Consider the following 71,516-nt stretch of genomic DNA (forward strand, 5'->3'; position numbering starts at 1 on the left):
GCCCAAAACTGTGGCTCCTACAGTTTTTATGCTAGAATAAAAATTTTAACTGAAATGTATTGTTCCCATCAATACCTATCGATTGACCCAAAAAAAAGTTTGCCACGCCCACTTGAACGCCCACAAACCGCCCACAAACTTCAAAAAATCGTAAATATGATCGCGGATATCTCGGAAAATATCTAAGATAGAGAAATGGGATTTCAGATTTAGATTCCGTAGGCTTGAGCGCAGCGCAAGTTTGTCACGCGAATATGCCACGCCCACTCTAACGCCCACAAACCGCCCAAGCCTGTGGCGCCCACAATTTTTACGCTAGATAAAAAATTTTAACTGAAATGTATTGGTCTTGTCAATACCTATCGATTGATCCAAGAAAAACTTTGCCACGCCCACTCTGGCGCATTTCAATCTCGCTCTGCTGCTTGCATATCTCCATTTTCCTTTGGTCCCTTTAGCTGAGTAACGGGTATCTGATAGTCGAGGTACTCGACTATAGCGTTCTTCCTTGTTTTACATTAGTTTCAGCGAGACTTTTAATTGCAGGGTAGGTGTGTGTGTGACTTGATTTTTTCTTTCACTTATTAAAGTTTTTATATTTTCGAGTTCGTCATGTAATTTGACCGAAACGTTCCAATTTAATATACTTCCGCTATTTAGTAGCTTCAGTATTTCAGCCCTTCTGGCTTTTAGTCTTTTTACCACACCACTGCGTTTAGCACACATCACACTCTACTCACTGCGATATTATTTTGTTGTCTGCTGCTGATGAAATTTCCTGACCTGCAGTTGTTCCTTTCTAGGTCCTCCAGGACCAGCGTCACGGTGAAATGAAATCGCCTTCAATTTCCTGTCCTGCAGTTTTTCTTTCCTAGGTCCTCCAGGACCATCGTCACGGTCGCCATGTAATAGTTTACTTCGTGTAGGTTTTTTGTTAATCCCAGAAATATAAGTCCGGTTTGGTTTTTTTAAAGATCTTATTTGGTTGCGTTAGGAGCTGAGCAGCCGTTGTTGCCGCTCTGAGCTCAAAAGAGTTTCTTGTCAAACTTAATTTACTTAGGAGCTAAGTAGGTCTTAGTCTCGTAGCGGCGCTGCCAACAGCGGCAGCGGAGAGACGGCCTGTATATTCTTAAGTATATAGCTATGCTCACTTATTCTGGAGCGCGGAGGTATATGCATGTACTTGAGTTTGGCTGAGCGGCCGGCGTGCATCAGAATGCTGACACTCGCACTTTCTGTGTACGCCGCCGATCGACTCATGTTTCGGCCGCTTAGGTTTATGACCGGGCCTTTGTTTATGTAAACACTGCAACAAAGTGTTACAGTGTGTTTGCTTCAAGTACTCTTTGTACAGTAGACATTCAATATAAGTGCATACTACAAAGGAACGAGCCTTAAAATTCGACCGCAGGTGACATATGTCAATTATGGCGGTGCCCAGCAAGACGGATCTATACCCCGCTGCGAAGTAATTTTGGACTGTAGAGTCTGTGGACCGGGAAGCGGTGGCAACTGGTGTACTTGGTCTTGATCGGGGTCTGGGGGAGGGATTCGATGGCGATTGGGAGGAGTTGCCTCAAGTTCGATCAAACTTTGAAAAAGAGGGGAAATAAGCTTTTTTCGCCTAGGTGGCATCATAGCCTCAATTTCAAAAGAGAGGGGCAGAGCAAATGGCGCCTCTATACATAATTACTCTATGATCGAACTACTTAAGTCTAAGCTTAGATTCGCGTTCCAAAGCGCAGCGGAGACTTCACGGAGGGGAGCTGGGAACAGAGCGGGAGAGCGGGAGCGCAAGAGAGCGGTGCAGTTGGATAGCGGGGCCGGGGTCCAGATTCGCCGGACAGTGGGCCTGAACAATTAGTAAGCCCGGCTTACTTAGTATTTTTTTTTTTTTTTTGAGATGCCAACTGACCGTGGTGGTAGTAATCAGCTGTACTAGGGTAGCGCTTAACCACAGATGTTAGTAGGCCCAGCTTACTTAGTATTTTTTTTGGGAATGCCAACTGACCAGGGCTGGCATGATCAGCTGTACCATGGGAGCTCTGGAAAGCTTAATTACCACCATGGCGTAATTACCGGCTGCGATGCATTTCCGCTGGCAGCCTAGGCCAACATTACCCGGTTCCGTTCTATTTCTTTTCCATAGAGCAGTCGCGGCATGCACATGCACTAAAAAAACTAAGTTCCCAGTCCCAAACAAGTTCGAAACTTTAACTCGGGTACGCGTGCAAGTTATCCAACCCGTGAAACGGTTCCACTTATGGAACTTATAAACAAATTTTTGAATTCAATCTCAGCTATGTTACCCTTGCTTTCAGCGACATTGCCTTTGCCTTTGTTTAAGATTCTGCCTTTGCCTTTGCCATTTACTTCGAGGGCCGCGCTTGACCGTGCATCGGTCAGCATAATTTCATTTCACAACGAGATGCGACAGTTTCAGCACAAGCTTTTATTTTAAACAAAAATTAAAGTTCTGGAAGCTTAAGAAAAGGAAAGCTTCTGGCCGAGGTTCATTGGATAATTTTTTAGAATTAAGAAGCAGTCCTATTTTATCGGAAACCGCGATCGGTTCACAAGTTTTAAAAGTGTCTTGTATTAATTAAGTTTTAAGAATAAAGGTTTATCACCCGAGTTTTAAAAACAAAAAAATAAATTTTTTTAAATCATCTACTAACGACGAATTTATTTTGCATCTCGCAAGTATTGCGATTCGATAGTGAACAATTTAAATAAAGACACCCGCCAAAGCTTTAACCGAGTAAGATTATTGGAGAATTGGTCTTCTTTCTGTGTCTACGTGCATGTACCGAGGAGCACCCCCATAGCTGCAAGCGTACATAACCTGGCACCACCGAAAACCGGCGCCTGTACCGAGGAGCACCCCATAAACGGCATGTTTACCTAACCTGGCACCAACGAATACGCATGCGCACCTAACCTTTTTGCACATGCGCGCATTTACGAGCAGCTACTTATACACATGGACTTGTAATCTCCCTGAAAACATTTTCTATCGCGGAAGGCACTACTAAGTGAAAACGATCATCCGCGATATCGCATTCGGATCGGGAGTCACTTCCGCGATCCGAATGCGATATCGGCGAATTAATTTGAGAATCGTTGGATGCTGGGTTTCTCCGCAGTTACACGCCAAGTAATGTCCACAGATAGCTTATACGTAGATAGCTTTAAATAATCGTACAGCTCACGATAAGCACGCAATTTCGCACCCTTTTTTGAGGGGGACATTTAAATATATATTTTTTTTAATATTTTTAAAAGGCACAAATTTCTTAAAAGACCGCACTGTCCACAGATAAATTGCGCAACGAAATGACGCTCGGGCGAAAAATAATAGCGTTGGTCAAAAGGAAGACCCAAAAAATGTTCAGAAAAAAGGGGTATCGGAAAATTTCCGCGACCTCTTTTTATCGCGTGTTTTTTCCCACTAATTTTGTTTTTGTAAAATGTGCACTATTGTCTTCCTATCGCGCAGAAATATTTCAGAAGTTACTTCTTCGCGATCCCGACCCTTTTTGTTTTTGTAAAATGTGTACTATCGCCTTTCTATCGTCCAGAAGTGACTTAGAAGTTACTTCTACGCGATATATGTATATTTTGTTTTTGTAAAATGAGTTATTTCGTGTTTCTATCGCGCAGAAGTTACTAAAAAGTGACTTCTGGGCGACAGGCGATAGAAATATCACCCTTTTGCTTGCAGGGCTTTTGGCGCGCACACCTACGCAGCTACACCTACGGGAGATCTCTAGGCCTCACATACACATCAGCAGCAGCCTTACCCCAATGCACATAGGCGCAAATTTTAACGGGGCTTAACCCTCTGCTATTTCTTTGTATTATCTCTGGCAATCAACCCATTAACTGGCCCCAATTGGGAGCATCTTTAACCTGCAACAACAGTGAACCCCATGGAAAAACATCTATGGAAATTTTAAAATATAATGGAGCGAATTATTTTATTATATTATAATTATATATATATATATTAATTATTTTATTATACATGCTACCTAAACTTAAATAACAATTTTGCGCCCCTAAAGAATTAGGATATAATGGCAAGAAAGTTTCTTTTAAATCGTTTTTAAAAATATCGAGTGTTCTAAAGCATTAAAAAAAGAATTACCTTGAATTTAATTTTGAATCTAATCAAAATATTTTTTTAATCCTAATTAAATTAAAACAAACAATCAAATTAATAGCTCACCCTGAAACAAATAGAAATTCTAAACTTTAATACAACCGCCCTAATCTTACAAAAACCATATATATATATAATTATAATTAAGATAATTAAGATCTACCAAAGCCATTGTTTAAACATTATTACTATTTTATACCTATTACTTTATTATGAATTACTATTACTGAACTACTATTAATTATGTTTTCTTTCCCAGAATTTATTATAAGAATGGAAGCTTAGATTCCAAAATTTACTGAGCTCAGCTTGTGAGGAGTTGAATAACTCCCCACAAGTCTAAGCAGCAGCAGCAGCAGATGGCCGGCCGCTCACCAGATACGCGGCGAATTCGCGTAGTGACGGCGCGGCGAGGAGAGTGCTTGGAGACCAAGGACGGAGAACGAAAGAGTTTGGAGACCAAGGATGGAGAACGAGAGAGTTTGGAGACCAATGAGAGAATGGAGACTTCGCGGGCAGAGCAAGAGTGCCGTGTGCAAAGTGGGATAACGGAACTCCACCGGACCTTGGACTCTGTAGTGAACTTTGGACCGGGAGAAGAGTTGCCACATCTCGGCAGTGGAGCGGCACACAGGCGTGCCACAAGCATCACGGGAATCAGCGGGACGGCAGCTGTGGGCAGAGCATCGGTTGAAGGCGGTACGTGAAGGACAAGTGGGTCAACCAGGAGGCACGGACTTTGGACCCGGAGTGGACAGATCCAGCGGGCCGTGCGCAGAAGGGAAATAACGGTTCCCGGAGGCCCTATATAAGGCCGCAGAGCGCTGGCAGCTGGATCAGTCGATTACGAGGAGTCAAACCTTCAAGATCAGTTAAAGTACCAAGTGAACAGTCAGTCAAGCAAGTAATCTACGAAGGAGCCACAACAAAGCGAGTCGTCGGAAAGAGCGCCGTGGAAAGCATACAAGGAGAATATCGCCACGACGAGACGTTTGGGATTGGGACTTCAGGAATATCCGAATTGAGACACAAGTGGCTGAGTTCCGGAAGGCATCACACGGCTAAGTCAAGGAGTTTGTTTTCCGAATTGGTCACGACCACAAGCGAAAGAGGCCTACGACGAAGGTCGTAGGTGAGGAGAAAAGTTGTCTGAGACCCAGCGTAACTTGCCCGACCAAGCATTCGATTTGCGGTTTCAAGAGGCGTTCGCCTGGGGAGCCCTGCGATTACCGGCGAAGTTCCCGACAGCAACCGCCCAACTCCCCGAGTGCCAGAACACCAAGCTACTGGTCAGGAGACAGCGCAGAGGACATCAGCAGCGACGCCAGCAGACATCTTCGGCAGCCACGGTACCGTCGCCGCGCGGAGTTCATTGGAGAGCGCAGGAGCCGCGCGGACGTCAAGCATTAGGGTGAAGCCGGGTGAAACGTTCGTCTGCGCTAGGCGTAAAGCAAAGCGATCTGCTAGGCAGCTTCCTGGCTGTAGCCTTGACTGTCAGCGCGATCTGAGCAAGAACCTAGCGGGACCGTTCGGGACGGAGCATGGGACAGGTATTGCCTCGAAAGGCGTCGGCCTGGAGAGCAAGGCTTGTTCACCCCAGTCTAAGAACGGTGACGCTTCCCTAACCCCACAAGGCCGAACTCTCTGCGAGTCTAAGGCGCGACAAACGACCCCGAGGCAGCGCGTCGGCAAGCGAGCAGAGGCGGCCACTACGAGCGTCCCGAGACCCAGGAGCCAGCGGAAGTCGAGTCAACGGAACCAGAGCAAGGAGATACCGAAGCCAGCCCAGCCACACACCCGCTGTACTAATACAACGAGAATAAATCCCACTGATACCATTTGAACCCTTTGTTTTCTCACTGATCTATGGGGCAGTCACGTCATATAAATTTGGTGGGACGAACACACAATCTTCTGAGCTAGCCGCACGAATCTCGTAGCGAGCAGACAACAAAAAATCAGTTCATTACATCTGGCGCCCAACGTGATTGTCCCAACAGTGAGAACAGCACATTAAAATATGGGAAAGAAGTGGATCTGCCTTAAGAAGGAGGACTTCGCCCATGTCGCACAGAGGCTTAATGTCGCTCTGGAGGGCAGGATAGACGACATGAGGAAGGCACTGTCGGAATACTACTCAGAAACAGAGAACCACCCACAACTCGTCGACATCTGGGCCGAGCTGGAAGCAACATACCACGACAGAGCCGGCCCAATCATTACGTTAACGAACGCTGAAGGAGACAACCTGGTGGTAAAAAGATGCCCACAGGAGAGAGTCAGGCCAAATTAAGAAAACAGCAGCGCTGACCCCGAGACCAAGCCAGTCGGACTATGTAAAGGTCGCTAAACAGGTCCGCGAATGTTCGTTCAGGTTCGACGAGGCGGAAAAACCATTTGAGTTCCTGGAGCAGGTAGAATGGTCCACCAACACGTACGGCTTGGACATTGATATGATCCCTCGAGCGATGCCGGAGTTGCTTAAAGGAAGGGCTTTGAAATGGTTCATCGCCAATAACAAGCATTGGAGAACCTGGGCAGAGTTCATAGAAAGCTTCCACACCTATTTTCTGCCAAGAGATTTCTTCACCAGGCTGGCGGACCAGGTCCGGCAACGGAAGCAAGGCTTCAGCGAGTCGTTCAAGGACTACATGCTCGACATGCAGACGACGATGAGGCCACTTAACTGTTCTACGAAAGAGACGTTAAGGGTCATTAAGGAGAACTGCACCCCAAGCCTACGGATTTTCTTAAGAACATACAAAGTGTCGGACCTGGATTCGCTAATGATCCTAGCCGATGAGTACGAAGAACTTGAAAAGGAACGGGAAGTTTTCGCACAGGAGAACAAGTTCTCAAAGACCAAGTCGGCATCACCAACGCAGGTGACATGCAGAAGATGCGAGAAGACAGATAACCAGGACACACGAGGAAATGACCAATGGTCATCACCACACCAGCCAGACGACAGCAGGCAACAGACGCACCACGCGGAGGCCTTTGGACACCACCCCCACAGCAACAGAGATTGCCAAACAATACCTTGTGGAGGCCGCCAAGCAAAACACATAGGCCACAAGATGCCACCCATATCACAGACCTGCAGGAGGCCTGTCGGAAATGCGGTGGGAACGGACACTGGGCTAGAGGATGTCGAAACCAGCGGATGTTATTTTGCTGGATATGCGGCAAGGTGGGTGTCAGGAGCGTCGATTGCTGCCAACGATCGGGCCAGCAATCTCAGGCGCAGAGAGGCGAGCTAATCGAGGAGAAGCAGCAGTTGTCCGCAGCTGAGATGATTGGTGGTAGCAGCTACAAAGTCACAATCGACACCGGAGCAACGGCAAGCTTCGTTAGCGAGGAAATGGCGGACAATATTGCTGCTCTAGGAAGGATTACAAGGATGAGACGGCAAGTTAGGTTGGCAGATGGAAGGTGCGGCGGAATTAATGCGCAGCTCGAGGTGGAGGTAAAATTCGGCAACAAACAAGTGACCATGAGCCTGTTGATTTTAACCGGAGTAGTGGATCCATTAGTGTTGGGATGGAACTTCTTGAAACAAGTCGGAACCGAGGTAAGGTGTGCTGGACACGAGATAATAATACCAGCCAGGAACCGACACAATGGATGGCTCGAGGAGAAGCTATTAGTAGCAGTCGTTCAACAAGTAAACGAGTTGGATGATACTACAGCGTTCCTTGAAGCAGAGCTGGCAGACTTCAGCACAATGACGGGAACATCGAATATGGCAGAACACCAGATCAATATGAAGGATGACAAGCCATTTCAAGGGGAAATTAACGCAAAGGTGGACGAGCTTCTCCAAATGGGGTTCATAGAGCCATCAAAGAGCTCCCCCATCGTGATGGTGAAAAAGAAGATAGGCAAGTGGAGACTGTGTGTCGACTTCAGACAGATCAACGCGAAGTCAGTGAAGGATGCCTACCCAATGCCCCGCATAAACTACATCCTAGATCAACTAAGGGAGGCGCGGTACATCAGCAGTTTGGACTTGAAGGATGTATACTGGCTGATCCCACTGGAAGAGAGTAGCAGGCAATATACTGCGTTCACGGTACCAGGCAAAGGTCTGTTTCAGTGAAGGGTAATGCCGTTCGGACTTCACTCGGCGTCGGCAACGTTTCAGCGAGTTTTGGACCAAGTAATTGGCCCCGAGATGTCACCTCACGCATTCTCTTACCAGGATGACATAATAGTGATCGGTCGCACGCTGGAAGAACACAAAAGAAACCTGAGAGAAGTGTTCCGGCGTCTAAAGGTGGCAAACCTGAGGCTGAATCCAGAAAAATGCCAATTCTTTAAGAAGGAACTGCTGTACCTGGGACATCGAGTGGCTAGCGAGGGAATAGGAACAGATCCAGAAAAAGTAGCCGCCATCGCCGAACTGGAACCGCCATCGACCGTCAAAGAGCTCCGGCAACACCTAGGAGTAGCGTCGTGGTACCGCCGACTTGTACCAGATTTTTCCAGAATCGTCAAACCCCTGAATTACCTGCTGCGCAAAGGCAGTAAGTAGGAGTGGACGACAGAGCACCAGATGGCGTTTGAGGAAGTAAAGGCAAGACTCGTGGCAGATCCGGTGCTAGCATGCCCGAACTTCAGTAGAACTTTCATCCTGCAAACAGACGTCAGCGACTACGGCATCGGAGCAATACTGACCCAGGACACTGAAAAGGGCGAAAGAGTAACCTCCTATTCGAGCCGAACACTGAACGGCGCGGAAAAGAACTATTCAACAACGGAAAAGGAGTGCTTGGCGATCGTCTGGGCGATCCGGAAGCTCAGGCCATATCTGGAAGGTTGAGCCCTGAAGTGGCTCAACAGCATCGAAAGCCCTTCAGCCCTACAACAGTACGACTTTGAGATAGCGTACAGAAAGGGTCAGCTAAACGTGGTGGCCGAGGCATTATCAAGACAACCACTACCAGAGACGCTACGAGGATTAAAAGAGGCATCGGCAACAATAGCTTCAGGAGGGTGCAGCTGGATCAAGGACATGGGCGAAAAGATAAGGACCCAACCGCAGAAGTACCCGGACTATGTTATGGATGGTGAGACACTGTACAGAAACATACCTCACCGAGCAGGCAGTGAAGACGTCGCGTCATGGAAGATGTGCGTCCCAAAGTCGCTACGACAAACAGAGTTGAGGGAAAACCATGACGCACCGTCTGCGGGACACGTGGGAGGCCGAAGGACAATTGCACGGTTGACAGCCCGATACTACTGGCCAGGCATGCATAGAGACGCCCAAGCCCACGTAAGAAATTGCGAGATTTGCATGCGGCTTAAGCCCAGTCAGATGCAGGCGGCCGGGAAGATGTTGACCCAAGTGCCGGAGGAACCATGGGCCACGGTATGTGCAGACTTTGTTGGACCCCTACCAAGATCTAAGCACGGGAACCAAGTGCTGCTGGTCATGATAGACAGATTTTCGAAATGGACGGAACTGGTGCCCCTGCGCAGTGCGACAGCAGAGTCGCTCAAGAAGGCGTTTAGGGAGCGCATAATCGCAAGGTACGGGGTCCCGAAGGTGGTCATAACGGACAACGGAGTGCAGTTTTCAAGCCGTATCTTCAAGATTTTTCTGGCTGAGATGGGTAGCCCACGAGTATCGATGTCCCAGTGGAGTCATGGAAAATATCGGCGCGGGAGATTCAAGTTACTACGAGGAGGATGACCAGCGCTGTAGAAACTCAATGGAGTTAAGAGCGTCGAGGGAGCATCGAGGGAGCAACCAGGGAGCGCCGCGGGAATCGGAAGGAGCATCACAAGGACTCGAAGGCTAGAATATGCAAGGAAACGCCGGAGAGTAGGACCGAGTTTTTTTTTATGTTTCCCGAAGTAAGGGGGAATGTGAGGAGTTGAATAACTCCCCACAAATCTAAGCAGCAGCAGCAGCAGATGGACGGCCGCTCACCAGATACGCGGCGAATTCGCGTAGTGACGGCGCGGCGAGGAGAGAGTTTGGGGACCAAGGACGGAGAACGAGAGAGTTTGGAAACCAAGGATGGAGATCGAGAGAGTTTGGAGACCAAGGATGGAGAACGAGAGAGTTTGGAGACCAAGGATGGAGTTCAAGAGAGTTTGGAGACCATGGAGCGGATTATGAGAGAATGGAGACTTCGCGGGCAGAGCAAGAGTGCCGTGTGCAAAGTGGAATAACGGAACTCCACCGGACTTTGGACTCTGTAGTGAACTTTGGACCGGGAAAAGAAGTGCCACATCTCGGCAGTGGAGCGGCACACAGGCGTGCCACAAGCATCACGGGAATCAGCGGGACGGCAGCTGTGGGCAGGGCATCGGTTGGAAGCGGTACGTGAAGGACAAGTGGGTCAACCAGGAGGCACGGACTTTGGACTCGGAGTGGAGAGATCTAGCGGGCCGTGCACAAAAGGGAAATAACCCGGAGGCCCTATATAAGGCCGCAGAGCGCTGGCAGCTGGATCAGTCGATAACGAGGAGTCAAACCTTCAAGATCAGTTAAAGTACCAAGTGAACAGTCAGTCAAGCAAGTAATCTACGAGGGAGCCACAACAAAGCGAGTCGTCGGAAACAGCGCCGTGGGAAGCATACAAGGAGAAAGATCGCCACGACGAGACGTTCGGGATTGGGACTTCAGGAATCTCCGAATTGAGACACAAGTGGCTGAGTTCCGGAAGGCATCACACGGCTAAGTCAAGGCGCTTGTTTTCCAACTTGGTCACGACCACACCCTGGCGAGCCGCCCGGCGGGTCTGTCAGAGACAAGCGATAGAGGCCTACGACGAAGAACCGTCAGCTTAAGTAGAAAAGTTGTCTGAGACCCAGCGTACCTTGCCCGACCAAGCAGGACCTGGCGTGACGGACGAGCGGTGGATCGATTTGCGGTTTCAAGAGGCGTTCGCCTGCGGAGCCCTGCGATTACCGGTGAAGTTCCCGAACAGCAACCGCCAAATCCCCGAGTGCCAGAACACCAAGCTACTGGTCAGGAGACAGTGCTGTGGACATCGGCAGCGACGCCAGCAGACATCTCCGGCAGCCACGTTACCGTCGCCGCGCGGAGTTCATTGGGGAGCGCAGGAGCGTCGCGGACGTCAAGCATTAGGGTGAAGCCGGGTGGAACGTTCGTCTGCGCTAGGCGTAAAGCAAAGCGAACTGCTAGGCAGCTTCCTGGCTGTAGCCTTGACTGTCAGCGCGATCTGAGCAAGAGCCTAGCGGGACCGTCCGGGACGGAGCAAGGGACAGGTATTGCCTCGAAAGGCGTCGGCCTGGAGAGCAAGGCTTGTTCACCCGAGTCTGAGAACGGTGACGCTTCCCTAAGCCCACAAGGCCGAACTCTCTGCGAGTCTAAGGCGCGACAAGCGACCCCGAGGCAGCGCGTCGGCAAGCGAGCAGAGGCGGCCACTACGAGCGTCCCGAGACCCAGGAGCCAGCGGAAATCGAGTCAACGGAACCAGAGCAAGGAGATACCGAAGCCAGCCCAGCCACACACCCGCTGTACTAATACCACGAGAATAAATCCCACTGTTACCATTTGAACCTTTTGTTTTCTCACTGATCTACGGGGCAGTCACGTCATATAAATTTGGTGGGACGAACACACAATCTTCTGAGCTAGCCGCTCGAATCTCGTAGCGAGCAGACAACAAAAAATCAGTTCGTTACATCTGGCGCCCAACGTGATTGTCCCAACAGTGAGAACAGCACATTAAAATATGGGAAAGAAGTGGATCTGCCTTAAGAAGGAGGACTTCGCCCATGTCGCACAGAGGCTTAATGTCGCTCTGGAGGGCAGGCTAGACGACATGAGGAAGGCACTGTCGGAATACTACTCAGAAACAGAGAACCACCCACAACTCGTCGACATCTGGGCCGAGCTGGAAGCAACATACCACGACAGAGCCGGCCCAATCATTACGTTAACGAACGCTGAAGGAGACAACCTGGTGGTAAAAAGATGCCCACAGGAGAGAGTCAGGCCAAATTAAGAAAACAGCAGCGCTGACCCCGAGACCAAGCCAGTCGGACTATGTAAAGGTCGCTAAACAGGTCCGCGAATGTTCGTTCAGGTTCGACGAGGCGGAAAAACCATTTGAGTTCCTGGAGCAGGTAGAATGGTCCACCAACACGTACGGCTTGGACATTGATATGATCCCTCGAGCGATGCCGGAGTTGCTTAAAGGAAGGGCTTTGAAATGGTTCATCGCCAATAACAAGCATTGGAGAACCTGGGCAGAGTTCATAGAAAGCTTCCACACCTATTTTCTGCCAAGAGATTTCTTCACCAGGCTGGCGGACCAGGTCCGGCAACGGAAGCAAGGCTTCAGCGAGTCGTTCAAGGACTACATGATCGACATGCAGACGACGATGAGGCCACTTAACTATTCTACGAAAGAGACGTTAAGGGTCATTGAGGAGAACTGCACCCCAAGCCTACGGATTTTCTTAAGAGCATACAAAGTGTCGGACCTGGATTCGCTAATGATCCTAGCCGATGAGTACGAAGAACTTGAAAAGGAACGGGAAGTTTTCGCACAGGAGAACAAGTTCTCAAAGACCAAGTCGGCATCACCAACGCAGGTGACATGCAGAAGATGCGAGAAGACAGATAACCAGGACACACGAGGAAATGACCAATAGTCACCACCACACCAAGCCAGACGACAGCAGGCAACAGACGCACCACGCGGAGGCCTTTGGACACCACCCCCACAGCAACAGAGACAGCCAAACAATACCTTGTGGAGGCCGCCAAGCAAAACACATAGGCCACAAGATGCCACCCATATCACAGACCTGCAGGAGGCCTGTCGGAAATGCGGTGGGAACGGACACTGGGCTAGAGGATGTCGAAACCAGCGGATGTTATTTTGCTGGATATGCGGCAAGGTGGGTGTCAGGAGCGTCGATTGCTGCCAACGATCGGGAAATGGCCAGCGATCTCAGCCGCAGAGAGGCGAGCGGGGATCGCACAATGCCACCTCTCCAAATTAAGGGGCAAGCTAATCGAGGAGAAGCAGCAGTTGTCCGCAGCTGAGATGATTGGTGGGAACAGCTAAAAAGCCACAATCGACACCGGAGCAACGGCAAGCTTCGTTAGCGAGGAAATGGCGGACAATATTGCTGCTCTAGGAAGGACTACAAAGATGAGACGGCAAGTTAGGTTGGCAGATGGAAGGTTCGGCGGAATTAATGCGCAGCTCGAGGTGGAGATAAAATTCGGCAACAAACAAGTGACCATGAGCCTGTTGATTTTACCCGGAGAAGTGGATCCATTAGTGTTGGAATGGAACTTCCTGAAACAAGTCGGAACCGAGATAAGGTGTGCTGGACACGAGATAATAATACCAGCCAGGAACCGACACAATGGATGGCTCGAGGACAAGCTATTAGTAGCAGTCGTTCAACAAGTAAACGAGTTGGACGATACTACAGCGTTCCTTGAAGCAGAGCTGGCAGTCTTCAGCACAATGACGGGAACATCGAATATGGCAGAACACCAGATCAAAATGAAGGATGACAAGCCAATCAAGCAGAGATACTACCCCAAGAACCAAAAAATTCAAGGGGAAATCAACGCAAAGGTGGACGAGCTTCTCCAAATGGGGTTCATAGAGCATTTAAAGAGCCCATACAGCTCCCCCCAAGACAGGCAAGTGGAGACTGTGTGTCGACTACAGACAGATCAACGCGAAGTCAGTGAAGGATGCCTACCCAATGCCCCGCATAAGCTACATCCTAGATCAACTAAGGGAAGCGCGGTACATCAGCAGTTTGGACCTGAAGGATGGATACTGGCAGATCCCACTGGAAGAGAGTAGCAGGCAATATACGGCGTGCACGGTACCAGGCAAAGGTCTGTTTCAGTGGAGGGTAATGCCGTTTGGACTTCACTCGGCGTCGGCAACGTTTCAGCAAGTTTTGGACCAAGTAATTGGCCCCGAGATGTCACCTCACGCATTCGCTTACCAGGATGACATAATAGTGATCGGTCGCACGCTGGAAGAACACAAAAGAAACCTGAGAGAAGTGTTCCGGCGTCTAAAGGAGGCAAACCTGGGGCTGAATCCAGAGAAATGCCAATTCTTTGAGAAGGAACTGCTGTACCTGGGACATCGAGTGACTAGCGAGGGAATAGGAACAGATCCAGAAAAGTAGCCGCCGAACTGGAACCGCCATCGACCGGCAAAGAGCTCCGGCAACACCTAGGAGTAGCGTCGTGGTACCGCCGACTTGTACCAGATTTTTCCAGAATCGTCAAACCCCTGAATGACCTGCTGCGCAAAGGCAGTAAGTGGGAGTGGACGACAGAGCACCAGATGGCGTTTGAGGAAGTAAAGGCAAGACTCGTGGCAGATCCGGTGCTAGCATGCCCGAACTTCAGTAGAACTTTCATCCTGCAAACAGACGTCAGCGACTACGGCATCGGAGCAATACTGACCCAGGACACTGAAAAGGGCGAAAGAGTAACCTCCTATTCGAGCCGAACACTGAACGGCGCGGAAAAGAACTATTCAACAACGGAGAAGGAGTGCTTGGCGATTGTCTGGGCGATCCGGAAGCTCAGGCCATATCTGGAAGGTTACCACTTTAAGGTAGTAACCGACCACATGGCCCTGAAGTGGCTCAACAGCATCGAAAGCCCTTCAGCCCTACAACAGTACGACTTTGAGATAGCGTACAGAAAGGGTCAGCTAAACGTGGTGGCCGACGCATTATCAAGACAACCACTACCAGAGACGCTACGAGGATTAAAAGAGGCATCGGCAACAATAGCTTCAGGAGGGTGCAGCTGGATCAAGGACATGGGCGAAAAGATAAGGACCCAACCGCAGAAGTACCCGGACTATGTTATGGATGGTGAGACACTGTACAGAAACATACCTCACCGAGCAGGCAGTGAAGACGTCGCGTCATGGAGTCCCACAGTCGCTACGACAAACAGAGTTGAGGGAAAACCACGACGCACCGTCTGCGGGACACGTGGGAGGCCGAAGGACAATTGCACGGTTGACAGCCCGATACTACTGGCCAGGCATGCATAGAGACGCCCGAGCCCACGTAAGAAATTGCGAGATTTGCATGCGGCTTAAGCCCAATCAGATGCAGGCGGCCGGGAAGATGTTGACCCAAGTGCCGTAGGAACCATGGGCCACGGTATGTGCAGACTTTGTTGGACCCCTACCAAGATCTAAGCACGGGAACCAAGTGCTGCTGGTCATGATAGACAGATTTTCGAAATGGACGGAACTGGTGCCCCTGCGCAGTGCGACAGCAGAGTCGCTCAAGAAGGCGTTTAGGGAGCGCATAATCGCAAGGTACGGGGTCCCGAAGGTGGTCATAACGAACAACGGAGTGCAGTTTGCAAGCCGTATCTTCAAGATTTTTCTGGCTGAGATGGGTAGCCCACGAGTATCGATGTCCCAGTGGAGTCATGGAAAATATCGGCGCGGGAGATTCAAGTTACTACGAGGAGGATGACCAGCGCTGTAGAAACTCAATGGAGTTAAGAGCGTCGAGGGAGCATCGAGGGAGCAACCAGGGAGCGCCGCGGGAATCGGAAGGAGCATCACAAGGACTCGAAGGCTAGAATATGCAAGGAAACGCCGGAGAGTAGGACCGAGTTTTTTTTTATGTTTCCCGAAGTAAGGGGGGAATGTGAGGAGTTGAATAACTCCCCACAAATCTAAGCAGCAGCAGCAGCAGATGGACGGCAGCTCACCAGATACGCGGCGAATTCGCGTAGTGACGGCGCGGCGAGGAGAGAGTTTGGGGACCAAGGACGGAGAACGAGAGAGTTTGGAAACCAAGGATGGAGATCGAGAGAGTTTGGAGACCAAGGATGGAGAACGAGAGAGTTTGGAGACCAAGGATGGAGTTCAAGAGAGTTTGGAGACCATGGAGCGGATTATGAGAGAATGGAGACTTCGCGGGCAGAGCAAGAGTGCCGTGTGCAAAGTGGAATAACGAAACTCCACCGGACTTTGGACTCTGTAGTGAACTTTGGACCGGGAAAAGAAGTGCCACATCTCGGCAGTGGAGCGGCACACAGGCGTGTCACAAGCATCACGGGAATCATCGGGACGGCAGCTGTGGGCAGAGCATCGGTTGGAAGCGGTACGTGAAGGACAAGTGGGTCAACCAGGAGGCACGGACTTTGGACTCGGAGTGGAGAGATCCAGCGGGCCGTGCGCAAAAGGGAAATAACCCGGAGGCCCTATATAAGGCCGCAGAGCGCTGGCAGCTGGATCAGTCGATAACGAGGAGTCAAACCTTCAAGATCAGTTAAAGTACCAAGTGAACAGTCAGTCAAGCAAGTAATCTACGAGGGAGCCACAACAAAGCGAGTCGTCGGAAACAGCGCCGTGGGAAGCATGCAAGGAGAAAGATCGCCACGACGAGACGTTCGGGATTGGGACTTCAGGAATCTCCGAATTGAGACACAAGTGGCTGAGTTCCGGAAGGCATCACACGGCTAAGTCAAGGCGTTTGTTTTCCAACTTGGTCACGACCACACCCTGGCGAGTCGCCCGGCGGGTCTGTCAGAGACAAGTGATAGAGGCCTACGACGAAGAACCGTCAGCTTGAGTAAAAAAGTTGTCTGAGACCCAGCGTACCTTACCCGACCAAGCAGGACCTGGCGTGACGGACGAGCGGTGGATCGATTTGCGGTTTCAAGAGGCGTTCGCCTGGGGAGCCCTGCGATTACCGGTGAAGTTCCCGAACAGCAACCGCCAAATCCCCGAATGCCAGAACACCAAGCTACTGGTCAGGAGACAGTACTGTGGACATCGGCAGCGACGCCAGCAGACATCTTCGGCAGCCACGTTACCGTCGCCGCGCGGAGTTCATTGGGGAGCGCAGGAGCGTCGCGGACGTCAAGCATTAGGGTGAAGCCGGGTGGAACGTTCGTCTGCGCTAGGCGTAAAGCAAAGCGAACTGCTAGGCAGCTTCCTGGCTGTAGCCTTGACTGTCAGCGCGATCTGAGCAAGAGCCTAGCGGGACCGTCCGGGACGGAGCAAGGGACAGGTATTGCCTCGAAAGGCGTCGGCCTGGAGAGCAAGGCTTGTTCACCCGAGTCTGAGAACGGTGACGCTTCCCTAAGCCCACAAGGCCGAACTCTCTGCGAGTCTAAGGCGCGACAAGCGACCCCGAGGCAGCGCGTCGGCAAGCGAGCAGAGGCGGCCACTACGAGCGTCCCGAGACCCAGGAGCCAGCGGAAATCGAGTCAACGGAACCAGAGCAAGGAGATACCGAAGCCAGCCCAGCCACACACCCGCTGTACTAATACCACGAGAATAAATCCCACTGTTACCATTTGAACCCTTTGTTTTCTCACTGATCTACGGGACAATCACGTCATATAAATTTGGTGGGACGAACACACAATCTTCTGAGCTAGCCGCTTGAATCTCGTAGCGAGCAGACAACAAAAAATCAGTTTGTTACATCTGGCGCCCAACGTGATTGTCCCAACAGTGAGAACAGCACAATAAAATATGGGAAAGAAGTGGATCTACCGCCTTAAGAAGGAGGACTTCGCCCATGTCGCACATAGGCTTAATGTCGCCCTGGAGGGCAGGCTAGACGACATTAGGAAGGCACTGTCGGAATACTACTCAAAAAGAGAGAACCACCCACAACTCGTCGACATCTGGGCCGAGCTGGAAGCAACATACCACGACAGAGCCGGCCCAATCATTACGTTAACGAACGCTGAAGGAGACAACCTGGTGGTAAAAAGATGCCCACAGGAGAGAGTCAGGCCAAATTAAGAAAACAGCAGCGCTGACCCCGAGACCAAGCCAGTCGGACTATGTAAAGGTCGCTAAACAGGTCCGCGAATGTTCGTTCAGGTTCGACGAGGCGGAAAAACCATTTGAGTTCCTGGAGCAGGTAGAATGGTCCACCAACACGTACGGCTTGGACATTGATATGATCCCTCGAGCGATGCCGGAGTTGCTTAAAGGAAGGGCTTTGAAATGGTTCATCGCCAATAACAAGCATTGGAGAACCTGGGCAGAGTTCATAGAAAGCTTCCACACCTATTTTCTGCCAAGAGATTTCTTCACCAGGCTGGCGGACCAGGTCCGGCAACGGAAGCAAGGCTTCAGCGAGTCGTTCAAGGACTACATGATCGACATGCAGACGACGATGAGGCCACGTAACTGTTCTACGAAAGAGACGTTAAGGGTCATTAAGGAGAACTGCACCCCAAGCCTACGGATTTTCTTAAGAACATACAAAGTGTCGGACCTGGATTCGTAAATGATCCTAGCCGATGAGTACGAAGAACTTGAAAAGGAACGGGAAGTTTTCGCACAGGAGAACAAGTTCTCAAAGACCAAGTCAACATCGCCAACGCAGGTGACATGCAGAAGATGCGAGAAGACAGATAACCAGGACACACGAGGAAATGACCAATGGTCACCACCACACCAAGCCAGACGACAGCAGGCAACAGACGCACCACGCGGAGGCCTTTGGACACCACCCCCACAGCAACAGAGATTGCCAAACAGAAATTGTGGAGGCCGCCAAGCAAAACACATAGGCCACAAGATGCCACCCATATCACAGACCTGCAGGAGGCCTGTCGGAAATGCGGTGGGATCGGACACTGGGCTAGAGGATGTCGAAACCAGCGGATGTTATTTTGCTGGATATGCGGCAAGGTGGGTGTCAGGAGCGTCGATTGCTGCCAACGATCGGGCCAGCGATCTCAGCCGCAGAGAGGCGAGCGGGGATCGCACAATGCCACCTCTCCAAACTAACGGGCAAGCTAATCGAGGAGAAGCAGCAGTTGTCCGCAGCTGAGATGATTGGTGGTAGCAGCTACAAAGTCACAATCGACACCGGAGCAACGGCAAGCTTCGTTAGCGAGGAAATGGCGGACAATATTGCTGCTCTAGGAAGGATTACAAGGATGAGACGGCAAGTTAGGTTGGCAGATGGAAGGTGCGGCGGAATTAATGCGCAGCTCGAGGTGGAGGTAAAATTCGGCAACAAACAAGTGACCATGAGCCTGTTGATTTTACCCGGAGTAGTGGATCCATTAGTGTTGGGATGGAACTTCTTGAAACAAGTCGGAACCGAGATAAGGTGTGCTGGACACGAGATAATAATACCAGCCAGGAACCGACACAATGGATGGCTCGAGGAGAAGCTATTAGTAGCAGTCGTTCAACAAGTAAACGAGTTGGATGATACTACAGCGTTCCTTGAAGCAGAGCTGGCAGACTTCAGCACAATGACGGGAACATCGAATATGGCAGAACACCAGATCAATATGAAGGATGACAAGCCATTTCAAGGGGAAATTAACGCAAAGGTGGACGAGCTCCTCCAAATGGGGTTCATAGAGCCATCAAAGAGCTCCCCCATCGTGATGGTGAAAAAGAAGATAGGCAAGTGGAGACTGTGTGTCGACTTCAGACAGATCAACGCGAAGTCAGTGAAGGATGCCTACCCAATGCCCCGCATAAACTACATCCTAGATCAACTAAGGGAGGCGCGGTACATCAGCAGTTTGGACTTGAAGGATGTATACTGGCTGATCCCACTGGAAGAGAGTAGCAGGCAATATACTGCGTTCACGGTACCAGGCAAAGGTCTGTTTCAGTGAAGGGTAATGCCGTTCGGACTTCACTCGGCGTCGGCAACGTTTCAGCGAGTTTTGGACCAAGTAATTGGCCCCGAGATGTCACCTCACGCATTCTCTTACCAGGATGACATAATAGTGATCGGTCGCACGCTGGAAGAACACAAAAGAAACCTGAGAGAAGTGTTCCGGCGTCTAAAGGTGGCAAACCTGAGGCTGAATCCAGAAAAATGCCAATTCTTTAAGAAGGAACTGCTGTACCTGGGACATCGAGTGGCTAGCGAGGGAATAGGAACAGATCCAGAAAAAGTAGCCGCCATCGCCGAACTGGAACCGCCATCGACCGTCAAAGAGCTCCGGCAACACCTAGGAGTAGCGTCGTGGTACCGCCGACTTGTACCAGATTTTTCCAGAATCGTCAAACCCCTGAATTACCTGCTGCGCAAAGGCAGTAAGTAGGAGTGGACGACAGAGCACCAGATGGCGTTTGAGGAAGTAAAGGCAAGACTCGTGGCAGATCCGGTGCTAGCATGCCCGAACTTCAGTAGAACTTTCATCCTGCAAACAGACGTCAGCGACTACGGCATCGGAGCAATACTGACCCAGGACACTGAAAAGGGCGAAAGAGTAACCTCCTATTCGAGCCGAACACTGAACGGCGCGGAAAAGAACTATTCAACAACGGAGAAGGAGTGCTTGGCGATCGTCTGGGCGATCCGGAAGCTCAGGCCATATCTGGAAGGTTGAGCCCTGAAGTGGCTCAACAGCATCGAAAGCCCTTCAGCCCTACAACAGTACGACTTTGAGATAGCGTACAGAAAGGGTCAGCTAAACGTGGTGGCCGAGGCATTATCAAGACAACCACTACCAGAGACGCTACGAGGATTAAAAGAGGCATCGGCAACAATAGCTTCAGGAGGGTGCAGCTGGATCAAGGACATGGGCGAAAAGATAAGGACCCAACCGCAGAAGTACCCGGACTATGTTATGGATGGTGAGACACTGTACAGAAACATACCTCACCGAGCAGGCAGTGAAGACGTCGCGTCATGGAAGATGTGCGTCCCAAAGTCGCTACGACAAACAGAGTTGAGGGAAAACCATGACGCACCGTCTGCGGGACACGTGGGAGGCCGAAGGACAATTGCACGGTTGACAGCCCGATACTACTGGCCAGGCATGCATAGAGACGCCCAAGCCCACGTAAGAAATTGCGAGATTTGCATGCGGCTTAAGCCCAGTCAGATGCAGGCGGCCGGGAAGATGTTGACCCAAGTGCCGGAGGAACCATGGGCCACGGTATGTGCAGACTTTGTTGGACCCCTACCAAGATCTAAGCACGGGAACCAAGTGCTGCTGGTCATGATAGACAGATTTTCGAAATGGACGGAACTGGTGCCCCTGCGCAGTGCGACAGCAGAGTCGCTCAAGAAGGCGTTTAGGGAGCGCATAATCGCAAGGTACGGGGTCCCGAAGGTGGTCATAACGGACAACGGAGTGCAGTTTTCAAGCCGTATCTTCAAGATTTTTCTGGCTGAGATGGGTAGCCCACGAGTATCGATGTCCCAGTGGAGTCATGGAAAATATCGGCGCGGGAGATTCAAGTTACTACGAGGAGGATGACCAGCGCTGTAGAAACTCAATGGAGTTAAGAGCGTCGAGGGAGCATCGAGGGAGCAACCAGGGAGCGCCGCGGGAATCGGAAGGAGCATCACAAGGACTCGAAGGCTAGAATATGCAAGGAAACGCCGGAGAGTAGGACCGAGTTTTTTTTTATGTTTCCCGAAGTAAGGGGGAATGTGAGGAGTTGAATAACTCCCCACAAATCTAAGCAGCAGCAGCAGCAGATGGACGGCCGCTCACCAGATACGCGGCGAATTCGCGTAGTGACGGCGCGGCGAGGAGAGAGTTTGGGGACCAAGGACGGAGAACGAGAGAGTTTGGAAACCAAAGATGGAGATCGAGAGAGTTTGGAGACCAAGGATGGAGAACGAGAGAGTTTGGAGACCAAGGATGGAGTTCAAGAGAGTTTGGAGACCATGGAGCGGATTATGAGAGAATGGAGACTTCGCGGGCAGAGCAAGAGTGCCGTGTGCAAAGTGGAATAACGGAACTCCACCGGACTTTGGACTCTGTAGTGAACTTTGGACCGGGAAAAGAAGTGCCACATCTCGGCAGTGGAGCGGCCCACAGGCGTGCCACAAGCACCACGGGAATCAGCGGGACGGCAGCTGTGGGCAGGGCATCGGTTGGAAGCGGTACGTGAAGGACAAGTGGGTCAACCAGGAGGCACGGACTTTGGACTCGGAGTGGAGAGATCCAGCGGGCCGTGCGCAAAAGGGAAATAACCCGGAGGCCCTATATAAGGCCGCAGAGCGCTGGCAGCTGGATCAGTCGATAACGAGGAGTCAAACCTTCAAGATCAGTTAAAGTACCAAGTGAACAGTCAGTCAAGCAAGTAATCTACGAGGGAGCCACAACAAAGCGAGTCGTCGGAAACAGCGCCGTGGGAAGCATACAAGGAGAAAGATCGCCACGACGAGACGTTCGGGATTGGGACTTCAGGAATCTCCGAATTGAGACACAAGTGGCTGAGTTCCGGAAGGCATCACACGGCTAAGTCAAGGCGCTTGTTTTCCAACTTGGTCACGACCACACCCTGGCGAGCCGCCCGGCGGGTCTGTCAGAGACAAGCGATAGAGGCCTACGACGAAGAACCGTCAGCTTAAGTAGAAAAGTTGTCTGAGACCCAGCGTACCTTGCCCGACCAAGCAGGACCTGGCGTGACGGACGAGCGGTGGATCGATTTGCGGTTTCAAGAGGCGTTCGCCTGCGGAGCCCTGCGATTACCGGTGAAGTTCCCGAACAGCAACCGCCAAATCCCCGAGTGCCAGAACACCAAGCTACTGGTCAGGAGACAGTGCTGTGGACATCGGCAGCGACGCCAGCAGACATCTCCGGCAGCCACGTTACCGTCGCCGCGCGGAGTTCACTGGGGAGCGCAGGAGCGTCGCGGACGTCAAGCATTAGGGTGAAGCCGGGTGGAACGTTCGTCTGCGCTAGGCGTAAAGCAAAGCGAACTGCTAGGCAGCTTCCTGGCTGTAGCCTTGACTGTCAGCGCGATCTGAGCAAGAGCCTAGCGGGATCGTCCGGGACGGAGCAAGGGACAGGTATTGCCTCGAAAGGCGTCGGCCTGGAGAGCAAGGCTTGTTCACCCGAGTCTGAGAACGGTGACGCTTCCCTAAGCCCACAAGGCCGAACTCTCTGCGAGTCTAAGGCGCGACAAGCGACCCCGAGGCAGCGCGTCGGCAAGCGAGCAGAGGCGGCCACTACGAGCGTCCCGAGACGCGTCCAGAGCAAGGAGATACCGAAGCCAGCCCAGCCACACACCCGCTGTACTAATACCACGAGAATAAATCCCACTGTTACCATTTGAACCTTTTGTTTTCTCACTGATCTACGGCGCAGTCACGTCATATAAATTTGGTGGGACGAACACACAATCTTCTGAGCTAGCCGCTCGAATCTCGTAGCGAGCAGACAACAAAAAATCAGTTCGTTACATCTGGCGCCCAACGTGATTGTCCCAACAGTGAGAACAGCACAATAAAATATGGAAAAGAAGTGGATCTACCGCCTTAAGAAGGAGGACTTCGCCCATGTCGCACATAGGCTTAATGTCGCTCTGGAGGGCAGGCTAGACGACATTAGGAAGGCACTGTCGGAATACTACTCAGAAAGAGAGAACCACCCACAACTCGTCGACATCTGGGCCGAGCTGGAAGCAACATACCACGACAGAGCCGGCCCAATCATTACGTTAACGAACGCTAAAGGAGACAACCTGGTGCCAAAAAGAGGCCCACAGGAGAGAGTCAGGCCAAGATAAGAAAACAGCAGCGCTGACCCCGAGACCAAGCCAGTCGGACTATGTAAAGGTCGCTAAACAGGTCCGCCAATGGTCGTTCAGGTTCGACGGGGCGGAAAAACCACTTGAGTTCCTGGAGCAGGTAGAACGGTCCACCAACACGTACGGCTTGGACCTTGATATGATCCCTCGAGCGATGCCGGAGTTGCTTAAAGGAAGGGCCTTGAAATGGTTCATCGCCAATAACAACCATTGGATAACCTGGGCAGAGTTCATAGAAAGCTTCCACACCTCTTTTCTGCCAAGAGATTTCTTGACCAGGATGGCGGACCAGGTCCGGCAACGGAAGCAAGTTTCAGCGAGTCGTTCAAGGACTCCATGATCAACATGCAGACAATGATTAGGCCACTTAACTATTCTACGAAAGAGACGTTAAGGGTCATTGAGGAGAACTGCACCCCAAGCCTACGGATTTTCTTAAGAGCATACAAAGTGTCGGACCTGGATTCGCTAATGATCCTAGCCGATGAGTACGAAGAACTTGAAAAGGAACGGGAAGTTTTCGCACAGGAGAACAAGTTCTCAAAGACCAAGTCGGCATCACCAACGCAGGTGACATGCAGAAGATGCGAGAAGACAGATAACCAGGACACACGAGGAAATGACCAATAGTCACCACCACACCAAGCCAGACGACAGCAGGCAACAGACGCACCACGCGGAGGCCTTTGGACACCACCCCCACAGCAACAGAGACAGCCAAACAATACCTTGTGGAGGCCGCCAAGCAAAACACATAGGCCACAAGATGCCACCCATATCACAGACCTGCGGTGGGAACGGACACTGGGCTAGAGGATGTCGAAACCAGCGGATGTTATTTTGCTGGATATGCGGCAAGGTGGGTGTCAGGAGCGTCGATTGCTGCCAACGATCGGGAAATGGCCAGCGATCTCAGCCGCAGAGAGGCGAGCGGGGATCGCACAATGCCACCTCTCCAAACTAACGGGCAAGCTAATCGAGGAGAAGCAGCAGTTGTCCGCAGCTGAGATGATTGGTGGGAACAGCTACAAAGCCACAATCGACACCGGAGCAACGGCAAGCTTCGTTAGCGAGGAAATGGCGGACAATATTGCTGCTCTAGGAAGGACTACAAAGATGAGACGGCAAGTTAGGTTGGCAGATGGAAGGTTAGGCGGAATTAATGCGCAGCTCGAGGTGGAGATAAAATTCGGCAACAAACAAGTGACCATGAGCCTGTTGATTTTACCCGGATTAGTGGATCCATTAGTGTTGGGATGGAACTTCCTGAAACAAGTCGGAACCGAGATAAGGTGTGCTGGACACGAGATAATAATACCAGCCAGGAACCGACACAATGGATGGCTCGAGGACAAGCTATTAGTAGCAGTCGTTCAACAAGTAAACGAGTTGGACGATACTACAGCGTTCCTTGAAGCAGAGCTGGCAGACTTCAGCACAATGACGGGAACATCGAATATGGCAGAACACCAGATCAAAATGAAGGATGACAAGCCAATCAAGCAGAGATACTACCCCAAGAACCAAAAAATTCAAGGGGAAATCAACGCAAAGGTGGACGAGCTTCTCCAAATGGGGTTCATAGAGCATTTAAAGAGCCCATACAGCTCTCCCCAAGACAGGCAAGTGGAGACTGTGTGTCGACTACAGACAGATCAACGCGAAGTCAGTGAAGGATGCCTACCCAATGCCCCGCATAAGCTACATCCTAGATCAACTAAGGGAAGCGCGGTACATCAGCAGTTTGGACCTGAAGGATGGATACTGGCAGATCCCTCTGGAAGAGAGTAGCAGGCAATATACGGCGTGCACGGTACCAGGCAAAGGTCTGTTTCAGTGGAGGGTAATGCCGTTTGGACTTCACTCGGCGTCGGCAACGTTTCAGCAAGTTTTGGACCAAGTAATTGGCCCCGAGATGTCACCTCACGCATTCGCTTACCAGGATGACATAATAGTGATCGGTCGCACGCAGGAAGAACACAAAAGAAACCTGAGAGAAGTGTTCCGGCGTCTAAAGGAGGCAAACCTGAGGCTGAATCCAGAGAAATGCCAATTCTTTAAGAAGGAACTGCTGTACCTGGGACATCGAGTGACTAGCGAGGGAATAGGAACAGATCCAGAAAAGTAGCCGCCGAACTGGAACCGCCATCGACCGGCAAAGAGCTCCGGCAACACCTAGGAGTAGCGTCGTGGTACCGCCGACTTGTACCAGATTTTTCCAGAATCGTCAAACCCCTGAATGACCTGCTGCGCAAAGGCAGTAAGTGGGAGTGGACGACAGAGCACCAGATGGCGTTTGAGGAAGTAAAGGCAAGACTCGTGGCAGATCCGGTGCTAGCATGCCCGAACTTCAGTAGAACTTTCATCCTGCAAACAGACGTCAGCGACTACGGCATCGGAGCAATACTGACCCAGGACACTGAAAAGGGCGAAAGAGTAACCTCCTATTCGAGCCGAACACTGAACGGCGCGGAAAAGAACTATTCAACAACGGAGAAGGAGTGCTTGGCGATCGTCTGGGCGATCCGGAAGCTCAGGCCATATCTGGAAGCTTACCACTTTAAGGTAGTAACCGACCACATGGCCCTGAAGTGGCTCAACAGCATCGAAAGCCCTTCAGCCCTACAACAGTACGACTTTGAGATAGCGTACAGAAAGGGTCAGCTAAACGTGGTGGCCGACGCATTATCAAGACAACCACTACCAGAGACGCTACGAGGATTAAAAGAGGCATCGGCAACAATAGCTTCAGGAGGGTGCAGCTGGATCAAGGACATGGGCGAAAAGATAAGGACCCAACCGCAGAAGTACCCGGACTATGTTATGGATGGTGAGACACTGTACAGAAACATACCTCACCGAGCAGGCAGTGAAGACGTCGCGTCATGGAAGATGTGCGTCCCAAAGTCGCTACGACAAACAGAGTTGAGGGAAAACCACGACGCACCGTCTGCGGGACACGTGGGAGGCCGAAGGACAATTGCACGGTTGACAGCCCGATACTACTGGCCAGGCATGCATAGAGACGCCCGAGCCCACGTAAGAAATTGCGAGATTTGCATGCGGCTTAAGCCCAATCAGATGCAGGCGGCCGGGAAGATGTTGACCCAAGTGCCGGAGGAACCATGGGCCACGGTATGTGCAGACTTTGTTGGACCCCTACCAAGATCTAAGCACGGGAACCAAGTGCTGCTGGTCATGATAGACAGATTTTCGAAATGGACGGAACTGGTGCCCCTGCGCAGTGCGACAGCAGAGTCGCTCAAGAAGGCGTTTAGGGAGCGCATAATCGCAAGGTACGGGGTCCCGAAGGTGGTCATAACGAACAACGGAGTGCAGTTTGCAAGCCGTATCTTCAAGATTTTTCTGGCTGAGATGGGTAGCCCACGAGTATCGATGTCCCAGTGGAGTCATGGAAAATATCGGCGCGGGAGATTCAAGTTACTACGAGGAGGATGACCAGCGCTGTAGAAACTCAATGGAGTTAAGGGCGTCGAGGGAGCATCGAGGGAGCAACCAGGGAGCGCCGCGGGAATCGGAAGGAGCATCACAAGGACTCGAAGGCTAGAATATGCAAGGAAACGCCGGAGAGTAGGACCGAGTTTTTTTTTATGTTTCCCGAAGTAAGGGGGGAATGTGAGGAGTTGAATAACTCCCCACAAGTCTAAGCAGCAGCAGCAGCAGATGGACGGCAGCTCACCAGATACGCGGCGGTTTCGCGTAGTGACGGCGCGGCGAGGAGAGAGTTTGGGGACCAAGGACGGAGAACGAGAGAGTTTGGAAACCAAGGATGGAGATCGAGAGAGTTTGGAGACCAAGGATGCAGAACGAGAGAGTTTGGTGACCAAGGATGGAGTTCAAGAGAGTTTGGAGACCATGGAGCGGATTATGAGAGAATGGAAACTTCGCGGGCAGAGCAAGAGTGCCGTGTGCAAAGTGGAATAACGGAACTCCACCGGACTTTGGACTCTGTAGTGAACTTTGGACCGGGAAAAGAAGTGTCACATCTCGGCAGTGGAGCGGCACACAGGCGTGCCACAAGCATCACGGGAATCAGCGGGACGGCAGCATCGGCAGCCGCAGAGCGCTGGCAGCTGGATCAGTCGATTACGAGGAGTCAAACCTTCAAGATCAGTTAAAGTACCAAGTGAACAGTCAGTCAAGCAAGTAATCTACGAGGGAGCCACAACAAAGCGAGTCGTCGGAAACAGCGCCGTGGGAAGCATGCAAGGAGAAAGATCGCCACGACGAGACGTTCGGGATTGGGACTTCAGGAATCTCCGAATTGAGACACAAGTGGCTGAGTTCCGAAGGCATCACACGGCTAAGTCAAGGCGTTTGTTTTCCAACTTGGTCACGACCACACCCTGGCGAGTCGCCCGGCGGGTCTGTCAGAGACAAGCGATAGAGGCCTACGACGAAGAACCGTCAGCTTGAGTAGAAAAGTTGTCTGAGACCCAGCGTACCTTACCCGACCAAGCAGGACCTGGCGTGACGGACGAGCGGTGGATCGATTTGCGGTTTCAAGAGGCGTTCGCCTGGGGAGCCCTGCGATTACCGGTGAAGTTCCCGAACAGCAACCGCCAAATCCCCGAATGCCAGAACACCAAGCTACTGGTCAGGAGACAGTACTGTGGACATCGGCAGCGACGCCAGCAGACATCTCCGGCAGCCACGTTACCGTCGCCGCGCGGAGTTCATTGGGGAGCGCAGGAGCGTCGCGGACGTCAAGCATTAGGGTGAAGCCGGGTGGAACGTTCGTCTGCGCTAGGCGTAAAGCAAAGCAAACTGCTAGGCAGCTTCCTGGCTGTAGCCTTGACTGTCAGCGCGATCTGAGCAAGAACCTAGCGGGACCGTCCGGGACGGAGCACGGGACAGGTATTGCCTCGAAAGGCGTCGGCGCCCAACGTGATTGTCCCAACAGTGAGAACAGCACAATAAAATATGGGAAAGAAGTGGATCTACCGCCTTAAGAAGGAGGACTTCGCCCATGTCGCACATAGGCTTAATGTCGCCCTGGATGGCAGGCTAGACGACATTAGGAAGGCACTGTCGGAATACTACTCAGAAAGAGAGAACCACCCACAACTCGTCGACATCTGGGCCGAGCTGGAAGCAACATACCACGACAGAGCCGGCCCAATCATTACGTTAACGAACGCTGAAGGAGACAACCTGGTGCCAAAAAGAGGCCCACAGGAGAGAGTCAGGCCAAATTAAGAAAACAGCAGCGCTGACCCCGAGACCAAGCCAGTCGGACTATGTAAAGGTCGCTAAACAGGTCCGCGAATGGTCGTTCAGGTTCGACGGGGCGGAAAAACCACTTGAGTTCCTGGAGCAGGTAGAACGGTCCACCAACACGTACGGCTTGGACCTTGATATGATCCCTCGAGCGATGCCGGAGTTGCTTTAAGGAAGGGCCTTGAAATGGTTCATCGCCAATAACAACCATTGGATAACCTGGGCAGAGTTCATAGAAAGCTTTCACACCTCTTTTCTGCCAAGAGATTTCTTGACCAGGATGGCGGACCAGATCCGGCAACCGAAGCAAGTTTCAGCGAGTCGTTCAAGGACTCCATGATCGACATGCAGACAATGATGAGGCCACTTAACTATTCTACGAAAGAGACGTTAAGGGTCATTAAGGAGAACTGCACCCCAAGCCTACGGATTTTCTTAAGAGCATACACAGTGTCGGACCTGGATTCGATAATGATCCTAGCCGATGAGTACGAAGAACTTGAAAAGTAACGGGAAGTTTTCGCACAGGAGAACAAGTTCTCAAAGACCAAGTCGGCATCACCAACGCAGGTACATGCAGAAGATGCGAGAAGACAGATAACCAGGACACACGAGGAAATGACCAATAGCCACCACCACACCAAGCCAGACGATAACAGGCAACAGACGCACCACGCGGAGGCCTTTGGACACCACCCCCACAGCAACAGAGATTGCCAAACAATACCTTGTGGAGGCCGCCAAGCAAAACACATAGGCCACAAGATGCCACCCATATCACAGACCTGCAGGAGGCCTGTCGGAAATGCGGTGGGAACGGACACTGGGCTAGAGGATGTCGAAACCAGCGGATGTTATTTTGCTGGATATGCTGCAAGGTGGGTGTCAGGAGCGTCGATTGCTGCCAACGATCGGGAAATGGCCAGCGATCTCAGCCGGAGAGAGGCGAGCGGGGATCGCACAATGCCACCTCTCCAAACTAACGGGCAAGCTAATCGAGGAGAAGCAGCAGTTGTCCGCAGCTGAGATGATTGGTGGGAACAGCTACAAGGTCACAATCGAAACCGGAGCAACGGCAAGTTTCGTTAGCGAGGAAATGGCGGACAATATTGCTGCTCTAGGAAGGATTACAAGGAGGAGACGGCAAGTTAGGTTGGCAGATGGAAGGTGCGGCGAAATTAATGCGCAGCTCGAGGTGGAGATAAAATTCGGCAACAAACAAGTGACCATGAGCCTGTTGATTTTACCCGGAGTAGTGGATCCATTAGTGTTGGGATGGAACTTCCTGAAACAAGTCGGAACCGAGATAAGGTGTGCTGGACACGAGATAATAATACCAGCCAGGAACCGACACAATGGATGGCTCGAGGAGAAGCTATCAGTAGCAGTCGTTCAACAAGTAAACGAGTTGGACGATACTACAGCGTTCCTTGAAGCAGAGCTGGCAGACTTCAGCACAATGACGGGAACATCGAATATGGCAGAACACCAGATCAAAATGAAGGATGACAAGCCAATCAAGCAGAGATACTACCCCAAGAACCAAAAAATTCAAGGGGAAATCAACGCAAAGGTGGACGAGCTTCTCCAAATGGGGTTCATAGAGCATTTAAAGAGCCCATACAGCTCCCCCCAAGACAGGCAAGTGGAGACTGTGTGTCGACTACAGACAGATAAACGCGAAGTCAGTGAAGGATGCCTACCCAATGCCCCGCATAAACTACATCCTAGATCAACTAAGGGAAGCGCGGTACATCAGCAGTTTGGACCTGAAGGATGGATACTGGCAGATCCCACTGGAAGAGAGTAGCAGGCAATATACGGCGTGCACGGTACCAGGCAAAGGTCTGTTTCAGTGGAGGGTAATGCCGTTCGGACTTCACTCGGCGTCGGCAACGTTTCAGCAAGTTTTGGACCAAGTAATTGGCCCCGAGATGTCACGTCACGCATTCGCTTACCAGAATGACATAATAGTGATCGGTCGCACGCTGGAAGAACACAAAAGAAACCTGAGAGAAGTGTTCCGGCGTCTAAAGGAGGCAAACCTGAGGCTGAATCCAGAAAAATGCCAATTCTTTAAGAAGGAACTGCTGTACCTGGAACATCGAATGACTAGCGAGGGAATAGGAACAGATCCAGAAAAGTAGCCGCCATAGCCGAACTGGAACCGCCATCGACCGTCAAAGAGCTCCGGCAATACCTAGGAGTAGCGTCGTGGTACCGCCGACTTGTTCCAGATTTTTCCAGAATCGTCAAACCCCTGAATGACCTGCTGCGCAAAGGCAGTAAGTGGGAGTGGACGACAGAGCACCAGATGGCGTTTGAGGAAGTAAAGGCAAGACTCGTGGCAGATCCGGTGCTAGCATGCCCGGACTTCAGTATAACTTTCATCCTGCAAACAGACGTCAGCGACTACGGCATCGGAGCAATACTGACCCAGGACACCGAAAAGGGCGAAAGAGTAATCTCCTATTCGAGCCGAACACTGAACGGCGCGGAAAAGAACTATTCAACAACGGAGAAGGAGTGCTTGGCGATCGTCTGGGCGATCCGGAAGCTCAGGCCATATCTGGAAGGTTATCACTTTAAGGTAGTAACCGACCACATGGCCCTGAAGTGGCTCAACAGCATCGAAAGCCCTTCAGCCCTACAACAGTACGACTTTGAGATAGCGTACAGAAAGGGTCAGCTAAACGTGGTGGCCGACGCATTATCAAGACAACCACTACCAGAAACGCTACGAGGATTAAAAGAGGCATCGGCAACAATAGCTTCAGGAGGGTGCAGCTGGATCAAGGACATGGGCGAAAAGATAAGGACCCAACCGCAGAAGTACCCGGACTATGTTATGGATGGTGAGACACTGTTCAGAAACATACCTCACCGAGCAGGCAGTGAAGACGTCGCGTCATGGAAGATGTGCGTCCCAAAGTCGCTACGAGAAACAGAGTTGAGGGAAAACCACGACGCACCGTCTGCGGGACACGTGGGAGGCCGAAGGACAATTGCACGGTTGGCAGCCCGATACTACTGGCCAGGCATGCATAGAGACGCCCGAGCCGACGTAAGAAATTGCGAGATTTGCATGCGGCTTAAGCCCAATCAGATGCAGGCGGCCGGGAAGATGTTGACCCAAGTGCCGGAGGAACCATGGGCCACGGTATGTGCAGACTTTGTTGGACCCCTACCAAGATCTAAGCACGGGAACCAAGTGCTGCTGGTCATGATAGACAGATTTTCGAAATGGTCGGAACTGGTGCCCCTGCGCAGTGCGACAGCAGAGTCGCTCAAGAAGGCGTTTAGGGAGCGCATAATCGCAAGGTACGGGGTCCCGAAGGTGGTCATAACGGACAACGGAGTGCAGTTTGCAAGCCGTATCTTCAAGATTTTTCTGGCTGAGGTGGGTATCAGACAACAGTTCACCGCACCATACACACCACAAGAGAATCCGACCGAACGAGCAAACAGAACGGTCAAGACCATGATTGCGCAACTCGCAGGGCAGGACCAGAGAAACTGGGACGAGAAGTGGCCGGAGATTATGCTAGCTGGGAACACGAGGACTACGATGTGTCCACCGGCCATACACCGGCGTTTCTTACCCAGGGCAGGGAACCACGTCTACCCAGCAGCCTTTATGATAAGGAAACCCTAGGCACTGGACGAGCTACGGAGACCCCTGAGGAAAATGCCAACAAACTATGGAAAAGGCGTCCCAGGACCAAGCCAGACACTATAATCTGAGAAGCAGGCAATGGTCACCAGCGGTGGGCGACATTGTGTGGGCCAAGGAACATCACCTGACCAAATCGGCTGAATGATTCGCTGCAAGACTAGCCCCGAGGTACGATGGCCCTTACCAGGTTGTGGATTTCGTTTCGCCAGCGATCTGCAAAATTCGCCACACACAGTCGAAGAAAGAAAGGACAGTTCACGAGGGCGAGCACAAGCAACAACAAAACGAGCAGACAGCAGATACGTCAGATATGAGGAACAGGAATGAGGCGACAGGATTAGGCGTCAGGCTGAAGCGAGCGTCATCCATACGCCACACGGAAAGGACAATCAGGATAGCACAAGGACATGGATAAGGATTTCACATTGATCCAGACTGCGAGTCCGCAGGATTATGCGTCAGGCCTAAGCGAGAGTCATCCACACGCCACACAGAAAGGACAATTACAAGGATAGGTCACAAGGACGTGGATAAGGATGGGTAGGGATCCAACCGCAAGGCAACAGGATTTAGCGTCAAGCAGTTGCCAGAGTCATCCGCGATTACGCCAGGCGGAAGGGACACTTACAAAACCTCAGAAGGATACGGGTAACGTGTAGGGATCCACCCGCAAGGCCAAAGCCAGAGTCAACCGATTACGCTACGTAGAAGAGAGTATGCGCGGAGGGAGGTAAGCAACATAAGTCGCGCAGTCCAGGCACACACCGTAGCATCCGGAGATTCTATTTGGAAGGCGTTGGACGAACTCGTCTAGTTGTTACCCGAGGACGGTGCAGAATCAGATCTACACCGTAGCCAGCTGGTCACAAAAGACAGAAACACGCACCGCACCAACAGTGAACTAAAAAAAAAAGGGAATTGGTTTCATGGCAATAGTAGTAGAACAGAAATCAAAAAAATGGACGGACCGAGCAACCAACACTCCATATCTTCCTTAAAACATTTTGCAGTAATGCCAGCCTCAAACGGCATATGCTTTCCCATAATCGTGAGACAAATTCGATGAAATGTTCTAGACGTAAATTACTTGCGTCGGCACAAGAGGCGCATTCATGGTAACCGACGAGCAGACCAAGAGTCCAACACGCCATATCTGCCATAATATATTTTGCAGTAATTCGGGCCTCAAACGGCATATGCTTATCCACATGAGACGAATCCGATGAAACCTAAACGATTTAAATTACCATTTGTCATAAAAAAATTCATTTGTTGTGTGAAAGCTTCATTTTTTGTTACTCGATACAAACATTTCGTTTTTTAAGATTTTCTTAGGATGCAAAATACTTCTGTTATTTATTTTAATCGTGAGACAAATCCGATGAAATGGTCGAGACGTGCGGCGGCACAAGAGGCGCATTCATGGTAACCGACGAGCGTCGAACGAAAGAGAAGTAAATGCCGGTTCAACCAAAAGTGCAACTCACCCGGGCAGAAAAGCTCTGCTGCAAACGAAGGCTAAATGTTATTCAAAGCCACTGGGGCCATTGCATTTGGGGCTAAGTACAACGAACGGCATAGGCTGGGAGGAGCTGAGAAAATAAAATGGAAAAGACAAGTCAGCCCGAAGCTGTGCGGACAGAGCGAAAGTTGCAAAATCACCACGAGCCAGGGAAGGGGGCGCCTCGATAGGCGATCGATTGGCACTAGACGATAGTACGATCGATGGGCACACGAAAATGGAAATATCGCAACGAGCAAGTGGCAACGCCGCACCGTCGGTATCGATAGGCGAATAAACATCGATCACGCACGGATGGTGTGACCAGGCGGAGGAACCAATGAAAGGAGTGAGACGCAGCAGTGAGCAGCGAGCTGGGATCGATAGCCCACGAGTATCGATGTCCCAGTGAAGTCATGGAAAATATCGGCGCGGGAGATTCAAGTTGCTACGAGGAGGATGACCAGCGCTGTAGAAACTCAATGGAGTTAAGAGCGTCGAGGGAGTAACGAGGGAGCGCCGCGGGAATCGGAAGGAGCATCACAAGGACTCGAAGGCTAGAATATGCAAGGAAACGCTGGACAGTAGGACCGAGTTTTTTTTATGTTTCCCGAAGTAAGTGGGGAATGTGTGGAGTTGAATAACTCCACACAAGTCTAAGCTGCAGCAGCAGCAGATGGCCGGCCGCTCACCAGATACGCGGCGAATTCGCGTAGTGACGGCGAGGCGAGGAGAGAGTTTGGAGACCAAGGACGGAGAACGAGAAAGTTTGGTGACCAAGGATGGAGAACGAGAGAGTTTGGAGACCAAGGATGATGAACGAGAGAGTTGGGAGACCAAGGATGGAGTTCAAGAGAGTTTGGAGACCAAGGAGCGGATAATGAGAGAATGAATACTTGGCGGGCAGAGCAAGAGTGCCGTGTGCAAAGTGTGATAACGGAACTCCACCGGACTTTGAACTCTGTAGTGAACTTTGGACCGGGAGAAGAAGTGCCACATCTCGGCAGTGGAGCGGCACACAGGCGTGCAACAAGCATCACGGGACTCAGCGGGACGGCAGCTGTGGGCAGAGCATCGGTTGGAAGCGGTACGTGAAGGACAAGTGGGTCAACCAGGAGGCACATACCTTGGACCCGGAGTGGAGAGATCCAGCGGGCCGTGCTCAAAAGGGAAATAACGGTTCCCGCAGGCCCTATATAAGGCCGCAGAGCGCTGGCAGCTGGATCAGTCGATTACGAGGAGTCAAACCTTCAAGATCATTTAAAGTACCAAGTGAACAGTCAGTCAAGCAAGTAATCTACGAGGGAGCCACAACAAAGCGAGTCGTCGGAAACAGCGCAGGAATCTCCGAATTAAGACAAAAGTGGATGAGTTTCGGAAGGCATCACACGGCTAAGTCAAGGCGATTGTTTTCAACCTTGGTCACGACCACACCCTGGCGAGTCGCCCGGCGGGTCTGTCAGAGACAAGCGAAAGAGGCCTACGACGAAGAACCGTCAGCTAGAGGAGAAAAGTTGTCTGAGACCCAGCATACCTTGCCCGACCAAGCATTCGATTTGCGGTTTCAAGAGGCGTTCGCCTAGAGAGCCCTGCGATTACCGGCGAAGTTCCCGAACAGCAACCGCCCAACTCCCCGAGTGCCAGAACACCAAGCTACTGGTCAGGAGACAGTGCTGTGGACATCGGCAGCGACGCCAGCAGACATCTCCGGCAGCCACGTTACCGTCGCCGCGCGGAGCTCATTGGGGAGCGCAGGAGCGTCGCGGACGTCAAGCATTAGGGTGAAGCCGGGTGGAACGTTCGTCTGCGCTAGGCGTAAAACAAAGTGAACTGCTAGGCAGCTTCCTGGCTGTAGCCTTGACTGTCAGCGCGATCTGAGCAAGAACCTAGCGGGACCGTCCGGGACGGAGCGAGGGACAGGTATTGCCTCGAAAGGCGTCGGCCTGGAGAGCAAGGCTTGTTCACCCTAGTCTGAGAACGGTGTCGCTTCCCTAAGCCCACAAGGCCGAACTCTCTGCGAGTCTAAGGCGCGACAAGCGACCCCGAGGCAACGCGTCGGCAAGCGAGCAGAGGCAACCACTACGAGCGGCCCGAGACCCAGGAGCCAGCGGAAGTCGAGTCAACGCGTCGACAAGCCAGAAAGAGGAGCACCAACAGCCGGCGGAACCAGAGCAAGGATACCACGAAAATAAATCCCACTGTTACCATTTAAACCCTTTGTTTTCTCACTGATCTACGGGGCAGTCACGTCATATAAATTTGGTGGGACGAACACACAATCTTCTGAGCTAACCGCACGAATCTCGTAGCGAGCAGACAACAAAAATCAGTTCGTTACAAGCTGATGTTTTCTCGGTCGTATTGTACAGAAGGAGTCACCAGAGCCATGCTCTTGCGACAGGTGATCATAGGATGGCTGGGCAACATGCGAGCACAATAACATCCGTGTCTTCGCTGCGTTAAGATTTCTCCCTTTCATTTCTTTCTTTTCTTTTCTTGAGTCCTTAAATTCTATTATTTCCCGAATTTATTTATATTTCTTCCGGTTTAGTTAACTAACTTATAATTTTGTCGCAAGCACGCTCAATTCTTAGTCTGTTAATAATAATGTGTAGATAGTGTCAGGGTCAGTATAATGCAAGAGCAACACCCCCAAAGCCGACGAGTTAGTGCCGGACCCTATAGCGTGCCCCGCAAGTACAGATCCTTCGATTCATAACACTTCAGTCGAACGTTACACGCTACACAGCGCTGAACGATTCTTCTTCTAATGACTCTTCATTGCTATTAGCAATTTTTTCAATAATGAGATTTCCCTTCAGGCAAAGCGTCGTAAAATGGAATAGGGACTACTGTGAGTCAACAGTGACGACATTAGAATTTTCACAAGATAAAACCGTTTTAACCCTTTTAGTACGGTTCGTTGACCAAATCCATTTTTCAGGAAGCAGGACATAAGCTGTAGGTTTGTATTTTCCTTAAAAAAGCATACCAATACATTTTTTGCGTTGTTTTCAATATTTATCGGAAAACCTCCATTTCCTTTCGTGATTCTCTATGTGAACAAGAATCCACTTAAAATTGCAAAAGCGATTTATACTTTATACTTTATAAATCGAAAGTAGAATAACTGAACAAAGCGAAAGTTTTGCCGAGTTAAACTCCCTGCCGAAGCAACATGTATGTTTCGATTAGCCACAGCTATCCCATTAGCTCTGTGTGAACCGGAGTTTCACATTTGTCAAGAAATCCCAACTGTTTCCAACCGATCGACGCTATGGGAAGAGGGAAGTAGGCTCTTGCCCTACATATACACCCACCATCCATTTATTTTTACGTATTTTCTTTTGTGCCAGGGTGTCTAACCTCAGGAACAATCACTTTCTTTCTTTTGTACAGTTCTGGCTAACAACTAAAATTAATGAGAAATGCCTAAGAAACCAAAATTGGTTGCAAATTGACATTATAGGAGTATATTGAATCCTCTTAATGTATATTATTAAATATTTACACATTGTACTGAAACTTCTGAACAAAAATATGTCTTTGTTCACGGAACATCTTTTATCTTGGACCAAACAGATAAAACGGCATTTTCATTAGCGACAAACTTTAAAATTTGTGATATTAGCCAAAAATCAACGAGTATCAAAACTGTATATTTTTTTCCGGCATTGAATTTGTTCAGTGTTTGTGGTGATCGTATCAATTTTCGTTCTCAGGAAAAGTAACTTACCATCGTATTAAGAGTCCGTCAAAATTTTCGGAACGGCATACCTTATAGGCTATTATGATTAGGTTATTTTTATGAGCAACTGCTCATTTTGTCAGCTGTTATCGGAAGTGCTCTGTGCGATGAAATTTCACATTTGTTAGTTGTGTTGTGGGAAGAAGCTATTAGGCTGATTAGGAATACATACTTAAGTATATCGGCAAAAAAAAAACAACGATGCTCGATGTATCGATATTTGCTTACAACGCCAGCTGACAAATTCTTTAGGCCTGTGAATCATAGCTTAGGTGAAAAGTGCACAAAAATATATATCGACACTCTGAGACAATGGCAGCCACCCTGAAGCCCTACCTTACCGCTGTGCGCCACTCACTGACGGCGGCTATCTGTCTGCAGGACTTCTCATCGCAGGTAGTTGAGCGGCACAACAAGCCGGAGGTTGAGATCTGTTCCAGCAAGGAGCTGGTCCTCACGCCAATTGTGGTTTCGCGCAACGAACGGGAGAAGGTCTTGATTGAGCCGTCAATTAACTCGGTGCGCGTTAGCATCGCTGTGAAGCAGGCGGACGAGATCGAACGCATTCTATGCCACAAGTTCACCAGGTTCATGATGCGCCGGGCTGAGTCCTTCGTAATTTTGCGCCGCAAGCCCATTGAAGGCTACGACATTAGCTTTCTTATCACAAACTTCCACACGGAGCAAATGTACAAGCACAAGCTAGTGGATTTCGTCATCAGCTTTATGGAGGAAATTGACAAAGAGATCAGCGAGATGAAACTGGCCGTCAACGCCAGGGCTCGCACTTGCGCCGAAGAGTTTCTCAAACGCTTCTAGGAGACAAGCTTATAAATTCTTTGCAGGTGAACGCAACCCAGTCTCAACATCGACCTTGTTGAGATTATAATACTAATATAAAAAACATCAAAACGATTCAAGAATAAAAACGTCTTTTATATTATTTACTCCACTGATGAAAACGATTCATCTTTACCGCACCACCACATCACCACTGCGTTCTCATAGACAACATCTAACTGCTGGTTCGCCTCGGAAGGAGCCTCCTTAACAGATTCCGAGGTGTTTAAAGTTACTTTGCCCTTAACACTTTGATCTATGAAGTGAAACTGTCCAGAGCTGGTGGCCAGAACCGGCAGAACCGGGTTAAGGCCCACTCCATTGCAACAGTCAGAGTGCAGCTGCAATATGGAGGCATCACCGAATGCGCGAAGATCCCAAACATTTAGCGCTCCCCGAGTGTCTCCGCTGGTCAGCCAACGGCAGTCGGATGTGAAGTCGAAGTGAATACGCTGATTGGTGTCCACTTTGCGCTGGAACTCCACCAGCGGTTTCTTGTAGTTGCGCATGTCCCACTGCAAAAGCTTGCCACATTTGCGAGCTCCGCTGAACAGATACCACTCCCCGGAAACGCTCCCACCATAAAGCAGTTGTGTAATGCCGCCTTTGTGCCCACCCAGCGTGAAGAGAGGTCCCTGCTTGTGGCTGCAGCGGAGGTCAAAGTGTTGGATGTAGCCGTGCCAGTTGCCGCAAGTCAGAGTGTTGGAGTGCGTGATGGTCTGGGCAATGCAGGAAATTGCAGACTTCACGGGGTAATTGTCGCACATTCGTCCGGGCCTGTTGATTGGTTGAAGCTGAATAGGGAACCGTAGAGCACCATATAACTTACCTGTTGGTGTCGAAGATTTTTACACATCGCTTGTATCCCGCGTAGATCTTCTGTCCGTCGTGGGAGAAGGCCAAGGAAATGGCCGCCATGACTTCGTCCACAGCATCATATCCGCTGTAGCTGCAACGCAGCGATCCGTCGAAAGCGTCCCACATGTGAATGGGCTCATGCTGCCGAGTGGCCAGCCAACTGAAAGAGATGAATCTTGGGAATGAACGGAAAAGACGCGAGCTGTATACTCACAAACAGGTATCCGGCTGCTGGCTATTCATGTGCGGAAACCAGACGCAGTCGTAAACGGCTCCGCCCTCGGGAATGTGCACCGCTGACTGAAGCTTAGTCAAAGAGCGCGCGTTCTGCACCGTCCGCGTGGAGTAAAGTTCGGTTGGCACCTCCATAACGTGCATGCCGTCTAGGTGGACGGGTACCAAAAGACAGGTGCCGTCTGGGGACCAGAAGCAGCCCTTGGTGTAGTGCTGGGCATCCGCCGACGAGGTCCAGCAGCGCCGCCCCAGCTCGACAAGTCTTCTGTGGAAGTACTCGAGGGAAGCCGGTTCCGCAGGTTGTTGTGACCCAGTTACAACTTGGTTTTCGTACGGAGTAAGCTCCAAAGTGTCCTCTAGATTGATTACCCCCACGGTGTTCTCCTGTTCGTCTTGAACTTTTCGCGAGACCTCAGCTTTCAGGCTTGACTCCATAGGACATGCATCCAAACGAGTACCGCTATTTTGTGGATGTTTGAAAGGCGGCTTCAATATCTCTGTCTCTGAGAGAGACACACCGAGTTTGGGCAACAAAAGTTCCCCTGTGGACTTAATCATTGTGCTGCTGAAGCTCACGTTATAATTCAGCAAGGCCGCTGTTACGTCGCCTATGATTGCGTTCAAGTTGACAGCTAAATAAGTTACTATATTTATATTTTTGTATTAATGTTTTAAAATACCACTTACAATCGTCCATCTCGCCCGTTTCTGCCGCTTAAACATAGTAGGGCAGCGCATGGGAAGGCCAAATATACAATTAGTTATGGTGTTAAAGCCTGTTTAAACTAGGGTGGAGTTATAGGCCGCGTTCAGCAGACCAACGCGATTACTGCTCAGAGCTGAAAAATCATTGTGTTTGTACATCGAAGATTTTTTATGGTGCAATTTTGAAACATTTATTTTACTGCATTCCATTTTAATAAAATATATATATTAAAAGTAAATCAATTTATAAAAGATTTTTACAAAAATAAACTACTTTGGTATCCAATATTTCTCATTTTACTTATTAAAAATATTAATACTTTTAAACTTTTTACTGATCTTTTGATCAAAACAAACGTCGAGTTATAAATATACATAAAAGAAAATAAGCGAAACGAAAACATTCAAAATGATATCCAATCATTCTTGTTAATAAATTTAATTACAATGTTTGGGTTTTATAGACATTGTGGCCGTGCCAGACCAAACGAGAAATACCAATTTGGTCTCAAAAATATACTATAAAATACTAATTCATATTTTACAAAATACCACTATAAATCCCATAACAAATAAATCGCCTGGAAATTCAAATTATAATATGTAAAGCCTAGTACTCAGATCGGCTAAGAGTTTCACTAGTCGAAAAATCTTATTCTATGTAGTGTGACCGAAGTTTTCAAAGTTCACCCGCAATGCATGTGCATGGTCTTACTGTCAAGCGGCTGGGCTTGTTGCCAAACGGAAAACAAATCAATTGAAGAAATTTAAAAAGGAGGAGTCTGCTGGTACACAAAGTAAGTAAAATAAAAATAAATGGAATGTTCGACGAATGTTTTTATTTATGTAAAACTGTAGTTTAAGGCTTCCTTAACGTCCCACGAATGCTTCGCCATTTTTCCCGCGCCAGCGCAGTTCAGCTCCGAGTCCCAATGGGCATATTGGACCTTGAGGAAGTGGGAGCCGAATTGGTCCTGGCCATGTCTTCTCCAACTGTTCCTTAGCGGGCGCCTTATTTTCCTCCTCCCTCCTCCCGCCAGCGGGTCACCCAGCTCTGCTTAAGCTGCCAAGTAGCTGGTGGTGGTGGTGTACGGAGTCCTAATGGAGAGGACTTCGGAGATCATATTACTGGTGGTTCTGCTAAAAAGATCCTTCTATTAGGACAACGCATCCAAATTATTTTGGCCAGATCTTACTTTCTTTGCGAGGACACGCTCGGCAGGATGTCCGTGTAGAGAGCGAATCCCACTCGGCATGTTCCTTTCCACTGGGATTCTCTAAAGGATCTCCTCCAGCACGTAAACTATTCTGCGGATTTGCCCCTGTTGTGGTATTGCTTCCTGTCGGTGAAGTCCCACAATAATGGGCAACAGCTTGGATTAGGCGTCCTTTTTCATCGGCACTGACCTCCTTAAACCGTTTTTAAGGTTTTTCTTCCATTTAAAATTTTTAAATTCCCCACCGCTTCTGCACGAACACCGCCAACGATTAAATATTTTTTAAAGCGGTTTCGATTTTTCGTTTTGATTAAATTAATTTGAGTGAATATGCGTTCGCACGACGCATTAGAAACGGGCAAAATTAACATGGATTGAGCAAATTTCGAAATATTCGAATATTTATAGCAATTATTTATATCTTTTAACTGACTCAATATGTACCAGAATGTTACGCAATTGAGATTTTTAGTCAAAAGCATTTTAACCATGTCGTCAGTTTTCATTGTTCGATACTCATTGTCAATTATTTGTGGATCATTGACAAAATCGGGAAAGCGATCATACAGCTTGAACAACGATTGACATTAACCTTTGATTTTTTACAGAAGTATTTCATATTATCTTTATGTTTTTGTGTAGCCGCGTGCTGCCTAAGTGACGCCAGCCTACTCAAAATGTCCGTCTGGCACGCTTTGCAGTACGCATCCATCTTATTTGCGCTCCTGCCCAGCCATTTTTGATTTTCCGGCATAGTCACCCACTCAGCTCTATATTTTTGCTTATTACTCATGTTCACTGTTTGTTTGTTTTAATAGATTATCACAAAATTAAGACTTGATTCGATTTGCTATTCAATAAAAAGAGAGCGTCACATTTGTTAAATAGTGACCAAACCGAAAATACCATATAATACCATAAAATCTAAGAAAAATGCTACTAAATACCTATATACCATTAAAAGACTTTTGAGCAAAATCAGATCAAATACCAAAAAGTATTTAAAATACCATTTTCGGTCACGCTGTTTATAGAGCCTCGGTTTTTGCTGACAACGAGGCTTGCTTTACTAAACATCCTCTCACTTTCAGTAGAGATGGCAGGTGCATACAAGTATTTTAAAACGCATTTTGTTAAAGCGGGGTGAATTGAAATCAGTCGAAAAAAGAATTTAGATTTTTAAATTAGTTACAGTCTAAATAATTTGTTTTGCCTTCCAATAATCGTAGGGCCTAGTCCGGAGTTATATGATTATTTTCTTACCTTACTAATTAATTATCATAGCTGTTATGCTCTTTCAACGTATTCTCCACTTAAGAGCGCTGCCATCACCAATACAAGTCGAAAAATCCATACGAACTATGATGTTAAGTCTATTTAATTTAAATTAGTAAGAATACTTGTTTAGCTTACCAAGATTCGATTAGCTGCCCAAGTAGTGATGTAACTACCCATCAAGTCCAAGTTTTGGATAACATTGATGTATTGATACATCGACGATACTTTTCCCAGCTCTTACTGATGGATCACTGATCAATTCAGTTCTGCTAAACGCTCATGATACATAGTGGCTGCGTTCAGCAGAACAACATGATGACTGATTACTGATGCATGTTTGTTTGATTACTTATTCATCAGTAATCAGTGATCAAGTATGTTTTGCTGAACGCTCATGATACATAACGAAGTTAAGGCCTAGTACTCAGATCGGCTAAGAGTTTCGCTAGTCGAAAAATCTTATTCTTTGTAGTGTGACCGAAGTTTTCAAAGTTCACCCTCCATGCATGTGGCATGGTCTTACTGTCAAGCAGCTGGGTTTGTTGACAAACGGAAAACAAATCAATTAAAGCAATTTAAAAAAGTAGAGTCTGCTGGTGCACAAAGATATTAAAATAAAAATAAATGAAATTTTCAACGAATGTTTTTATTTATGTTATTAGAAGCTTAAGGCTTCCTTCTTGTCCCACGGATGCTTCGCCCTTGGCGGGCGACCTTATTTCCTCCTCCCTATAGAAGCCGGCGCATCCTCTATCTCCGCTCCATCACCAGCTGCACTGACCTCCTTTAGCCGTTTTGGGTGTTTTTCTTCCATTTTTAATTTTTAAATTTTCCACCGCTTCTGCACGAACACCGCCAAAGATTAAATTTCTTATTCTTTGGGCCTCGGCTAACGGCGTACATCGAAAATTCACTCTCGAAATCTGGTATTTTTACTGGTATTTCCTTAGCTCATCTGAGTACCGCGCTGAAAAACAGACCTGACGAAAAGCTTTAGCTGCCTGTTTGCCTCTCGCTCACTCCTATGGTTAGCTCGCGGTTTTCGTCGATGTGAGTACTAGGCTTAAATATGTAAAACATTTGACCTGAAATGCTCCACCATGCAATTCAAATGTCTTTTTAAAATGATCCTAGCGTAAGGTTTTGACAATCACTTTATAAACAATTGTTTTTTAGTTAAGATAGCATTTAAAAAACGATATCGGATGCCACCGCAACTATAGCATTGCTCACAGCAATCGTGGACACGTGAAAATCAAAATCGCCTGAACAGTTGTAAGGAATTTAACTTACTTCATGGTTTTTTAATAATAATTAAGTTAACTCTTAACGGTATTTCACTCATCGATACACGCCAGCAGCAATATATCATGTATCACGAAAAGGTAGCGTAGTATTTTTAAGCTTCTTTTTTTTCATGATCATGATCATGATGCAAGATTCTTGCATCATGATAAGTAATCATGTGCGTTCAGCAGAACGATCGTAAGAATTCCATCAGTTATCAGGTGTTGTTTTGCTGAACGCGGGCAGTGACATCGAAAAAGCAAAACATTTTAACTGAAAAGTCCGCTATGCAATTCAAATGTTTTTTTTATTGGTCCTTGCGCAAGCTTTTGTCAATTATTTTATAAACAACTTTTCGGTTTAAATAGCGCTTGTAAAATATCTGTTGCCATTGAAACTGCAGCATTGCGCATAGCAACCACCGTGCAACAAAAAGGCGATAATTCTAACGCCTATAGTCCAGAAGTCACTTCTTAGTATCTTCGAAAATAATTAGGAACATCATGGAACACATTTTACTAAATCCAAAAGGGTCGGGATCGCGAAGAAGTATCTTCTAAGACAGAACGAGACGACAGAACACATTTTACAAAACAAAATTATACAAGTTGAAAGGAAAATAGAAACAATAACAAAAAACAACACCCACGCGACCAAAGGAGGTCGCGATAGTTGGCCGTTACCCCTTCATTTCTGAAAATTTTTCGGGTCTTTTTTTTGACTCACGGTATTATTTTTCGCCCGAACACAATTTCGTTTCGCGGTTTCTCTGTGGTCAATGAGGGTTTTTAAGTCAATTTTGGGTGCTTACAAAATATTGCTCTATTCTAATGTTTATAATTGAATAATGTATCAAAATATCCCTCTTAAGCCTAGTACTCAGATCGGCTAAGAGTTTCACTAGTCGAAAAATCTTATTCTTTGTAGTGTGACCGAAGATTTCAAAGTTCACCCGCAATGCATGTAGCATGGTCTTACTGTCAAGCGGCTGGGTTTGTTGCCAAACGGAAAACAAATCAATTGGAGAAATTTAAAAAGGAGGAGTATGCTGGTACGCAAAGAAAGTAAAATAAAAATAAATGGAATGTTCAACGAATGTTTTTATTTATGTAAATTAGTAGTTTAAAGCTTCCTTTACGTCCCACGAATGCTTCGCCATCTGTTCCGCGCCACCGCAGTCCAGCTCCGAGTCTCAATGGGCAAATGGGACCTTGAGCAAGTGGGAGCCGGGGTTGATCCGCTGTTGCTGCAGGAAGTCGCCCGGCATCCTGGCAGTGGCTGGCCATGGCTTCTCCAACTGTTCTTTAGCGGGCGCCCTATTTTCCTCCTCCCTATAGAAGCCAGCGGGTCCGCTTAAGCTGCCAAGTAGCTGGTGGTTATGGTGTTCGGAGTCCTAATGGAGAGGTCTTCGCAGATCATATTACTGGTGGTTCTGCTAAAAAGATCCTTCTAGTAGTACAACGCAACCAAATTATTTTGTCTTGATCTTACTTTCTTTGCCAGGACACGCCCGGCAGGATGTCCATGTAGAGAGCGAAGTCCCACTCGGCATGTTCCTTCCCACTGTGATTCTCTAGTGGATCTCCTCCAGCACTTTAACTATTCTGCGGATTTGTCCCTGTTGTGGTATTGCTTCCTGTCGGTCAAATCCCACAATAATGGGCAACAGCTTGGATTAGGCGTCCTTTTTCATTTGCACTGACCTCCTTTAACCGTTTTTGGGGTTTTTCCTTCATTTAAAATTTTTAAATTCCCCACCGCTTTTGCACGAACACCGCCAAAGATTAAATTTCTTATTCTTTGGGCCGCGGCTAACGGTGTTCATCGAAAATTCACTCGCGAAATCTGGTATTTTTTCTGGTATTTCCTTAGCTCATCTGAGTACCGCGCTGAAAAACAGATTCGACGAAAACCTTTAGCCGCCTGTTTGCCTCTCGCTCACTCCTATGGTTAGCTCGCGGTTTTCGTCGATGTGAGTACTAGGCTTTAAGAAAGGATGTGAAATTACGTGCCTAGCGAAAAGCTGTACGATTATTTTAAGCTATTTACGGAAAAGCTAGCTGTGGACATTAGTGTTGTTCACTTGATCTTTTTTATCATAATCGGACGACTATATCATATAGTTGCCATAATAACGATCGGAAAATTGGTGGGCAAATAATACGAAACAATTATAGCTTCGGTGTTTTTTGAACATAATACCTCCAACGCTTGGAAATAACATTTTTTAATTAGTTTTGAATTTCGAATTTAGTTTTATCAACATCGGACGACTATATCAGATAGCTGCCATAGAAACGATCGGAAAATTGGTGGAAAACTAATGTGAAACAAATTATAGCTTCGGTGTTTCTTGACATATTATCTTATACTATTGGGAACATAATTTTTTGTATTTTTCAGAATTTTGAATTAAATTTAATATTTATAGCTGCAAGGCTATACAAACTTCGGCCTGACGAAGTTAACTACCTTTCTTGTTTTTTTAATGAGTCATTTATTTTGCTTACTTGTTGAATTGTTCACTTCCTCATGTGCTCACTTAATCGGAAATCACTGCATCCTTGATCTCCTATTTTCATTATAAACTGGACACCAAAAACGTGTGCCGAAAGTGATGTACTCGCATTTCATTAACACCAACTAAACACATTCTGGTACGCATTTATTCAAACTGCGCCTGTAACTGCACCCAGAAATGCACCTACCCTTCAGTTCCAAAAAAAAAGTTTCACTTGTGAATCACCTTGGGAATCACGTGGGACATGTCCTCGTGCACAAGTGAAGAACAAGTGACGCTCCATATAGAAAATTGTATGGGATGTCCACATTTTCACAAGTGAAAATTCAAATGAAAATTTTTCGAAGTCCTACGGTATTTCACTTGTTCCTTATACTCATTTTTCGTATGGCCTGTCACGTGCCGGTGACTCGTCCCAAGTGAATCACTTGGGAAAATCAGAATTTTTCCTTGAGTTTTCACTTGTGAAATCACTTGCAAGGGACACGTCCCAAGTGAATCACTTGGGAAAATCAGAATTTTTCCATGAGTTTTCACTTGTGAAATCACTTGCAAGGGACACGTCCCAAGTGAATCACTTGTGAAAATCAAAATTTTTCCTTGAGTTTTCAATTATAAAAATATAGAATTTAAAATACATACATATTTAATTTCATTTTAATTCATTTTAATTATATGGTATTATTTAGATTTTCAAAAATTGTACAATTATTGTTTCTGTTTTTTTGCTTCGTAAGCTTATTTTTAACGTTAGTCATCGCCGTTCTTAAACCTTTGTCCGGGTCCTCTGAATCCTTGGCCAACGCTCCTGAAAAAACAAATGTTTAAAAAATGCGTTTTATTTGTTTAATTGTATATTTACTGTGAGGAGTTGAATAACTCCCCACAAATAGAAACAGCAGCAGATGGCCGGCCGCTTGCCAGATACGCGGCGAATTCGCGTAGTAACGGCGCGGCGAGGAGAGCGAGAGAGTTTGGAGACCAACGAAGGAGAGCGAGAGAGTTTGGAGACCAATGAAGGAGAGCGAGAGAGTTTGGAGACCAAGGATGGAGATCGAGAGAGAATGGAGACTTCGCGGGCAGAGCAAGAGTGCCGTGTGCAAAAGCGGATAACGGAACTCCACCGGACTTTGGACTCTCCCGTGAACTTTGGACCGGGAGAGGAAGTGCCACATCTCGGCGGTGGAGCGGCACACAGGCGTGCCACAAGCATCACGGGAATCAGCGGGATGGCAGCAGTGGGCGGAGCATCGATTGGAAGCGGTACGGGAACGACATGTGGGTCATCCAGGAGGCACGGACTTTGGACCCAGAGTGGAGAGATCCAGCGGGCCGTGCGCAGAAGGGAACTAACGGTTCCCGGAGGCCCTATATAAGGCCGCAGAGCGCTGGCAGCTGGATTAGTCGATCACAAGGAGTCAAACCGTCAAGATCACTCAGACACCAAAGTGAACAATCAAACAACCAGATAATCTACAAGGGAGCAGCAGCAAGTCGAGTCGCCAGAGAAGCAGCGCCGTGGGAGCCTACAAGGAGCGAGATTGCTACGTCGAGACGTTCGGGATTGGGATACCAGGAATCTCCGAATTGAGACGCAGGTAGCTGAGATCCAGAGGGCATCACACGGCTAACCCTGTCCACAAAGTCCTGGCGTTACGCCTGGAAAGAGTATAACAAGCCAGAAGGGAGAGCGGTCGATCGGTAAGGTCTCGAGTGGAATTGTCCAGGAGAGCCCTACGGATTCGACTTGCGAGGTCCCGGAGCGGCGTGCCCGAACCACGAGTATAACAAGCCAGAAGGGAGAGCGGTCGATCGGTACGGTCTCGAGTGGAATTATCCAGGAGAGCCCTACGGATTCGACTTGCGAGGTCCCGGAGCGGCGTGCCCGAACCCCGAGTACCAAAAGCCACACGGAAACGTCCCGGACAAAAAGCAAAAGGGTGAGGCTAGGGTGGAACGTTCGTTTACACTACACCATGACTGTCCGCGCGGGCTGAGCAGAAACCCCAGTGGGAACATCCGGGACAGAGCAAGGGGCAGGCGGCGGTGTGTCGAAAGGAGCGATCCTGGAGAGCGCAGCTTCTGTTCACCCTAGTCTGAGAACGGTGACGCTTCCCTAAGCCCGTACGGACGATACCCCTCGCGATTCCGAGTCGTTACCAGCAGTCACCAAGTCACGCGTGAGAAGTGAACAGCGAGCGAGCGTCTTCAGGGAGCTGCGAGGATCTTCAGGGAGCAAGCGTCTTCAGGGAGCTGCGAGGATCTTCAGGGAGCGGCGAGGATCTTGAAGGAGCTGCGAGTATCTTCAGGGAGCTACAGGACTGGAGCACCGAGTCGTCAAGGCGAGAGGTCGTCGAGTCAATCAGGACCGTCGGAAGCACCGAAGGTCACAAGAAACGAGTGAAGGCCAACCAAGCGACTAAGACACTTGTAATAATATACCCGCAATAAAACCCAATACGAACCCGTGAATTCTGTGCTTTCTCACTGAGCTACTGGGCGGTCACGTTAATATAAATTTGGTGGGACGAACACACAATATACTGAGCTAGCCGCACGAATCTCGTAGCGAGCAGACAATAAAAATCAGTTCGTTACATTACCTTTTATAGCTGTGTTTAACCCTTTGCAGGATTTTTATTGGCACAAACATTTCGTCATCCACTTTCGGCTAACGGAACCCATTGACTACCTTCAAAATATACGTACTTTAAACTAAGGTCAATGCATAACATCTTTAACTTAACGTAGCACTTACCTGACTTTATTATATTAACTTAAAGAGACGATTAAAGTAACTCTGCTGCGCACAATTAAAATGGATGTTTCCCTTTCAAATCACTCAAAAAGAATGCACCAAGTCTTCTTCTCACCACTTTACTCGATTTCCTTTGTTTTCTCTTCGCTGTTGGCGCGTGCCACTGCACTTATACCCTTTCTAAGGCGAAATATATCCGACTATATAATTTGTACTTCTTAAGTAAAAAATACAATACGAATTTGTTAAGAATGTTAATACTAATACTACGAATGTTTTAAATATTGAAATCAATTTTAACGGACTAATTTTCTATAATTACACTAAAAAAATATATTGTAATAAAAAAACATAACATTATAAGTAAGTCCAAATTACTTAATTTTACTATAATCAAAAAATTTACTTTTATAAAACAATATAAGTTGTATATTTTCGATACACAATAATGCTCCTAAAATATTAGGGCATTCACATGTCGCTGCTCCACGAAAATTTTTCCGCCGAAATATTAGTCGCTAGCCGAACATAACGGAGCGACGCAAAAAAAATAACGGACCGGCCGAAATTTGTCTCTGCGAGCGCGGAGTGCTCTGCCTCTCTTTGTTGCACGATCGTTTTCGTGGGCAGTCTTCTACGCTGCGCCGACTGCTCTGCTGACGTCAACAGCGGCACAGCGTTTTAGGCACAAAAAAAAACAAAAAAGCTTTTTGCCTTGAGCCATGCCACCGCGTCCGTTAATATAATAAAGTCAGGTAAGTGCTACGTTAAGTTTAAGATGTTGTGCATTGATCTTAGTTTAAAGTACGTATATTTTGAAGGTATTCAATGGGTTCCGTTAGCCGAAAGTGGATGACGAAATGTTTTGTGCCAATAAAAATCCTGCAAAGGGTTAAACACAGCTATAAAAGGTAAATATACAAATAAACAAATAAACATATGTTTTTTCAGGAGCGTTGGCCAAGGATCCAAAGGACCCGGACAAAGGTTTAAGAACGGCGATGACTAACGTTAAAAATAAGCTTACGAAACAAAAAAACAGATACAATAATTGTCGAATTTTTGAAAATTTAAATAATACCATCTAATTAAAATGAATTAAAATGAAATTAAATATGTATGTATTTTAAGTTCTATATTTTCATAATTGAAAACTTATAGGAAAAATTTTGATTTTCACAAGTGATTTCACTTGGGACGTGTCACTCATGGAAAAATTCTGATTTTACAAGGGATTCACTTGGGACGTGTCACCGGCACGTGACAGGCCTTAGGAAAAATGAGTATAAGAAACAAGTGAAATCTCGCAGGACTTCGAAAAATTTTCATTTGAATTTTCACTTGTGAAAATGCGGACATCCCATACAATTTACTATATGGAGCGTCACTTGTTCTTCACTTGTGCAAGAGGACATGTCCCACGTGATTCCCAAGGTGATTCACAAGCGAAACTTTTTTTTTGGAACTGAAGGGTTTTTGATAAAGTTCGATAGTAAACATTCAGCGGTTTTATCTGTTATAGCTTAACCTATTTTTTTTCATTTCTAAAAGTTGTAGGGTAAGTTTACGAACTGAGAATTACACATTAAAACCCTATGCAGATGTGAAAATGATTTATTTTTCTTTAAGAAAAATTGAAAATGTACAATAATGGAATACAAATTTAATTGTACACTTAAAACAAGTCTACTACGCTTATGGGCTTAAATTGAACAAATTAAGTTATTAAAGGTGGCAAGTGCATAAATGTGTTTTAAAACGCATGTTTTGAAATCGGCGTGAATTAAAATCGATCGAAAAAAGTCTTAATTATTTTTTTTTACCTTCCAATAATCCTAGGGCTTAGTCCGGAATTATCTGATTATTTTTTTATCTTACTAATTAATTATCATTCCTTATATGCTCATTCCAATACAGGTCGAAAAATCAATAATAACTATATTGTTAATTTAAATAAGTAAGAATACTTGTTTTGCTTACCAAGATTCGTTTAGCTGCCCAAGTAGTGAGCTGTCCAAGTTTAGGAAAACATTCATATCGACGATATTTTTTGAACCTCCAACTGATGGGTCGCTGATCCATTCAGTTCTGCTGAACGCTCATAATACATAGTGACATCTGTTATGGACTGCCAAAATTAAGAAAATAACATGTCTAAAAGCCAAACAGAGAGAAGCAGCAGATGCCGATACTATAGAAACCTGGGAGGGGGAACTGGTTGCGTAGTTCTGTTGGTTCATAGCGGAACTGGTAGAATAGGTGGCTCAAGATAGGTTCAAGTTTCGGAAAACCCTCTCGAAAATCTAATTGAGCCGACAACAAGAAGGGCAAATGAAGCTGAGAAAAAGTATACGTGTCGCCAGCCGAAAATTTCCTAACTTCAAGCGCCAAATTTGAGTTTTGAGGGTCTGTGAGGAAAATAAATTGAATCGGAATTGAAAAATACGGAGAATAAACCAGAAATTCGCATTATTATTATTACCCACATCTGGGTATAGCCAGGTTTTTTATTTTGAAGATTAATTTTAAAGTAAAAAACCCCAATTGCAAAGTACCCGTAAAACCAACAACAAATATCTGCATCTACCTAAAACTAATCTACCTCAAGTAAATATTTATATTATTATTTATTTATTTAACCTAATAATTATTTATCTATGTGTTATTTATTCGTCCCTGTGGTACCCTGGTTAGGATGGTATGCAAGGAAATAAATATTAATTATAAAGGATTTGTGAATTAAAGTTAAAAGAAAGAAAATTAGTGAGTAGAGTATAATAATGGGGTGAGGTGAAGAGTAACAGACCGAGTGTCCAGTGCCAATGGAGTTGCACAAAAAGTTCCCGCAGCTCAAGGATGGGAGAGTGTATTCCGCGGCCATCTACAGCTGGTCCTCAGTTCTTGTTTCTTTTTTTAAAGTTGTCATCGAGTCTGAAAAGAAAACAAATTTACAGCATGCCGACATATCCAACTATCGTGGTCATACTCACACTTGAGAAATCCGATAGCTAGCCGGAGTCCGATGGTTGGATCCTTGAAAATAAAGTAAAAAAAATAAAACATTATAAAAAGACAGGAAAAAGATTGGAAAAAAATCTCCGGCTGGTCCTCGACAACGAATGGTGGTCCTTACAAATTGCTACACAGAGCAAGTCGTATATGTCCCACTAAGAGGCGAGAAAAGCAGCCACGAAGGATGGTCGCTGAGATGCCCTGGTTCGGTGATGCCCATCAAGTGCGTCGGAAAAAAAAAGTAAATGAACACCTGTAAAGACAGCGAAAATCAGTAACAGCAAATAGGAGAGCAGGATCAGTAGCTTACAACGTCCAGCGGTCGTGGTTCTTGTGTAATAGGTTGCTGGATGAAATACACATGCTGTCCGGCCAAATAAGGTGAAAGCTGCTGAGAAAGGAAAGAAACAAAAAGGGTTAGGAATACGAAAGAAGAATGAGATATGCATCCAGCAAATCGAGATGGTAATTCGCCACCTACCCGCGATCTCAATATATAGTTATGTGGGCGGCAGAGAGATTTAAGCGTTATGGGCGTTAAAGTGGACGTGGCAAACTTTTTTTGGGTCAATCGATAGGTGTTGACGGAACTAATACATTTCAATTAAAACTTTTTTCTAGCATGCAAATTGTGAGCGTTAGAGTGGGCGTGACAAACCTTTTTTTAGGTCATTCGATAGGTATTGACGAGACTAATACATTTCAGTTTTCTTTCTAGCAAGAAAAAATATATACCTACCTGTTACATACTTTCCGACGAATATAGTAAACCCTTTTACTCTACGAGTAACGGGTATAATTAGAAACAGTTTAGAGTTTTTTTTAACTGCGGAGCCGAAATAATGACGCCAGCTACATGTGCCAGTCAGAAAGTGAATCAAGACCTAGAGGATATTACTCCTCCACAGGGGTTTATGATGGATGGTAGCACAGCCTTTGAGATCCGCCAACAGCAGGATATGACAGGAGCAGTGGGTGCGTGGAAGAAAATACTAGCGACGGCGTTTCCCGAGGCGACCAAAAACAAGCGATGAGGAAGGGAAGAGTCCTGTGCATTTGGGTAAAGAAATAGAGTCAGCCATTAGTTTAGCCCTATTTCAAATCGTCCGCCCTACCGTGAGGCATAGGCAGACCCCCAGGAACCTCCCCCTAGACCATCAATCGATGCGAAAATGCATAATCCAATGCAGCATCGAGCTGACGGCAGACTCTGGGAAGAGCAACAGAGGGTATGGGCGGGTTGGTATCAGTATAGCCAACCACCGCCTTTGTTTAGGCCAGGAGTTCCAGCTGCTGGAAGGGACTACAAACCCGAGATGAACCATTCCAGAAAATGGGGTATATCATTCGATGGCGGACATAGGGGAATGCCAATTGGTGAATTTATATGCCGGATAGAGCATTTATAGATGGCTTACCAGGATACTTGGGAAGAGGTCCTTCGATCTTGCCTGCCTGGTAAATGGTCAGGCCAGGGAGTGGTTTTGGATGCACGTACGCACAACGGGATTGCCCAAATTTAAAGAACGCGCTGCAACTTCGGTTCCAAACGCTGCGTTCTAACTTCGAGCGTGAACGAGAACTACGCAAGCGGAAGCAACGATCAGGAGAGGGCGTTGATGAGTATCTGTAGGCGATGCGGAGCCTCCGAGCCCAGTGTTTGTGCCTAACCGAAGTAGACACTTGCAGGACGATCGCATCGCGGCAATGGTAACCACAGGCGATGCTTGAACTGCGATGAGGTTGAGCTAACGTGGTTAACAGCTAGTTGAGATAGTGTATTACGAGCCCTATTCCCAGAGGTAGGAAGTAGAACCGCGAAGTTATGAGTTGCGTTGATAACTGATTTATTCTTCTTTTGATACATGCTTATATACTACTTGGAACACGGAAGCTTAGTGTAATGATTAGTGAAATAAGCTATATTCTAAAGTAGGTCACGGAATTTTGATTATGGTAGCAGTTTGCGTAGTTGGCTCGGCTGACACTGCAAAATGTGCTGACTGCATTGGCGGGTCAGTGTACCGTTGAGTCGGTGAGACGGTGAGTTAGTGGGACATATAATATGCTGATCAGCTATTCTTATCTGCAGTGGGTGCTACTGAGCGCCTGGTACTGTTGAGCACCCTTGGGTACGAACCCCAGTTTGACATCAATATATCCGACCACGACCTAATAAGAACAATTAAGGTGAACATTAGAAAGAGGAAATCGAGGATAATATATCCGATGTGGTTAACCAACCTGGAGCAACTGAGGTAGGAATGTAACGAAGCTGAGAGGGTCTTGGCCAACCGCTGGTCGCGCTCATCCGGAATTCAAGAGCACCAGAGACCACAGAGAGAGAAACCCAGGTTCACAAGGCGTACGTAGCAGCAAGACGAGGATTCCGAGTTTTTAGAGGCCATTTCACGGGGCAGACAGGGCGGAGCGCAAAGTTTGTTGATCTGCTGTAATTGCTCCATGCCGGGACACACATATTCTGCTACAGATGCGGCAGACAGGGAGTACGTTTTACAAGGTGTCCGAAATGTCAGGCTGGAATCGCGAAATGGAGCATGATGCGACCGGAGGGGTTCCGCTCCAAGCCCAAAACGCTACTATAACTGCTCCCGGGGATCTGCTAGATATAATAAGAGATAAATATAAGTCAGTCCTTAAGAAAATATTAATAAGAATATAAGCAAGGCAAATATAGAAAGAAAGTCCGTGGCCAGACCGATCTAAGAGAGGGAACGCGACTATCAGCGGGCAAGAGAAAGGATATTTTGCGAACTAAGGCTATATAGCCCACCCAGCAAGTTGTCGAGGATAGTCCGAGCCGGGAAGCGTCACCAGCAACGAAAACAGGAACGAAGAGAGGTCTGCACAGCTTTCATAGCAGCAGCTACGACGGAGAACCGAGCGTTTGCCCAGGTATTAATCGCAAACCATCCGATCTAATACCAAAAAAAGATACCTACAAGTGTTCTGAAAATCGAGTTGAATATTTATTTATATTGGCGATTGCCTAGGTAAGCTGAAAAATGATAACCGAGCTTAAGCGGTTTTCTGACGGCGTTCGTCTCGCAGATTTTCTTTAATTCTATTGGATTCGCGAGCCGCGTTGTCCACCAGCAGCTGCAGCAAGTGCTGGGTAGCACGGGCATCGAGGGACGCGCCCAACGAACGCCGGAAGATCGACGGATCCCCACAGTGTCTACGGGAGCACCCCCTGGCAGCCGTGCTTGGAGTCACGCGGTCGCCCACCGTGTCCACAGGAGCACCCTCAGGCAGCCGTGCTTGCAGTCACGCGGTCGCCCACCGCGTCCACGGAATCACTCTCAGTATTCAACCAAGCACCAGCAGTTTCCCATCGCGATCTAAGGGCTAGAGTTCCCACAGCGTTCATCTAATCTTAGCGGACAGAAAAGCCTCTCCTTCAGCGGCTCTCCCTCGGTTGTTAACTGAGTAGCAGCAATTAAATAGGCAACAAACAAGAGAAACAGTTGCTCGATAGTTCATACAGAGCGAATATGTAGTCCCTCAGGATTCCAGATAAGTCGGCCAGTGTTTAAATTGGCCAAAACGCGAATTTTAGGGCTCGATCACGTGCACATGGAAAATTTTTCAACGGGGTTAGGGGGAGCCAGAAAGTGAATCCGCAGCTGAGGTTTGCTCATCGTCGATAAACTAGTAAATAGTGAACAGCCGCGCTTCAACGACTAACTTTTTGATTCGCTTTTTCATAATTAATGTAAGGGCATATTAATTCGCACAATGTTAGAATTTCTTTAACACTTAACCCACCCCGGATGAGTGCTAGATCGGCCGGAGTCACTAAACATGCACAGAATGACACACTGAGAGAAAAGTTTGAAATTTAATTAAATTAAATATTAGGAACAGAAAATATAGGCGTAGGTAGAACCGAATGAAAGAATAAAAATATAATCATGTAACGGGTTCGGTTTTAGGAATTATTAATTAAGAAAATAGTTGGTTGACTAAAACATATGAATGCTCTGTATTTATTTAACCCTTTGCGAACCAGAGTCGCTATTCTTTTACAGTCACCGCTCGAAACGTTGATCTTTCGTCGTGGAGAGTACACAAAGTGAGTTACTACTAAAATGTATATTCTTTGGTTAATTTATACTCGGCATTCGAATTTAATGATTAATAAACTGGTCAAACAAAAGTAAAAGAGAAAGCGGATTAAGTTGGAGATTTATATGAACATTAGTAAAACATTTGTTGTCCTAAAGCCAAACGCGATTCATTAGTAGAAGAACGGTAAAAAAATATAAATAATAATACTAATAAGGAAATAAAATTAGCGATTTAGCGTCGCTTGTGACCGGTTGTGTTTATCTTGTGCTCTGTGATTTTTGTCAATTTGTCATTAATATCTGTGATACTTGTGCCTTGTTTTGTGACTTAGTCCTTCATAACCAGCCGTGCTTGTGTTTTAAATCGTCTGTTGATGTTTAATTGTCTATTTTATTGTAAAAATTTTAACAAAGCCAAACTCTGTGTTTAGCCCGTGCATTTTGTTATTGTAACTTCTGTACGCTGTGGTGCTTTGGTTTCAATAGCTTTTGTTGTTGTTTCCCATAACCTTCTTGTAATCTCTCTCCCGTTTCTTGTCGTCTAAACTGTTGTCGTGTATATTTTGTTTGTGTTTCGCAAGCCACGCTCAGTCGACAGCCACTCTGTTGCGCTCTCTCGCTCTCGAAGTCTCTACGCGCTCTTATACTTTTGTGTTCTTGTGTGTCTACATTTTTATTTGTTTGATCCCAGTGTCAAATTAAGTGAGGTATTTATAATTCTTTTGATTCTTTGGTTTTATTAATAACTTTTTTTCTTAAATTAAAAATGGCTCTTTTTTGTAGCAAAAAAGATTGTCAGTTTGGATCGTCACCTAATGACGTTTTTATTTACTGTCGTCTCTGCAACATAGTCATACACCCAAAATGTACTGGACTTGTTGGCAGAGTAAAAGATTATATTGATCTGCGTGTTGGTTTTTCGTGGACTTGTGCCTCATGCGTGGAAATAGATCGTGATTTGGATGGCTATGTTGCGCTGACCAATGATCGTTTTATGAAACTGTTCGATAAACTCATGAGCGTAGTTGCTGATTTTAAAGAGTTTAAGGCGGACCTTGATAATAAAAAAATGTCAGTAGGGTCACCTAAACGCAAGAAGACTGCTCCTTTAAAATCTCTTCAAGTAAAGGCATCAGTTCCAAATCCCAACTTAGCTTCTAATATTTTTACCCGATCGGTAACGGCAGCAATGTCGGCATCCACTGGGGCTGGGGGACCTAAAGCTTCTCTGACAGAAGTACCCATAGGTACCAAAAGCTCTGGAGTCCCTGTTTCTGCTAGTCAGCCTACCGTTTCAAACCTTACGCAGCTTTCTGTGCCTACGGTGGAAGTTAGCTCTATAGGAGTCCCTAGTCTCGATAATCAGACGAACGATGTTCAGATTGCTGGTGGTGGAAGAAAGAGCCTCTCGGTTGTTCCATATAGGAAGCAATTATTTGTGTCTCGTTTAACACCTGAAACCACATCTGCAGATGTTTTGGAATTTATACAACAGGAATTCCCATCTCAAAACATCATAGTGGAGGAGTTTAAATTACCACACGTTCGTAGGATATCTTCCTTTAAAATATCTGCTCCTCCGGAAGTATTTAATGTACTAAATTCTAAAAATTTTTGGCTTAATGATGAATTGGTCATTAAAGAATTTGTTCCAAACAGACGGAGAACTAATAATAGGCCTTCCACGACAGTACCTGCGCCAAAAAACTGAGCAGTTTATTTTTGGCCTATCAAAATGTTAGGGGACTTAATATGAAGCTACCTAAGCTTTAAGCTGACTCCTCTTCCTTTTCGGAAGACATTCTGGCCTTTACTGAGACTTGGCTGAAACCGGAGATATCAGACTCTGAAGTTCTGTCCAAAAATTTTAGTACGTATAGAACTGGTCGCTCTCCTCGTAAGGGGGTGGGGTGCTGGTTGCCGTTACCTCTACTTTAACACCGGAAAGGATATACTTTCTTAATTCCAATGAAATAGAATTCGTTGGTGTTAAAGTTTCTTTGAAATCTTTTTCTATTTATGTAACTTGTTCTTATATTCCACCTGGATCCGACTTAACAATTTATAAGCAACATTTGTCTGCAATAAAAACTGTTTTATCTCATATTTCCGAAAGGGATCTTTTGATTGTTTTGGGTGATTTCAATCTCTCTGACATTTCTTGGTCCCTTTCCACTGACTCACTTGTCTCTACCCCCTTATCTGACCATGAATTCGTTGACGGTCTGTTAGAATTATCATTACAGCAAGTTAGCTTTATACGTAATTCTCTAAACAGACAATTAGATCTTGTATTTGCTTTAAATCCGTCTGAAGTCACGGTATCTAGAATTGACCCACTAGTTATGCCAGAAGACCGGTATCATCCCACATTAGAACTTACAATTTGTCTTCCCTGCGTTGACACCCTCTCTCCTTCTCTTTCACCAACTAAAAGTAGATGCTTTCGTAAATGTGACTTTAGTAAACTCAATACCTTGATTTCACAATATAACTGGACAAATTTATATAATTGCTTGGATATTGAAAGTGCTACGGAACTATTTTATAGTGTTCTAAACTCTTTTTTCTGTGAATGTGTTCCTGATAGTTTTGCTCCTAAGTTAGACAGGCCTCCTTGGTTTACCAATCAGTTGCAAAGACTTAGAAACCTAAAAACAAACTTCTATAAAAAGTACAAAAAGTCGGGTAGGCCATCCGATTTTTCAAGATATGTGGTGGCTCGTACTAATTTTAATGTACTTAACAGTCATTGCTATTCCATGTATTTGAACCGATGTAAATTTGAATTTTCAAAGGATCCAAGGCAGTTTTATAACTTTGTCAATGCTAAGCGAAAGTCTTCAGCCTTGCCATCATCTGTACGATTAAACTCTATTGAGGCATCTACGGATCCCGAAATTGCAGATTTATTTGCTGAATTCTTCCAATCTACTTATAGTTCTGTTTCTTGGTCTAATTCTAGCTACCCTAATCACTTAAACAGGGCAAATTGTATTTTTTCTCCTGTAATCACCGAAAGTTCTCTCTTAAGTGATTTAGAAACTATAACGCCAACCTATTCTCCGGGGCCAGATGGACTCCCTGGGTGTGTTCTTAAGTTTTGTGCCCGAACTATTTGTAAACCCATTCTTAAACTTTTTAATTTGTCTATCTCATCATCTGTTTTTCCTACTATCTGGAAAGATTCTTTTATTATTCCTCTCCACAAAAAGGGTGCGAAGGTTAATGTTCAGAACTATAGAGGAATCTCCAAATTGTCTGCAATTCCTAAAATATTTGAACGCATTATTACCTCTCAGTTGCAACATTTGTGCTCCTCTTTATTATCGCCGTGTCAACATGGTTTTGTTAAGCGAAGATCGACCACCACTAATCTGCTCGAATTGACATCTTTTGTAATAGATGGGTTTAACGAAAAATTGCAGACAGACGTTATATATACAGATTTTAGTAAAGCCTTTGACTCTGTAAACCACTCTCTTCTTTTATTCAAATTAGATCAGCTCGGGTTTCCGAATAATCTGTTAACTTGGATTTCAAGTTATTTGAATGGTAGATCTCAGAGGGTTTTATTCAAAAACGCTGTTTCCAAGATGATCAATGTGACATCTGGAGTGCCTCAGGGCAGTCATTTTGGCCCTTTGCTGTTTACTCTGTTTATAAATGATCTTCCCTATATTTTAACTCAGTGGGATTTATTCTCGTGTATAATGTATGCTGATGATGTTAAGCTTTGTTTTTCATATAATAATATTGAGTCTGGTTTCTGCTTGCAGTCAGACATTAATAGATTCCAGGAATGGTGTCAGTACAACCTTTTGAATTTAAACTATCTTAAATGCAACGTTATGACTTTTTATAGGGGTACGCCAACGTTCATAAGCTACTCTCTTCAGAACATGTCCCTGGACCCAATATACTCAGTAAACGATTAAGGTGTTCTCCTAGATCCTAAACTTAAATTTGACTCCCACATAACCTCTACTGTAAATAAAGCTATGAGTGTTCTTGGGTTTATAAAGCGTTGGTCTAAGGAATTTGATGATCCATACACTACCAAATTATTATTTACCTCCCTTGTCCGTCCTAATTTGGAATACTGTTCTTCCGTTTGGAGTCCTCAGTATCAAGTGCACATTGACCGTATAGAGTCCGTACAGAAACAATTTCTTCTTTTTGCCTTACGTGGTTTGAACTGGGATCAAAACGTCAGGTTGCCTTCTTACTCGAGTAGATTGCTTTTAATTAATTTGCCTAGTCTAGTAAGCCGTAGAACTATGCTTGGTACTATTTTTATGAATAATCTTATCAGAGGCGATATTGATTCTGTAGATTTGGTAAGCCGCCTTACTTTCAATGTTCCTGTTAGACTAATGCGAAACTACTATCCTATAAACTTGCCACGATGTTCATCTAATTTTAGTCAGCATGAGCCTTTTCGCGTTCTTTGTAATAATTATAACAACCTATATCATTTAATTTGTTCCTCAACCTCTATCCCTGTATTAAAAACTAAAATCTTAGCTCATTTGCTTTAGTCTTGTTGATCTATGTTTTGTCCTGTCCTTGTTTGTTCTATGTACCTTCCTCGCGAATCGTATTTGCCCGAAATAAAAATGGGCCCGCGCGTAACAAGCACGTGCTTGGTGTCGTTTGGGCCACTTGTTTGTACTGCTCTTAGTGCATCAACGTTCAACAAATATAATATAAAGCCGAACGCGATTCATTAGTAGAAGAACGGTAAAAAAATATAAATAATAATACTAATAAGGAAATAAAATTAAGCTGTGAATACACTGAGAGAAAATAAGAACAACATTTAGAACCAAATAATGGAAGATATTTCCTTTGTAGAGTAAGAGCCTTTTAAAACATTAAGTAAAACTTATCTATGAAATCAACAATGACATTTCTCTATATTTTATATATATTAAGAGCCCTTATTAAAATTTAAGATTACCTCATACTATGCGTACCTAGTGATTATATATGTTTATGGAGAACAAACTAATGGATTTTTTGGTCATTAGACATCGATAGTATATATAGCCTATTATACCCTTCGGCTATTGACATTTGCAATTGTATTCCACCTATGTCTTTTCCCAATGTCGAAAGGGGAGTAACCCGCACTGGCAACCTAGGCATGAAATTTAATTTAGATTATTACAATGGATTTAAACAAAACCATGGAGTAATTATTTCGCTGAAACTCTGCAGGTGATGATGCGGTCGTAAGGGTATCTAAAGGGATCACGCGAATCAAAAATTGGATCCGGTGATCTTAGGTAGGGCGGGCCACAGGCGTAACAACATCGGCGTCTCGTTTACCGAATTTTCCTTCTCTTGGTTGGATCTATCTCTTTAGTGGAATTAATTTACATTCTCCCGGTTTCTCTCCATTGTCAACGATTTAATTTCGTATGTCGTCGCAAGCACGCTCAATTTCTTGATTAATAATAATAGGCAAGTACCAGATCTGGATTAGCAAGACCTTCATCCCCAAAGCCGACGAGCTAGAGCCCGATACTATAGCGTGCCCCGCAAGGACAGATCTGTGTTCAATACTGTGCTACATAAGGTTGCACGTTACACAAGCCACGTGTCTGTGAAATTCGACTTTCGTCGTGCATTTTTAAAGAATACAAAATAACAATAAAAAAGGCTTCCAAGAAGTGGTTGTAATATGAATTCAAAAAAAGAAGGTCTATATTAAGTGTTGGTGTGTTTAAACGGTTAAAATCTGTCGTGTTGTCTTTGTAATTAATGGTTAAAGTGAGTTGTCTTTTAAGCTTTTTTTAATTAGAAATCTTAAGTTTAAATAGAGCAACAAAGTGAGTCCAGCTGAGTCCACTTCTGAGGCCTGTTAGGCCTTTTAGAGTATTTAATTCTTGTTCAAATGTATGTTGTCAGAATCGCCACATATTGCCAATTTCTTTTTTTTAATTTAATTTTTTAGTACATAACCATTTGCAACTTTGAGTACTTTTCCAAATGGAAGGAAAATGAAATCAAGAAGGCCAAAGAAGATGCTACTCTAACTTTTTTCAAAGCCAAAATTGCTAATTCTGACCTAGACAAAGGGGAAAAGACTTTGATCGCGAGAACCAGAACAGTATACTTCCGCTTACACCAACTATGAATCAAATGCAAATCGAATTTGAAGTTATTTCAGGAAGATCATGCTTGTTGGCTTTTTCAAAGTCCTTAAAGTCGGTCGGCCATCCATCTCTAATCTTCCAGGCCAGAGGAAATAGATCCCGAAGAAGGCAAGCTGCAGATTTAGCTGCATCTGAGGGCGGCAACGTAACCTTGTTGATCCAAGCGGCTAGTGTAGCTACGCGGAAGGTGGGTAAAGCGGACCTTGCATCGTTACTTAAGCTATCAACGTTAATGCTACTTATCTACTAATCTTTTATAACTTTGCAACTTTGCAGCTTGCCAAGAAAAGAAATAACCAAGATCATCAGGCTTCGACTACGACACACAAAGCTGACACACGAGTACCGATTCTTCCAGTCAATAAACAACCAATGCCGATTCTGCACCACAGACGCCATATCGATCTCACATATTCTTAACGACTGCTCCGCACTTCAAACAAACTTCAAACACATAGACCTAGTAACCCAAATATAAAACAAGGAAGAACGCTATAGTCGAGTACCTCGTCTATCAGATACCCGTTACTCAGCTAAAGGGGCCAAAGGGAAATGGAGATATGCAAGCAGCAAAGCGAGATTGAAATGCGTCACCCATCGGCGGTAGACAGATTTAGGCGTTATGGGCGTTATAGTGGGCGTGGCAAAGTTTTTATTCGTCCCTGTGGTATTCTGGTTAGGATGGTATGCAAGGAAATAAATATTAATTATAAAGGACTTGTGAATTAAAGTTAAAAGAAAGAAAATTAGTGAGTAGAGTATAATAATGGGGTGAGGTGACGAGTAACAGACCGAGTGTCCAGTGCCAAGGGAGTTGCACAAAAAGTTCCCGCAGCTCAAGGATGGGAGAGTGTATTCCGCGGCCATCTACAGCTGGTCCCCAGTTCTTGTTTCTTTTTTTTAAAGTTGTCATCGAGTCTGAAAAGAAAACAAATTTACAGCATGCCGACGTATCCAACTATCGTGGTCATACTCACACTTGAGAAACCCGATAGCTAGCCGGAGTCCGATGGTTGGATCCTTGAAAATAAAGTAAATAAAATAAAACATTATAAAAAGACAGGAAAAAGATTGTAAAAAAATCTTCGGCTGGTCCTCGACAACGAATGGTGGTCCTTACAAATTGCCACGCAGAGCAAGTCGTATATGTCCCACTAAGAGGCGAGAAAAGCAGCCACGAAGGATGGTCGCTGAGATGCCCTGGTTCGGTGATGCCCATCAAGTGCGTCGGAAAAAAAAAGTAAATGAACACCTGTAAAGACAGCGAAAATCAGTAAAAGCAAATAGGAGAGCAGGATCAGTAGCTTACAACGTCCAGCGGTCGTGGTTCTTGTGTAATAGGTTGCTGGATGAAATACACATGCTGTCCGGCCAAATAAGGTGAAAGCTGCTGAGAAAGGAAAGAAACAAAAAGGGTTAGGAATACGAAAGAAAAATGAGATATGCAACCAGCAAATCGAGATTGTAATTCGCCACCTACCCGCGATCTCAATATATAGTTATGTGGGCGGCAGAGAGATTTTAGCGTTATGGTGGACGTGGCAAACTTTTTTTGGGTCAATCGATAGGTGTTGACGGAACTAATACATTTCAATTAAAACTTTTTTCTAGCATGCAAATTGTGGGCGTAGAGTGGACGTGTCAAATCTTTTTTTAGGTCATTCGTAGGCATTGACGAGACTAATACATTTCAGTTTTCTTTCTAGCAAGAAAAAATATATACCTACCTGTTACATACTTTCCGACGAATACAGTAAACCCTTTTACTCTACGAGTAACGGGTATAATTAGAAACAGTTTAGAGTTTTTTTTAACTGCGGAGCCGAAATAATGACGCCAGCTACATGTGCCAGTCAGAAAGTGAATCAAGACCTAGAGGATATTACTCCTCCTCAGGGGTTTATGATGGATGGTAGCACAGCCTTTGAGATCCGCCAACAGCAGGATATGGCAGGAGCAGTGGGTGCGTGGAAGAAAATACTAGCGACGGCGTTTCCCGCGGCGACCAAAAACAAGCGATGAGGAAGGGAAGAGTCCTGTGCATTTGGGTAAAGAAATAGAGTCAGCCATTAGTTTAGCCCTATTTCAAATCGTCCGCCCTACCGTGAGGCATAGGCAGACCCCCAGGAACCTCCTCCTAGACCATCAATCGATGCGAAAATGCATAATCCAACGCAGCATCGAGCTGACGGCAGACTCTGGGAAGAGCAACAGAGGGTATGGGCGGGTTGATATCAGTATAGCCAACCACCGCCTTTGTTTAGGCCAGGAGTTCCAGCTGCTGGAAGGGACTATAAACCCGAGATGAACCATTCCAGAAAATGGGGTATATCATTCGATGGCAGACATAGGGGAATGCCAATTGGTGAATTTATATGCCGGATAGAGCATTTATAGATGGCTTACCAAGATACTTGGGAAGAGGTCCTTCGATCTTGCCTGCCTGGTAAATGGTCAGGCCAGGGAGTGGTTTTGGATGCACGTACGCACAACGGGATTGTACCGTTGAGTCGGTGAGACGGTGAGTTAGTGGGACATATAATATGCTGATCAGCTATTTTTATTTGCAGTGGGTGCTACTGAGCGCCTGGTACTGTTGAGCACCCTTGGGTACGAACTCCCAGTTTGACATCAATATATCCGACCACGACCTAATAAGAACAATTAAGGTGAACATTAAAAAGAGGAAATCGAGGATAATATATCCGATGTGGTTAACCAACCTGAAGCAACTGAGGTAGGAATATAACGAAGCTGAGAGGGTCTTGGCCAACCGCTGGTCGCGCTCATCCGGAATGCAAGAGCACCAGAGACCACAGAGAGAGAAACCCAGGTTCACAAGGCGTACGTAGCAGCAAGACGAGGATTCCGAGTTTATAGAGGCCATTTCCCGGGGCAGATAGGGCGGAGCGCAAAGTTTGTTGATCTGCTGTAATTGCTCCATGCCGGGACACTCATATTCTGCTACAGATGCGGCAGACAGGGAGTACGTTTTACAAGGTGTCCGAAATGTCAGGCTGGAATCGCAAAATGGAGCATGATGCGACCGGAGGGGTTCCGCTCCAAGCCCAAAACGACACTATAACTGCTCCCGGTGATCTGCTAGATATAATAAGAGGTAAATATAAGTCAGTCCTTAAGAAAATATTAATAAGAATATAAGCAAGGCAAATATAGAAAGAAAGTCCGTGGCCAGACCGATCTAAGAGAGGGAACGCGACTATCAGCGGGCAAGAGAAAGGATATTTTGCGAACCAAGGCGATATAGCCCACCCAGCAAGTTGTCGAGGATAGTCCGAGCCGGGAAGCGTCACCAGCAACGAAAAAAGGGACGAAGAGAGGTGTGCACAGCTATCATAGCAGCAGCTACGACGGAGAACCGAGCGTTTGCCCAGGTATTAATCGCAAACCATCCGATCTAATACCAAAAAAAGATACCAACAAGTGTTCTGAAAATCGAGTTGAATATTTATTTATATTGGCGATTGCCTAGGTAAGCTGAAAAATTATAACCGAGCTTAAGCGGTTTTCTGACGGCGTTCGTCTCGCAGATTTTCTTTAATTCTATTGGATTCGCGAGCCGCGTTGTCCACCAGCAGCTGCAGCAAGTGCTGGGTAGCACGGGCATCGAGGGACGCGCCCAACGAACGCCGGAAGATCGACGGATCCCCACAGTGTCTACGGGAGCACCCCCTGGCAGCCGTGCTTGGAGTCACGCGGTCGCCCACCGTGTCCACAGGAGCACCCTCCGGCAGCCGTGCTTGCAGTCACGCGGTCGCCCACCGCGTCCACGGAATCACTCTCAGTATTCAACCAAGCACCAGCAGTTTCCCATCGCGATCTAAGGGCTAGAGTTCCCACAGCGTTCATCTAATCTTAGCGGACAGAAAAGCCTCTCCTTCAGCGGCTCTCCCTCGGTTGTTAACTGAGTAGCAGCAATTAAATAGGCAACAAACAAGAGAAACAGTTGCTCGATAGTTCATACAGAGCGAATATGTAGTCCCTCAGGATTCCAGATAAGTCGGCCAGTGTTTAAATTGGCCAAAACGCGAATTTTAGGGCTCGATCACGTGCACATGAAAAATTTTTCAACGGGGTTAGGGGGAGCCAGAAAGTGAATCCGCAGCTGAGGTTTGCCCATCGTCGATAAACTAGTAAATAGTGAACAGCCGCGCTTCAACGATTAACTTCTTGATTCGCTTTTTCATAATTAATGTAAGGGCATATAAATTCGCACAATGTTAGAATTTCTTTAACATTTAACCCACCCCGGATAAGTGCTAGATCGGCCGGAGTCACTAAACATGCACAGAATGACACACTGAGAGAAACGATTGAAATTAAATTAAATTAAATATTAAATAAGATACAATTATTTTAGGAACAGAAAATATAGGCGTAGGTAGAACCGAATGAAAGAATAAAAATATAATCATGTAACGGGTTCGGTTTTAGGAATTATTAATTAATAAAATAGTTGGTTAACTAAAACATATGAATGCTCTGTATTTATTTAACCCTTTGCGAACCAGAGTCGCTATTCTTTTACAGTCACCGCTCGGAACATTGATCTTTCGTCGTGGAGAGTACACAAAGTGAGTTACTACAAAAATGTATATTCTTTGGTTAATTTATACTCGGCATTCGAATTTAATGATTAATAAACTGGTCAAACAAAAGTAAAAGAGAAAGCGGATTAAGTTGGAGATTTATATGAACATTAGTAAAACATTTGTTGTCCTAAAGCCGAACGCGATTCATTAGTAGAAGAACGGTAAAAAAATATAAATAATAATACTAATAAGGAAATAAAATTAAGCTGTGAATACACTGAGAGAAAATAAGAACAACATTTAGAACCAAATAATGGAAGATATTTCCTTTGTAGAGTAAGAGCCTTTTAAAACATTAAGTAAAACTTATCTGTGAAATCAACAATGACATTTCTCTATATTTTATATATATTAAGAGCCCTTATTAAAATTTAAGATTACCTCATACTATGCGTACCTAGTGATTATATATGTTTATGGAGAACAAACTATTGGATTTTTTGGTCATTAGACATCGATAGTATACATAGCCTCTTATTCCCTTCGGCTATTGACATTTGCAATTGTATTCCACCTATGTCTTTTCCCAATGTCGAAAGGGGAGTAACCCGCACTGGCAACCTAGGCATGAAATTTAATTTAGATTATTAAAATGGAAACTCTGCAGGTGATGATGCGGTCGTAAGGATATCTAAAGGGATCACGCGAATCAAAAATTGGATCCGGTGATCTTAGGTAGGGCGGGCCACAGGCGTAACAACATCGGCGTCTCGTTTACCGAATTTTCCTTCTCTTGGTTGGATCTATCTCTTTAGTGGAATTAATTTACATTCTCCCAGTTTCTCCCCATTGTCAACAATTTAATTTCGTATGTCGTCGCAAGCACGCTCAATTTCTTGATTAATAATAATAGGCAAGTACCAGATCTGGATTAGCAAGACCTCCACCCCCAAAGCCAACGAGCTAGAGCCCGATACTATAGCGTGCCCCGCAAGGACAGATCTGTGTTCAATACTGTGCTACATAAGGTTGCACGTTACACAAGCCACGTGTCTGTGAAATTCGACTTTCGTCGTGCATTTTTAAAGTATACAAAATAACAATAAAAAAGGCTTCCAAGAAGTTGTTGTAATATGAATTCAAAGAAAGAAGGTCTATATTAAGTGTTGGTGTGCTTAAACGGTTGAAATCTGTCGTCTTGTCCTTGTAATTAATGGTTAAAGTGAGTTGTCTTTTAAGCTTTTTTTAATTAGAAATCTTAAGTTTAAATAGAGCAACAAAGTGAGTCCAGCGGAGTCCACTTCTGAGGCCTGTTAGGCCTTTTAGAGTATTTAATTCTTGTTCAAATGTATATTGTCAGAATCGCCACATATTGCCAATTTTTTTTTTTAAATTAATTTTTTAGTACATAACCTCAAGATTTGCAACTTTAAGTTATTTTTCAAATGGAAAGAAAATGAAATCAAGAAGGCCAAAGAAGATGCTACTCTAACTTTTTTCAAAGCCAAAATTGCTAATTCTGACCTAGACAAAGGGGAAAAGACTTTGATCGCGAGAACCAGAACAGTATACTTCCGCTTACACCAACTATGAATCAAATGCAAATCGAATTTGAAGTTATTTCAGGAAGATCATGCTTGTTGGCTTTTTCAAAGTCCTTAAAGTCGGTCGGCCATCCATCTCTAATCTTCCAGGCCAGAGGAAATAGATCCCGAAGAAGGCAAGCTGCAGATTTAGCTGCATCTGAGGGCGGCAACGTAACCTTGTTGATCCAAGCGGCTAGTGTAGCTACGCGGAAGGTGGGTAAAGCGGACCTTGCATCGTTACTTAAGCTATCAACGTTAATGCTACTTATCTACTAATCTTTTATAACTTTGCAACTTTGCAGCTTGCCAAGAAAAGAAATAACCAAGATCATCAGGCTTCGACTACGACACACAAAGCTGACACACGAGTACCGATTCTTCCAGTCAATAAACAACCAATGCCGATTCTGCACCACAGACGCCATATCGATCTCACATATTCTTAACGACTGCTCCGCACTTCAAACAAACTTCAAACACATAGACCTAGTAACCCAAATATAAAAGAAGGAAGAACGCTATAGTCGAGTACCTCGTCTATCAGATACCCGTTACTCAGCTAAAGGGGCCAAAGGGAAATGGAGATATGCAAGCAGCAAAGCGAGATTGAAATGCGTCACCCATCGGCGGTAGACAGATTTAGGCGTTATGGGCGTTATAGTGGGCGTGGCAAAGTTTTTATTCGTCCCTGTGGTATTCTGGTTAGGATGGTATGCAAGGAAATAAATATTAATTATAAAGGACTTGTGAATTAAAGTTAAAAGAAAGAAAATTAGTGAGTAGAGTATAATAATGGGGTGAGGTGACGAGTAACAGACCGAGTGTCCAGTGCCAAGGGAGTTGCACAAAAAGTTCCCGCAGCTCAAGGATGGGAGAGTGTATTCCGCGGCCATCTACAGCTGGTCCCCAGTTCTTGTTTCTTTTTTTTAAAGTTGTCATCGAGTCTGAAAAGAAAACAAATTTACAGCATGCCGACGTATCCAACTATCGTGGTCATACTCACACTTGAGAAATCCGATAGCTAGCCGGAGTCCGATGGTTGGATCCTTGAAAATAAAGTAAATAAAATAAAACATTATAAAAAGACAGGAAAAAGATTGTAAAAAAATCTTCGGCTGGTCCTCGACAACGAATGGTGGTCCTTACAAATTGCCACGCAGAGCAAGTCGTATATGTCCCACTAAGAGGCGAGAAAAGCAGCCACGAAGGATGGTCGCTGAGATGCCCTGGTTCGGTGATGCCCATCAAGTGCGTCGGAAAAAAAAAGTAAATGAACACCTGTAAAGACAGCGAAAATCAGTAAAAGCAAATAGGAGAGCAGGATCAGTAGCTTACAACGTCCAGCGGTCGTGGTTCTTGTGTAATAGGTTGCTGGATGAAATACACATGCTGTCCGGCCAAATAAGGTGAAAGCTGCTGAGAAAGGAAAGAAACAAAAAGGGTTAGGAATACGAAAGAAAAATGAGATATGCAACCAGCAAATCGAGATTGTAATTCGCCACCTACCCGCGATCTCAATATATAGTTATGTGGGCGGCAGAGAGATTTTAGCGTTATGGTGGACGTGGCAAACTTTTTTTGGGTCAATCGATAGGTGTTGACGGAACTAATACATTTCAATTAAAACTTTTTTCTAGCATGCAAATGGCGTAGAGTGGACGTGTCAAATCTTTTTTTAGGTCATTCGTAGGCATTGACGAGACTAATACATTTCAGTTTTCTTTCTAGCAAGAAAAAATATATACCTACCTGTTACATACTTTCCGACGAATACAGTAAACCCTTTTACTCTACGAGTAACGGGTATAATTAGAAACAGTTTAGAGTTTTTTTTAACTGCGGAGCCGAAATAATGACGCCAGCTACATGTGCCAGTCAGAAAGTGAATCAAGACCTAGAGGATATTACTCCTCCTCAGGGGTTTATGATGGATGGTAGCACAGCCTTTGAGATCCGCCAACAGCAGGATATGGCAGGAGCAGTGGGTGCGTGGAAGAAAATACTAGCGACGGCGTTTCCCGCGGCGACCAAAAACAAGCGATGAGGAAGGGAAGAGTCCTGTGCATTTGGGTAAAGAAATAGAGTCAGCCATTAGTTTAGCCCTATTTCAAATCGTCCGCCCTACCGTGAGGCATAGGCAGACCCCCAGGAACCTCCTCCTAGACCATCAATCGATGCGAAAATGCATAATCCAACGCAGCATCGAGCTGACGGCAGACTCTGGGAAGAACAACAGAGGGTATGGGCGGGTTGATATCAGTATAGCCAACCACCGCCTTTGTTTAGGCCAGGAGTTCCAGCTGCTGGAAGGGACTATAAACCCGAGATGAACCATTCCAGAAAATGGGGTATATCATTCGATGGCAGACATAGGGGAATGCCAATTGGTGAATTTATATGCCGGATAGAGCATTTATAGATGGCTTACCAAGATACTTGGGAAGAGGTCCTTCGATCTTGCCTGCCTGGTAAATGGTCAGGCCAGGGAGTGGTTTTGGATGCACGTACGCACAACGGGATTGTACCGTTGAGTCGGTGAGACGGTGAGTTAGTGGGACATATAATAT

General features: G+C 46.4%; 4 protein-coding genes across 6 annotated transcripts in view; 2 read left to right on the plus strand and 2 right to left on the minus strand.

Moving 5' to 3' along the window:
- The first annotated feature begins 38,072 nt into the window (after positions 1–38,072).
- Positions 38,073–38,801, plus strand: LOC119562599 (actin-related protein 2/3 complex subunit 4). Its single transcript, XM_037875831.1, has one exon. The coding sequence runs from the start codon at positions 38,158–38,160 to the stop codon at positions 38,662–38,664; it is 507 nt and encodes a 168-aa protein (XP_037731759.1). The 5' UTR covers positions 38,073–38,157; the 3' UTR covers positions 38,665–38,801.
- LOC119562598 (telomerase Cajal body protein 1 homolog) lies at positions 38,761–41,201 on the minus strand. 3 transcript variants are annotated; one of them, XM_037875830.1, is made up of 4 exons: positions 40,465–41,201; positions 39,758–40,385; positions 39,515–39,703; positions 38,761–39,462 (listed from the first exon to the last, which is right to left on the minus strand). In XM_037875830.1, the coding sequence occupies exons 1-4, from the start codon at positions 40,472–40,474 to the stop codon at positions 38,790–38,792; spliced, it is 1,500 nt and encodes a 499-aa protein (XP_037731758.1). In that variant the 5' UTR covers positions 40,475–41,201; the 3' UTR covers positions 38,761–38,789. The 3 variants fall into 3 exon arrangements, with proteins under 3 accessions (XP_037731758.1, XP_037731756.1, XP_037731757.1); XM_037875828.1 differs by having other exon boundaries at positions 39,758–40,421; XM_037875829.1 differs by having other exon boundaries at positions 39,758–40,409; positions 40,465–41,200.
- A 24,700-nt stretch (positions 41,202–65,901) lies between these two features.
- The window catches only part of LOC119562601, an 8,189-nt gene continuing 2,574 nt past the window's right edge, over positions 65,902–71,516 (minus strand). Inside the window, exons 3-4 of the mRNA XM_037875833.1 lie at positions 71,378–71,516; positions 65,902–65,912 (exon numbers count right to left, since the gene is read on the minus strand). The exon at positions 71,378–71,516 is cut by the window's right edge and continues 106 nt beyond it. The gene's annotated coding sequence lies outside the window, so the exon portion shown is untranslated. The remainder of the gene's footprint in view (positions 65,913–71,377) is intronic.
- Positions 68,960–69,421, plus strand: LOC119562600. Its single transcript, XM_037875832.1, has 2 exons — positions 68,960–69,162; positions 69,252–69,421. Exons 1-2 carry the CDS (start codon positions 68,962–68,964, stop codon positions 69,393–69,395), a joined length of 345 nt encoding a protein of 114 aa, XP_037731760.1. The 5' UTR covers positions 68,960–68,961; the 3' UTR covers positions 69,396–69,421.

Source organism: Drosophila subpulchrella, unplaced genomic scaffold (genome assembly GCF_014743375.2).
Source record: "Drosophila subpulchrella strain 33 F10 #4 breed RU33 unplaced genomic scaffold, RU_Dsub_v1.1 Primary Assembly Seq71, whole genome shotgun sequence".
NCBI lineage: Eukaryota > Metazoa > Arthropoda > Insecta > Diptera > Drosophilidae > Drosophila > Drosophila subpulchrella.

What these genes read in the sequence shown, in the direction of transcription:
- LOC119562599 (XM_037875831.1), top strand. Translation starts at nt 38,158, where the DNA reads ATGGCAGCCACCCTGAAGCCCTACCTTACCGCTGTGCGCCACTCACTG.
- LOC119562600 (XM_037875832.1), top strand. Translation starts at nt 68,962, where the DNA reads ATGCAAATCGAATTTGAAGTTATTTCAGGAAGATCATGCTTGTTGGCT. An exon ending in CTAGTGTAGCTACGCGGAAG is followed by an intron (nt 69,163 to 69,251) that starts GTGGGTAAAGCG and finishes GCAACTTTGCAG; the next exon opens with CTTGCCAAGAAAAGAAATAA.
- LOC119562598 (XM_037875828.1), bottom strand. An exon ending in CAGCAGCCGGATACCTGTTT is followed by an intron (nt 39,704 to 39,757) that starts GTGAGTATACAG and finishes CATCTCTTTCAG; the next exon opens with TTGGCTGGCCACTCGGCAGC. An exon ending in AAAATCTTCGACACCAACAG is followed by an intron (nt 39,463 to 39,514) that starts GTAAGTTATATG and finishes ACCAATCAACAG; the next exon opens with GCCCGGACGAATGTGCGACA.